The sequence below is a fragment of the Rattus norvegicus genome, chromosome X, assembly GCF_021556685.1.
Source record: "Rattus norvegicus strain SHRSP/BbbUtx chromosome X, alternate assembly SHRSP_T2T, whole genome shotgun sequence".
NCBI lineage: Eukaryota > Metazoa > Chordata > Mammalia > Rodentia > Muridae > Rattus > Rattus norvegicus.
In genome coordinates, this window is record NC_141554.1 from 79,693,870 (window position 1) to 79,765,958 (window position 72,089).

Below are 72,089 nucleotides of genomic sequence, written 5' to 3' on the forward strand. Positions count from 1 at the left end.
GAGTTTAGGCTCTGTGATCACTACATCACAGTGGAACTTCAATTTTTCTGAAATGACTGCCATTTTAGAGCTAATGTCTAGTAATCCTCCAAAAGTCTATTCTTTTTCTTACTATAATGTCACTTTATGATATAGTGAACCCAAGAGAAGTCACATTTCCCCTCTCTTAGTGGAGGAAGTAGAATGGATATTATTTGCAAAATGCCTTGTTCATTCTGGTAAATATTTGAGAGATAACTGAAATCAGATAGGGAATCATAGCATAGCTCATATTTCATTCCCAGGAAAAGGGAAAGATTTTGGATAAGAGATCACAGAGAGTAATATGAGAGAATGTCTAAACTGTCTATAAGGATCTGGAGTTCTTTGGTGGTTCAGTCTTTGAAAGCTCCCCTGAGTATTCCCTTACCCTCGGTCATCAAGTCTTTGCATGATTAGTTGTCCTCTCCCACTGAGGTCAGACAAGGCAGCCTTGTCCTACATATGTTCAGGGGGCCTTGGACCAGCCTGTGTATGCTCCTTGGTTGGTGGCTTCATTTCTGGGAGCTCCCAGGGGTCCAGGTTAGTTAACACTGTTGGTCTTCCTTTGGGGTTGTCATTTTGAGAGCCTTCAATCCTTCCCCCAACTCTTACATAGAAGTCCCTGACCTCTGTCTAATGTTTGTCTGTGGGTATGTGCATCTGTCTCAGTCAGCTGCTGGGTAGAGCCTCTCAGAGGGCTGCTCTGCTCGGCTCCTGTCTGCAAGCATAACAGAATGTCAATAGTGAGAGGGCTTGGTGCTTGCACATGGGATGGGTTTCAAATGGACCAGTCACTGGTTGGCCATTCCTTCAGTTTCTCTTCCATCTGTGTCCTTGCATTTCTTTTAGACAGGACCGATTTTGGATGAAAAGCTTTGTAGGTGAGTTGGTATCCCCATCCCTCCACTGAGCGTCCTGTCTGGCTCCTGGATGTGATCTCTTCAGGTTCCCTATCCCTACTATTGGATATTTGCACACACACGGGCTGTAATGAGGGCCCTGGCACATAAGTAGCACACTTGCAGCTCAGTCTCCATGTGGCCCTCTCAACAAGTGGAGCACAGGAGTTCCTTAAAGCTGTAGCCTGTCTGTGATATCCGTTCCCCAACAGTGCTGCCTCCTTTGGCCTCAGTGGGGGATGATGCATCAAATCCTGCAGAGACTTGATGTACCAGCATAGAGGGAATACCAGGGTGGGGTGCTGCCCTCTCATAAGCAGAGGGAGGGGGGCTGGGAGAGGAACTCTGCAAGGGTGGACTGAGAGGGGGAAGCATTTTTGGGATGTAAATAAATAAATAAATAAAATCCAGAGTGATGTATTTTTGAAATTAAGACATTTAAAAATACCATATAAATTGAGCAGGTATCTATCTTCTTTGTATCATATGTATCTCTGTCTGTCTATCTATCTATCTATCTATCTATCTATCTATCTATCTATCTATCTATCTATCTATCTATCTATCTATCTATCTATTTATCTATCTATCTGTCCCCAGCAGAGACAGGTCAGTGAAGAACAAAGAACCTTAACCTGCTACCCAACACTGACTCAACACTCAAGGCTGAGGCTATGCCTTGCTAATTAGCAAAAATCTTTCTTGGCTAGTTAAACTGTGAAATCCAGAAGAGATTGTTATGCTTTCAAATTTCTAATAACCTAAATTCAAAAGACATCTATAAAGAGAATAAAAACATTATCATTATTAAAAGGAAATAAACTGGCATAAATCATTTAGAGGGAAAATTGACATCAAACATGTAAGTCAAAAACTTTTGTTATTTATATTTTAAAATTAAAAGTTTAGGTTACCATGAATGTATTGGCATCTTCAACGTGTATGTTATTATAAATTGTCCTTATTCATTTCTTCCCTACACTGATATTTTCCATGCTTCTTCTCTCCTTCCTCAGTTAAGGCCTCTGCTTTCTTATTGTAGGTATTCAATCACCTTCTTTATTTTCCACCTCCTTAAGATCTCTACTTCCCCCTTTCATAGCCCACATATAAATAATATGTATAAATAAACATATAGAAATGTAAATATATTTCTTCATATGAAGTATTTGTTTCTTTGAGTCCAGATAAACATAATGGCTTCTCGTATCTGCTTCCCTGAAAATGTCACAATTTAAGTTTTCTTAGCAGCTGTACAGAATTCCAACTTTTTTCACTTATTTGATGATGGATATCTGAGTGGCTTCCACTTTTTGGTTACTTTAAGTAGTGCAGCAGTAAATATGTATGTTATGACTAGAGTCCTTCAGGTATATATCTAAAAATGATATTCTTCATATAATAGTTCTGTCATTTAGGGTTTTGAGGAACCTCTAGATTTATTTGAATAATAGCTAAGTAAGTTTATTTTTCCCTCCAAGAGTAAAATTTTATCTTTTCTTGTATTAAGATAAATACCTTAAAACAACTTCCCAGTTTTTTAAAAATTATTTTTGAAGTAAACATATAATGGGCTTCATTATAGCATATATATCTATATATGTTATTATACTTTTTTATAGCTTTTTAAAAAATTTTATCTTCATTAACTTGGGTATTTCATATTCACATTTCGATTGTTATTCCCTTTCCCAGTTTCTGGGCCAAATCCCCCTAACCCCTCAACTCCCCTTCTCTTTGGGTGTTTCCCTCTCCATTGTCCCCTCAATACCGCCCTCCTCCCAACAATCACGTTCACTAGGGGTTCAGTCTTGGCAGGACCAAAGGCTTCCCGTTCCACTGGTGCTCTTACTAGGCTATTCATTGCTGCCTATGAGGTCAGAGTCCAGGGTCAGTCCATGTATAGTCTTTGGGTAGTGGCTTAGTCCCTGGAAGCTCTGGTTGGTTGGCATTGTTGTTCATATGGGGTCTCGAGCCCCTTCAAGCTTTCCAGTCCTTTCTCTGATTCCTTCAACGGGGGTCCCGTTCTCAGTTCAGTGGTTTAATGATGGCATTCGTCTATGTATTTGCTGTATTCTGGCTGTGTCTCTCAGGAGAGATCTACATCCAGTTCCTGTCGGCCTGCACTTCTTTGCTTCATCCATCTTATCTAGTTTGGTGACAGTATATGTATGGGCCACATGTGGGGGCAGGCTCTGATTGGGTGTTCCTTCTGCCTCTGTTCTAAACTTTGCCTCCCTATTCCCTGCCAAGGGTATTCTTGTTCCCCTTTTAAAGCGAAGCATTCGCATTTTGGTCATCCTTCTTGAGTTTCGTGTGTTCTGTGCATCTAGGGTAATTCAAGCATTTGGGCTAATAGCCACTTATCAATGAGTGCATGCCATGTGTGTTTTTCTGTGATTGGGTTACCTCACTCAGGATGATATTTTCCAGTTCCATCCATTTGCCTGTGAATTTCATAAAGTTATTGTTTTTGATAGCTGAGTGATATTCAATTGTGTAGATGTACCACATTTTCTGTATCCATTCCTCTGTTGAAGGGCATCTGGGTTCTTTGCAGCTTCTGGCTATTATAAATAAGGCTGCTGTGAACATAGTGGAGCATGTGTCTTTGTTATATGTTGGGGCATCTTTTGGGTATATGCCCAAGAGAGGTATTGCTGGGTCCTCAGGTAGTTCAATGTCCAATTTTCTGAGGAACCTCCAGACTGGTTTCCAGAATGGTTGTACCAGTCTGCAATCCCACCAACAATGGAGAAGTGTTACTTTTTCTCCACATCCTCGCCAGCATCTGTTGTCACCTGAGGTTTTTATCTTAGCCATTCTGACTGGTGAGAAGTGGAATCTCAGGGTTGTTTTGATTTGCATTCCCTGATGACTAAGGATGTTGAATATTTCTTTAGGTGCTTTTTGGCCATTCAGTAATCCTTAGCTGAGAATTCTTTGTTTGGCTCTGAACCCTATTGTTAATAGGGTTATTTGGCCCTCTGGAGTCTAACTTCTTGAGTTCTTTGTATATATTGGATATTAGCCCTCTATCAAATGTAGGATTGGTAAAGATCTTTTCCCAATCTGTTGGTTGCCATTTTGTCCTAATGACAGTGTCCTGTGCCTTAAAGAAGTTTTGTAATTTTATGAGGTCCCATTTGTCCATTCTTGATATTAGAGCATAAGCCATTGGTGTTTTGTTCAGGAAAATTTCCCCAGTGCCCATGTGTTCTAGGTTCATCCCTATGCTTTCTTCTATTAGTTTGAATGCATCTGGTTTTGTGTGGAGGTCCTTGATCAGAAATATATTCTTATGAGTTAGTGGTGATGATGGAAGAAATTATATAATACATAGAAACGTGAAACGATTAGCAAATGAATGAGGATTTAGAAATTCTTTTGTTTTTACACTTGATCTTAGACAAAAGGCCAAGAAATGACTTGTAATTTCTTTTAGACTAACAGAGGGCTGAACCAAAGAACAACATTCTATCTTTGTATTGTTCAAAGATAATCTAACCCAGGTCACACACATGAAGCAAAGTAGAATATATTATTTTCCAACCTTCTAATGTGATCATCTTCATGAAAATGTATCTCTTGAGTTTATATCACTATAACACTAATCTCACCTTTCAAAGTTGTAAATTTTTTTGTAGTGCGAATCACTAGTGTTTTAGTAAGAGGAAGTTCTTGAAAGATATATTTGATTATCTTAAAAGGCCAATTAAAATTGTACTTGGATATTTACTTTCCTGCAAACTCAGGAGACTTTATAATCACAAAAACCAGTTTACAGTCTAAGAAGAACCCACAAAATCAATTGTTTATTTTAAAACTTAACATACAGAACATTTGCTTAAGACCAGAAATGCATTTTAGGGATACATACAATACTTGCTGAATGAAATAAAAAGTTAAGTATACAATGATAAACAGTTTTGACTACCTGATGAGATTTGAAAAGGCTGCTAGTGACCATAGGGATATATGTAAAGACTGTGGAGTGTTAATGCTATAGATTATTATTATTTTGCTACTAGGAATTGCAAATATGAAGCACCTTCTAATTTCAATATTCTAAGTGACTTTTACAGCATTCTTTGGGCTAAATCATAAGTATGTGTAATGCTCATCATATAATTTACACATTTAAGCATTCAAAGACACCAGGAGAACGTGGCCCACAGAATCAACTACGCAGGGCTCATAGGGGCTCACAGAACTGAAATGGAGATCAGGGAAGCAGTTGAATGTGTATGGGTCTGAGCTAGGTCCACTGCATATTACATTATGGTTGTATAGCTTTGTCTTTTTTATGGGAGTCCTAACAGTAGGAGTGGGGTTGTTTCTGACTCTCTTGCCTGTTCTTGGGATCCCTTTTTCTTACTGGGTTGATATCAGGGTTTATGCTAAGTCTTATTGTATTTCATGGTATGTTTGTTTGAAATCACTGGGAAACCTGCTTTTTTCTGAAAAGAAGTTGAGGAGGAGAGGATCTAGGGAACACAGGAATTGGGGAGAGGGAGAACTGGGATGAGGGAAAGGAGGAGAAACTGGAGTTGGGATATAATATATGAGAGCATAAATAAAAACTAAAAATTCATGCAGATACATATGTATAAGTAAAATATTTTAAAAAGCGTTAAAAAGCATACACTTTAATTTATCATCGATTCATCCAATTTCTCTCTCTGTCTCTCATTGCTCAATCATGTATTTCTCATCTGTTTGCAGTAAGAGCAAAGCATATCTGTCCTATTAAAAAAATAAAGGCACAGTGATAATGGAAGGCATAATTTTACATAGTAAACCTCTAGAACTTATTTATCATGTATACCTGACACTTTGTACATGAAAATGATGGCACAGATACCTAGCAAATTAAGAATATAGTTTAGCAACAGAATGCCTAGAGTTCAATCTTGGTTAAAGCTTGCTGACAAAATGAGGCTTTTGTACTTATGAATTGGCACAGATAAAGCATTTAAAACATTTGAAAAGCTTTTAAAATAAAAAATTATATATATATATAATGTATTTTTACCTCAAGGATGTAATTTTTAACCTCAAGGAATTGATACTTCTACACAGAGCACTTCCCTTTATGAGAAAATACTAAGACACATGGAGAAACTGGAAAAAGTAGTAAGAAGTAAGTTGTATGGTATCAGCTATAAAGGCATAGTTCAAGAAAGAACAATACATTCATTGTACGTTTGCATGTGGCTGAAGTTTTGTGGAATATCTATATGGTACATATGGGTACATATGTGAGTGAAATTGCAAATACAGACAAAAGCTTGGACATAGGAATAAATGAGCAACATGATTATATGCATTAGAATTAAATTGTGGCAGTATTTTGTTCTCATTCTTTCAAAATTAAAATGGATACAATAGATATGAGTTAGCATATTTAACAACTCTCCTAAAAATACTTTAAAATGGCATCTTATAATACATTTTAGGATACAATTTTAACATATCTGCCCATATTTGAATCCTGCAAATGTCCATAAGAAAGCAAAACAAGTATCATTCTCATCTTACAGCTGAGAAAGTTAAGGTTTTAGGCTTATAAGATTTGGTCATAGTTACGTTAACTTTGTTAAAAGTTAAAAGAGACCAGGTTAGCATGCAGACATCTTGGCTTCCAGTGTTGGGCCCTTCTACTACAAAGCAGAAATGTAGAAAATGAGGCCTGAAGTCTTATGACAAATATGTTTCATATTTGTCTCAAGCAAGAGGTAACAAGAGTAATAGGCACTGTCAATTTTCAGACATGTTCAACAGAAATCAATGAGTTCCAGTTAGTTTTGATCCTCAGAGTCCTCTCTTCATTATGCTTTAAATTTTTTCCCAAGGGGTCCAGCAGAAGTGAAATTTAAAAAGTTTACATGTGGCTGGTGCAGATAGAACTCCATTCATGGTTTTTCTTTATTCCATCTCTATTATCATTTATTCCTTCTGATGTAATGTGACTTTTGAAACTCAGAGTTGGGGCAAAGTGGCCTTCAGCAAAACTTTGCCAATGAATATCATATCAAACAATCAAGTTGTTTTCAATGGTTTGCTTTAAGAACAAAGTTTCTGCTATAATATGAAAATCACTATAAACAATTATTACTTTCAACATGCTAATGAAAAAAGCAGGAAGTATAAAACAAAAATATATTTCATAATTAACTTACTATAAATGCATGTCATAGAACAAGATATATTACTTATATTTATATATATACATAAGTGCATATACTTATTAAAGAATTAATGACATGGATATTCAAATTTTCTTCTGGTATCTGACATAGTTAATTTTGATTCCAACAAAACTTGTGTAGAATAGTAGACCTATTTCCTTTACTTCAGATGAATTTTGATTGCTTCTGCTCATATATGGAAATGCCAGTTGCCTTACTCATTAAGGAAGGATTACATGTAGAATTGGGATTGAACTGTAGTGAGCAAGAACAAAATCATTCTTTGGGGGGGGGGAGTGGACAGCTTGAGTCAAAGGCAGAAGAAAATTAAGAAACAAACTGGCCTTTGATCGGATTTATCTTCCTTACTTTTCAGATGGTAAATTTCCTGCAGCCTGCGGAGCTCTTGGCTGAATCTTGGTGTGTTCTAGCACTTGAACATTCTCTTCTGGAAGACAGTGCACTGCTTTACCTAGCTAGTCTGTACTACAAAGGAAACCATGACCGTACATTTCTGTAGGTCCTGGGTCATCTCCAGGTCTCATCTCATGGCATGCATGCAAAGGGATATGTTAGGGTGACTGATGACTATTTGCTAATTTCCAAGCTATATTTAAAAGCTGGACTCAAAAGTCTAGTACATAACTTTTGTAACCCTTTTGATATTCTTGATTTCATACTCAGTTTTATAGTTCAGAACCACAAACATTCTCCACTTTCTGGTGAGTCATTGAAAAACCGAAGGGTTGGTTCACAGTTAGAAACTGAATTTTGAACACTTAAAATATCAAATAATGGTATTTATAAATGTCATACATATAATGATTTGTAAACTACTCATGGGAAACTTTTTTAAAATTGTGATTTAAAAAAATGCTTGTCAGGAATTTACTTTTCATTGCTCTGCACTGGAAATGGGTCTGAATTATTCTTTACACATTTCTTCTCCTTTTTCTGGCAAGGAAGCTTTCTTTTTGGGTATGTAAGTCATACTGGACAAAGAATGCTTTCTAAATGTAGACAGCCTTCTCCTAAAGTTTCCACCTGAAAAGAAATATAGCAGAGGATCAAAGCAACAATTTGATGCAGCTAGAGATAAGGTTATGACCACTGACTTCTGCATCCTAAGGACAGAGTCACAGGATCTAGTTTCACTGTGTAAAAAGTGAAGGTGGATAGCTCGTTGAATATGATATGGCATGAAGCTGACTAAAAAGGCAGCTGTCACAACTATGATCATTCCTATAGCCTTCCTTCGACTTGGCAGGTTTTTCTTCATTGTATTTTTTAGTAAGGTCAGAATGATCATTGTGTAACAGACAATTATGGTGACAAAAGGGATGATGAAACCAAAGATTAATGACACATAATGCAAGACCAAAACATATTTTTTAGTTTGTTTGTCCTGTGGAGGCTCAAAACATTTAGTATTGTTTTTCTCATCTTGGTAAGATTTGCTCAGTAAAAATGGAGAACTTGTCAAAATCACAAAAATCCAAATTCCAACACACACAAACCTGGCTTTTTTCTGTGTAACCAAATTAATGTTCTGGACTGGAAAGACAATTGCAACACACCGGAAAAAGCTCATGGCTGTCATAAAGAAGATGCTACAATAGAGGTTAACATATAAGGCATAGGTGGTGAGGCGGCACAAAAAGTCACCAAAGAACCACTTGCCTTTGTGAACATAGTAGACCACACGGAGAGGCAATGTACATACACAGAGTAGATCTGCTATGGCTAGATTAATCATGTATACTTGGAAGGCTGATTTCTCATGGTATGTTTTTATGAGGACATAGAGGACAAAGCTATTGCCAAAGAAACCCACAACGGAGATCATAGAGTACATTGTGGAGTACACCTGATTTCGGAATTCATCAATTGTGTCATGACATCTGTTATTACTGAAAGATGCTGTCATATTTTCAGCTCCAACCATGTTCTCCAGGAATGTCTGCTTGGTGCCTATAACATATGAAAAGGATCTTGTTAATTAAACTACATCTTTATAGTGCACCTCAATGTTTCATTTCATAGTATCACTACAATTTTCTGTGCAACTAAAAATTAATACATTTTTATTACTCTTTGAAAATTTCATACTTCTATACAATGTATTTTGATCGTGTCCAACATCCACTTTGCTCTCCAAGCTCCTCATAGCACAGCCTCCCTCCCAACTTCATGCCCCCCCTCTGTTTAAGAAATAATCCACTGAGTCCAATTAGTGCTGCTCACATGCAATCCACCACAGCTGGAAGCAATTGTTGTCAGGTTATGAGGAGAGAGTCAGTTGAACTTTGCCCCCAGGAGGAAGGTTTGGGTCCTCCAGACATCCCCTTTTGTCATCTATGTTTGCCTGGTAGACTTCTTGTTAATCCCAAATCTAGATAAAATATTCCCTTCCTATTGTAAATTGGACTGCTCTAAATTTTCACTTCAAATGAATTTATGATTTTTCACTTATAGAAAAAAACTTCAACTATATCAATTTTACACAGATGACTGTGTATGTATGTATCTGTCATCTTCTTCATGTTTATCATGTTTAACATATCAGCATTTAATTATCAGTGTATTGCTTATAAGAGCTTTAAGTTCAGTTAGAGACTAAAATCTGCAGAAAACACTTGCTTTCCCCTAAAAGAGAATTTCTAGGTAACATCTTTTGGATGGAGGTCATACCTAGGAAAAATGATCTAATTTATGTTGGTGAAATTCAATCCTGTGGGAAAGATTCTTAATTTGGGATCAATCTCTATTTAGATCCATAGAACACCACATCAGGAGAAACCTAGTGGCCACATAGTTATAATACTGATGAGAGAAAATTTTCCAAAGAGGTTAAATTTACAGTTTAAAAACGTGTACCATAATTTAAGGCTCTGAGGAAAACTGTGATATACTTAGTTAGAATATACTTGTTGGATGAGGAAATTGCTGGCTGTTCATTCCTGTTCTTTTCTCAGATTTATTCTCAAAGCTTTTCGTTTAGGCATATACAGTTAGCTCTTTCATAACAAAAGATTGTTACTTGGCCTGTCCAAGTTCTTCTGGGCAGACAATAAACTCCGGTTCGAAACAGCCAGGGATAAGATAGCAAAATAGAGTTACTTCTGTAGTGCTCTTCAGGTCCATTTAGTTACTTATTAAAGTGGAAGCAATTCAATACCGAGTCTTGTATTGACTTGTTGACTTTTATTTGGCTCTTGGTTTCTGGTAAACAAGATGTGTGGAAGAATGCCAGCATATTAAAGAGCTCCTACTAGTGTGTAATAGGATGAATCTTGTCCACATAGTGGGTATATGGAAATAGACAGCTCTGGTAGTTGTTACAGGTAGGATAGAATGTGTCAGGTTTCTAACCAAGAACATTTTCATCCAATCAACATGATGTCTCTTCCATCCATCTTGCTATACCACATACTTATATCTTTCTAGTATTTAAAATTCCATTTCTCCCAAGAGCTTTTTATATGAGATTTTAAAAAAAGATGAGGAATAATTCCAAGACCATAGAGAAAACCTATTCCTAATATCTGCATTCGTTTTCAATTTGTGTTGTTATTTTTTTCCTATTGGCTCTATGAATTCAGGTAAAGGAAGGGAAACGTTCCCAAATTAATCTTCTCTTTTTGTTAATATTGTCTTAGGTATTTTCTTCAAACTGAGCCATTTTATGTCATGAGGCACTAGATGGTGCTATTGAGATTTTTGATATAGCTTTCCCCTTAAGTTTTACTCATGATATTTGAGAAATAAATGTAGCATGTTTTAAATCTGTGTCTATAATGTGATATACAACATTACCTTATATGGTCACCATGAAATGGTTACTAATCATGTCATAGAATGATAATTTGATATAGACATATACTGTGGAATGCCTGCCACTATAAAGCTAATTAGCAGCTCTATCACAAGCCCTCCTTGGAGGTACATTTCTGCAATCACAGCCCTTGAGAAGCCAAAGCAGGAAGAGGGTAATTTGAGATCAGCCTGGTCTCTACACAGAGAGACCTTGACTCCAAAACAATACACAGACAAACTCAAAACCACATCCATCACCTCATATGTTTCTTCTTTTGTTGTTCAGACTAAGCTGCACCTTTTTGACCATGCCTCCTCTCATGCTCCATTCAAAGACATTTCTATCGTTGTAGAACTCCTAGAGAGTTTTCGATCTGCCTTGCACATAAATGATGTGGTATCGTTCCTTCCAGGCTCTCTGGTTGATAAATAACCTTTACAGCACCTTGCACAAGAACAGCCACTCATCTTCTTTGCCCATAAATGCTCAGTGTTAATTGGAGTGGTAGAAACCATTTATCATTTGAAAGTATAATTATCCATTTGAAACCACTTAGAGTGACCATCTTATTGCACTATAATTTAAAGTCTTTTCAACCCTAGAGACTAGAGATGTTGATGTAGACAAAATTGCTTCTTAAAGTACTAAGGTACTAAGTTATAAAGCTTAATTGCAAGGGTCAAAAATACCCATGCCATTTATCCACAAATTATTTGTTTGTCCGTTACATGTTACAAATGACTTGCAACTCTCAGCTTCCTGAACAAAAGATGCCAAACAGAGCCGATAAATAGTAATTAAAAGTACACAAAGAAGGGAAAGCCATTTAATTCCATTAATAAGCAGACCTCTTTGAAACAGAATAAACGTTCTTTAAAAATGCAATATTTAGGTTTGATTATTTGCACAAGAATCAAACCAATTATTTATATTAAGGCAAAAAAGAAGATTATAAAAAATTTTAAACAAGGACTAGATTTTAAAGGGGTAGATATGATTTAATGTAAAGTAGTCACTTCACTTAAAATGATATAAAGTATCTAAGCAGCATTTAATTAGATTTTGAATAATTTACTATGATTTTTTTAATGATGTGACTCCTACGGGATGGATGCAGAGAGTTAACTCCTTTGGAAGTCTATGATTTCTTAACAACCCAGTCCTTCAAACAGCTCACAGTTGGGGAAGGAAGTGGGTGCTGAGGAGTAATAACTCAAATGTTTGGGGAGGTTGTGATAAGTCTAGTAAAAGCAACCTTAGCACAAAGCAAACGAATCACGAATTGATTAATGAAAGGAAGCAGTAAACACAAATGGTGTCGACTTTTACTTCAGTACAAATGATAAGGAGTGTTGCTTCATTAAGAAAATTGCACAATGAGCAAACTGGGTTTTGAAAAGGGAGTCATACCTCTTTTTGGCCCCACAGCACCTTTCACAAATTTTCCTTCTTACTGTGGCCACTGTCCTTACGTTGTAGTGTCAGGGTACGTTCAAGCTGAAATCATAAGATTAAAAAAAAGGAGTTAGTGACCCTCAGAAGCAATCTGGAAGGGTCATGGGAATTTAGCAGCCTTAAATACAGATCCAGAGTGTGATGGGACATCAAAGCTATACTGACAGATTTAGGGCTGGCCATTGGCTTCCATGGTCCGTTGTTTTCCCTTTATTCTTTTTTACATTCCCAAGGGGAGGGAGACTTGGAATACGGACCATGAGTGGTCGCAGATGTTTGCTGATGTATGCATTCAGCCTCTATACCTAAAGATAAGCATAACATTATAAAATGTTTCTTTATATGAAATCGTGTTTCCTTTCATAAAGATTTAACTGTAAACTTCAAAGAAGGAATGATTTGGAAATTTTCATCCAAGGATTTAGTTCACTAGGATTAGGAGTTAGAATACTAAACAAACTTTTCTGAAATGGCTTAGGACACAGTGTTCTTTGAAAGAAGAATGGCTTAACAGAGCTTCAACTAGACCCCAAGACTCATAAATAGTACTTGTTGGTTTTGGTCACTAGTTTTACATATGTACTTCTGGAGAGCAATACTTTTAGAGTCTTGGATACTTAAACTTTAAGGGGTGTTTATCCTTTTAACAAAATTACTGTTGAGAATCAAACAGAAAAAACAAATATGTCAGAAATGAATAAAGAAAGGCTTTCCCTAGGCAATAGCAACCTGACACCTCTCAATTTTTGTTGTGTTATGGAGACCCTCATTCTTGTCTGCCAGCAAGATTCCCTAGAGGCTGGCCACTTTTTCTTTATGTGTGGTCCGAGAGCTAATAAAATAAACACCTTCCTCCAGTTTATTTTTATATAGTAGAAGCTGACTGGAACTTTCCAAAGGAAGTCTACTAACAAAAGAGGGGGAAATCAAAAAGAAAATAAAGGAAATTCAAAGATATAAAATGTGTCTACTCCATACGTAGATAACCATTTTTCAGAGCATCTCCAGATTCTTCTCCCTCTTCCATTGTCCTCCTTTCTCCAGGTAAGTAGTGAATCCTCAGAACCTGCTAGTCTGTGTCAAGTGTTGATTGCTGATTGAGAATTACTCAGAATTTGCTCTTAAACTTTCTTTTTCAAGAAGTAACATTTTAAAATGTTTTTTCATGTCTTAACATGTGAATAAAGATATACTAAATGAATATTAAATGTACAAACTAGTTCTGATCATAAAATTGTGAGATTTTACTTATCTGAGCTAGAAAGAAAATTAACTTCAACACTGTCAGATTCTTGTTCAAACAAAGCTGGCATTTCATCCTAGATTACTGCAAAAAGGGAAGCTTACGAATTTCTAAAATACATATATGAGAAGTGTGATCTTACAAATATAGCATGCTGAGAAGTTATTCATTTCCATGGTGGTTGTGCGATTACAATCTAACCTAACAGTTACACGCACAAGTGAGTAAGTGTCACATTGTCGGGTAAATAGCATAGTTTTTTTGTTCTTCAACTTAGCAATTGTAAGGCAACCCCAGTTCCTTTTCAATTCCTTCTTTACACATCGCAGGCATTTGGTGCTCTGTGATCCCATATCTGGCTCCTCTTTCTCTTTCAGTTTACTTGCAAACTCTTGTTTCTGAAGGCAGGCTTTTCCTGCCTGTATTAGATATTGACATTTTTAACTGTGTGCAGGAGAGGTGATGGAGTAAAAGCATAATTATGTGATTTTTATGTGTGTGTATGTGTACTGGCTATTGAACCCAGGCTCTTACCAATGCCAGCAATCTTATCAGCAGCCTCTCTGTCTCTGTCTCTGTCTCTGTCTCTGTCTCTGTCTCTCTCTCTGTCTGTGTGTGTGTTTGTGTATGTGTATATATGTGTATATATGTGTGTGTATGTATGTATGTGTATGTATGTATGTATGTGTATCTGGGTATGTGTGTATTTTCTGGATACATATGCTGTGTGGTGATGCATGGGGGCCCGATGAGGATACCAGGTATCTTTTTTATCACTCCTCTTTATTCTCTTAAGACAGAGTCTTTCACTTAACCTGGAGATGTCCTTTTTCAACTGATTTGACCAGTCAGCAAGCATAGCCCCAGTGCTGGGGTTATAGATGTTAGTGGCTATGCCTGGGCTTTTACATGGATGCAGGGGATTTGAACAAGGGTTTTGATGCTTGTATAGTAAGTCTTCTTACCACAGAGCCATAATTCCTAGCCCTAGATATATGATTCTGATACAAATAACTTAATTATTTTACTTGGCACAAGTTCAGTTAATAAAATTTATAGAGCTCTTATTATTTTTTAAAATTATCTTTAATCCCTTTTTACAGTCCAGTCATTATCCCCTTCCTGGTATGCCCTCCAACAGTTCCTCATCTCACTCCTCCTCCCCCTTACCCCCTTCTCAAAGAGAATGCCCCACCCCCACTCCACCCTGCCAGACCTCCCCACTCTCCACTCCCTGGGGCCTCCAGCCTCTTGAGGGTTAGGTGCATCTTCTCTCACTGAGGCCAGGCCTGTCAGTCCTCTGCTGTATATGTGAGAGTTCTTATTCTTATAAAGGATATTTTCTTATAAGGGAAAGGGTATTTTCTTGTTAGACTTTGAATACATTAAAAGAAAATAAGAGAATAAATTAACAAAATAAATAAGAGAGCTCAGAAATATTATAAGAAGAAATGGGCCTAACTTATGTACCTACAGCTCTGTAGATGTGATGTGATGTATGTATGTATGTATGTATGTATGTATGCATGCATGTATGTATCAGCTATGTATTATTTTAACCTAAGTAGTCCCCAGGCTGGTATATTTTAAACAAAATGGTACTGGTGATGTTTTGACTTAGCAAAACAAAAGTCATTCTTGACCATCTTAACCCATTTTAATATTTTTTCTCTTTTGATGTGGGTGTGATGGAATATGTTGTTTGTACCTTTCTTGATTTTTATTTATTGCTTTGTCATATTCATCTGTGATCACTCAATATAATGTTCCTTATTATTCTTGCTTGAATTCCACTAGCAAAAGCAGAGCATTTTCTTAATTTTATATTTCCTGCTGGGCATAGTATATGTACACTTTAAATATTGGTTGGTTTGAGTCTAACTTTCTATATCATTTTATTATGTGTTTTGAAAATGAGAGAGAATTCTTGTATGGAGAAAGACCATGACTGGAAATTTAAAGGACTAGGTTCCAGCAGACCTGGTTCATACCTCAGGCTGTGGTGGGAGATTAATTAAGTGATTTTTAGAAAATCACTTCCTTTCTGTCAAACCTATGCTTATTTGTAATACAATAGGGTTAGAATTTATGACCTTTAAAGTCCCTTCTAATTTATCATTCAATAAATCTGTAATGATCAGGGCTATATTTTTCTCTAGAGCATGTAATATAAGTGATTTATAGTTGCAGTGATGAACGCAGACATAAATTGTTTGCAATCTTGGCTGTGTTTAGAATCTAATAGGCTTGGTCAGGCCTTATAAAGGCAGCACTTGTAGGTCTGATTCTGTTTTCTAAACTAAGTGATAATTACTATGATTAGAAGTTGCTCTACTTGCCAGGGCTCAACGAGACTTCTCTATGCTCTTACCCCTGTTAAAGTTACATTTCTGCTTCCGATAGTACATATTTTCATATGAAAGTAGCTTTAATAGCTTACACTCATATATAGGCTGTATATCTCTATTCAGTGAACTCACTATATAAACTTCAAGATAATGCGGTAAAGTAAATGTTGTTAGCCCAGTCTCACATTTGGGAATATTGAGGCAAGGAGAAACTACTAGCTTTGGAGCTCATTAAACTTTAAAGTTATTGTTGTTTGTTCCTTTTGATTATGCCCTGCTTGATCACATGACTCCAAGGTTCCATAACCAATCATTTAACCACCCAGATCTTAGTGGATGTCTGAAACCTCTTTGCAAAGTAAAGAGTCTTGGAATGCTGGCGAAGAGTGTCTTTTCCTTAATATGGACAATAGTTGTTTCCGTGCCTTTAATAATCTAAATAAATGAGTCCTTTCCTTCCCAAGTAGAAAGGTTTTTTTCTTTTTAAATTTTGTTTTATTTAAACTAAGTGGAGTCAATGATGTAAAGATACCAAATTTCACTTAAGACAACTGCTATTTCCTGTGTGTTTCTGGGAAATTTCTTAGTCTTCAGGGATCCAAAGTGTAAAATTAGATCATTTGTTTTAGATAACTTTTGAGTTCAAATGCCTCAAAGCACGCAAATTTGTTCTCTTCTCCCTACTGATCAAAGTTGCCCTTGTATCTCTGCTGGTTGCCAGTTATATCTAACTACATTTGGATAAGCTTCCTGTAATAAATCAAAACTATTTTGATTAAATTAATACTATTAAAATAAACGTTTTTGTGTTAAAAAAAACCTGACCATGTAGTGTATTCTTCTTACCTGATTGAAAAGTTTGTTGACTGGTAGATTCGTGTATTCTATTCTCTGATTCCCTGACCTTTTACTCCATTATTCTGATAATATAACTATTTTAGGTAATTCATGGAAATAGAATGATGCAGTATTTGTCTTTCTGTGATTAGCTTATTTCACTTAGCATAATCTTGTCAGTATACATCAATGCCATTGAAAGTTTCTTCTCTTCTAAGGATGAATTTTACTCTGTTTTATGAATATACTGTCTTTTGTCAATGGAGGCTTATAATTATATCCTATATTCTTTTATTAAAAAGTTGCTTATTTTATGAAGGAAGACTGCTCTTTCTTTTTAAACTGGGAGGAGTGCCAATCCCAGTCCCTCCACTACCAGGAATTATGCAGTCAAATTTCCCACATGGAGAAATCACAGAGGTCAGCACATCTGGAGGGAAATGAGTGAGTTTAGCCCTGGGAAGACCACCTTCTCGATCATTGTCTCTTCCTTGTCAGGTAAGTATAAAGACTACTTCTTATAGATAAGGCAAATCACTTCTCTTTTTTCAAGAAAACAGAAAACAAACCTTAATTTTCTAAGTAGGTTAGAAAAATATAGACATAGAGGCAAAACTGCAGTAATCTTTGAATGAATGAAGAGAGTTTTGATCATAGTTGCATCTGTACTTAACTGTCTGATCTCGGCAAGTTGCTTAATCTTTCTGATATCTGGTATCCTCTTGTTAGTTGTGCGAAAATAAGATAACAAAACTAAAGGCAAAGATATGTGTGCGTGTGTTTCTGTGTCTGTGTAAATGAGTCTTTGTTAGGTAAAGTCTAAGAAACTCGGAAGAAGATCAAGAAAGGACAAAAACAGGTGATGAGAAAGCATGAGGGATCAATGAAGGGACATGGGACATCAAAGAAGAAAAGAGACTTGGCAGAAGATAAAAGGAGGGGTTCAAGTTAGAGAAGAGATGAGGGGGAGGCGGATCACCAAAATGCACTTTGCTCAAAAATGCCCTAATGAGATCTCTGATACCTTGTATAGTAATTACAATAAACATTTTAAATGATGACAAAGGAGCGCAACTGATAAAAAAAAAAAAAACCTGAGAACATAGCTGAAGGTTCCAAGGTGAAGGCAGGTTTGTGAAGTGTTGAAAGGTGTTACTGCAATGTATTATGCCATGTTTGGCTGGTATCCATGGAAGGCCTGCCCTTTTCTGAAGAGAAACTAAAAAGGAGTGGTTGGGGGTAGGGAGCAGAGAGGGAAAGTGGAGAGAGGGCCTGGGAGGGTAGGAGAGAGGAGAACCTGCAACTGTGTTGGGCTATTACAAATTTTTTAAAGGAAAGGAAAAAATGATATTAAGTGAAGCTTGGGGAATCATTCAGAAGAGGAAGGGGAAGGAAGGGATGAAGGAGCCAGAGGGGTTGAGGACACTACAAAAAACCCCACAGAATCAACTAATCAGGGTCTCATACCATCCCACAGAGACTGAACATCCAACAAGGGACCATGGACTGACCCAGGTCCTCTGTAACATGTGTAACAGTTGTGTAGCTTGGTCTTCTTCTGGGACTTCTAGCAGTGAAAGCAGGGACTGTCTCTGACTCTGTTGCCTGTTTTTGGGACTCTTTCCCTTTACTGGGTTGCTTTGCCTAGCCCCAGTAGGAGATGTTGCACTTTGTCCTACTGTAACTTGCTATGCTAAGGCAGATTGATATCCATGGGGAGGTCTTCCATTTTCTAAGGAGAAAGGAATGAGTGGAAGATGGGGGTCCAGAAGGGAGGTGAAGAGAAAGGACTGGAAGGAGAGGAGAGAGGGAAAACTGTGTCGGGGTATATAATGATGATGACGATGACTACAATGACAAAGATGATGGTGGTGATGGTGGTGATGATGGTGATGATGGTGATGATGATGATGATGATGATGATGATGATATAATGTGATGGTAATCACAAGATGCCACTGAAGAAGAAACCAAGAGGAAAGCTGACTATCATTGCTTGCTGTTGGGCACTATTGATCTGAAGAAGTGAACTGTACCATATGTCCTCAAGTGTGGCAAAAACAGTAATATAGATAACATGTTTCTCAGGCACACTTAGCCAGGTAACTTGTCTTAGTGGATAGAATGAATTGGAAGTTAGCCCTGTGGCTATGGCACATAGAAGTTATAAATTGACTCAACATGCATTTGGACTAACTTGGCTTTGCCTATACAGTTGAAAGCTTATAGTCTAACCATAAACAGAATAAAATGAAATGCCCATTTAAGCTTATCTAAATTACTCTAAACTGCTAGCTTAATTAATTTTACTAAATATATCGATCTCCAACTAAAATTTTAAAGACTAGAGTTTGATATTGACTCTCTAAATTTAGCTTTATTCTCGAAGGTTGTTTACACATAGTCTCAAGGTAAATTTATACTAAATTCTAAAAGGTATCAACATTAAGTTAAGCAGTTTTTATTCAGACAAACCAACTAGTTTGGTCTAAAACTCCTCCCTTGCATAACGAAGCACATTGATATAGTATAACTGCATAATGTCCTCATTTAAAAATGTTTTCTAAATGCCTAGGTGCCTATCTACACATTTTGCTTAGTTTAGCTGAATCTGTGTAGGAGAGTATATCTTATCCATCTCAATCTTCTTAGCAAGTAAAACTGAGGGCTTGGGACACACCATACCCTTAGTAGGTGTTTATGTTTTGCAATGACTTGGTAGCAGGAATCACAATTGAGGATGATACCTGGTTCTTATTGGTTCAGGAATACTATGCAGCAACTGGGTTAGCCTTAGCTATCTGTGTTATTTGTATCTTTGATAAAGGAAAAGAATGGGGATTACACAGATATTATTAGTTGGTGAGTGGGGTTAGAATTCCAAATAACTTTGAAAAACTTAGGTGAAATAGGTGATGTTAGTAAGGTTGCTAGCAATTATATTTATGTAATTTGTTAAATACCAGACAAGAGTGTGCCCATCAGAGGAAGGAGAATTTGAAGGGGAATGAAGAAGAGCAGAGAGGATAAAGAAAGATGAGAAGAAGAGAAGAGGAGAGGAGAGAAGGGGAAGGGGGAAAGGAGAAGGGGGAAGGGAGGGAGGTGGGATGTATGGAATGCAAACTTCAATTTGTTCATAAATCAGAAATAAAAAAGTAGATGCTATTAACACCATATTTATCATGCTTTCTCTTGCTGTAGAATCTTCTGATTGCCTATAGCAAGAGTGTTAATCTCCCTCAGTGGCATTTTGAAAGACTAAATGCTATCATAATGTCAAATTTGCTTCCCTAATCCATATTCTGCTATAAAATCTTACTCTAAGAATAACTTGAGAGTGTCATGCTTCAGGATTTCAGGAGAAGCCAAGAAAAGACATAACCACAAAATGAGTCATAAAGAGCATAGCAATAAAACGATTCCTTATGACATATTACTATATCCATAGGTCAGGGCATTGGTCAACTTTTATGAGAGAAACATCTCTCATAATGGTAATTAACAACAAGACGCACAAGTGGACAGTGACTGGGGGTAAGAGACTTTGAAACACTCGGCTCTAAATAGGATATCTTTATCAAAGCCCTCTTATCAAGGCTTAGGGATCTATGCAAGAGATTATAAGATTTGAAGAACCAGAGGGGGATGACTCCGAGGAAACAGCTTCTTCTAGACAGGACAGAGGCACAAATGAATTCACAGATTCTGTGACAATATGCACAGGACCTGCACAGGTTCAAACCAGAAAAAAAGTCCCAGCTCCAAGAAAGGATGGTGGGCATAAAATCCCACACAATCCTAACCAAGAAGCTATTTGCAATGGATGCCTGCTGGGAAAGGCGATATCAGTCTCTCCCAATGGAAAGTCACTGGGATATCAACCATACACCAGAGCTTCCTGATTTGTGTTGGTGTTTTTCATCTTCCCCACAGTCCCAGAAAGAGCATGACACTGAGTGGCAGTGATCTGGGAGGAGTTAGGGGACTGCAAAGAATATGATCTGACAATATTGTATGACTGTTTTTAAATTAAAAGGAAAGGAAATGAAAGCTATATTTGCACACAGTGTAAGCTAAATGAGATCACTAAACAAGCAAATGAAAATGGAATACATATTAGAATACTGAAAAGAATCTCGGAGCTACTCAGTAAAAAGGAAGCTACTGGAAGGGACTATAAAAATGGTTTGATATCCATGAAAGAAGAAAAGAGACCAGAGTGGGGAAGCTACAAGTGGGGGATCAGAGTAGTAGGAGGGTTTGGGAGGTGGAGGGGAAGGAGGATCATGACACTTTGTTCCAAAATGTCATAAGACTACCTAACACTTTATAAGGTGATATCAATATTTGACAATTAAAAATGGTTTTTTGGAATTATGTGGAGAAAGACTCTAAGTTGGAGGTCTCCACTGGGTTCCTCCTTTCAGAGATTGGGGAACCTTCACAGAGAAGGGGAAGAAAGATTGTAGGAGTCACAGGGGATGCAGGACACCAGAAGAAGAAGGTCCTCTGAATCAACTAAGCAAGGCTCCAAAAGGCTCGCAGAGACTGAAGCAGCAAGCAGGGGTCTGTCGGGTCCTGTGTATATGTTATGGTTGTTACTTTGTTGTTTTTGTGAGACTCATAACAGTGGGAGCATGTGTATCTCTGACTCTTTGCCTGTTCTAGGGACTCCTTTACTCCTATTGCCTTGTCTATCCTTTATATGAGGACTTTGCCTTGTCTTGTTATATCTTGCTTTAGCATATTTGCTTATAATCTCGTGGAGGCCTGCTCTTTTCCAAACGAGACAGAGGGGCAGTGCATGTGGGGGAGAAAGGAGGTGGGAGGAGGTGAGAGGAGTGGAGGGAGGAAAAACCATGGTCAGGATGTATTTTATGAGAGAAGGGTCTATTTCCAAAGGAAAATGTATGGAATGAAATCGTTTAGACTCATGATTAGTGATAGAAGAGCATCTAGAGAACATCTAATAGAACCCGATTTTCTTTATGACTCAAAAAGGCATTGGTGGAAGTAGCCGAGTGAATTAGTGGCCAACCCTGGATACCAGAATGGTCCTTTAGCACACCATACGGTTAGGTTTCAGATGCCTCAAAGTGTTTCACTAAACACTGATGCATATGTCAATGCCAGGTAATGTGCAAGCCACAGCAATTGAACACAACCTTGCATAGAGGGTCATAAAATTGCTGTGGATTCAACTGTGCCTTTTGCTTTTGTCGCTTCATACTATGAGTATATCATTCACTGGGTATCAGAAATGTCAAAATATTCTTGTTTCTCTTCAGTTTACCCTGTCTTAAAGCACAGCCCAGTCTTATTTAATCCTTCTCAGGGGTGTCCAATGAAATCTTAATTCAATTTGGAGAAGTATTCAACAATACAAAAGGATTGCATTTCAGTCTTGTATTCACTTTCTCATTGTTTTTTTATATGGACAGCTTATAGACATGGCCTTCTCAGTAACTCCATTTGATTTCCTTTCCTTTGCTTGGGCCACATAACCACATGGGAAGTATTCTTCATTCGCATTGACATCAGATGTAATTCAAATCATCTTTAAGCCAATCATTTACATCATACTCTTCATACAATACTTTTCTATACCCTGTGGTGATATGCTAGCTATATAAAAAAAAGATACTTTATTAGCCATTTAATATATCTATGTTTTCTCTTACGTCTTTGAAGTACATATACCTTCCCCATGAAGATTTTCCTGCCTTCTAGAAAGAGGACACAGATATAATAACAAATTAATATACAATGTCATTACAGCTGCCGCAATGGAAATATATAAATACACAGATAAACTGGGCCTGGTGGTTAATGCCTAAAAGCCTAAACCTTGAAGGAGTGGGAAGATTGTGTGTTCAACTCCAACTTAGGCTACATAGTAACTGTCTAGCTAACCTGGGCTACATAGTAAATCCCTACCTTAGAAAAACAAAACCCATACAAAATAAAATGAAACATAATAAAAAATATGTTATGAATAATTAGTACATGTTAGAAAAGGCCTTCTAAAAGCGAATAGGGTGGGAATAGGTGAGTAGAAGTGTAATGAATGAGAGACTATGGTGTGAAAGAGCCTGGCTCATTCAGGGATTATGTCACTTTGATCGAGCTGCGACATAAGATGGCAGGTTATTTGCAAATATATGTATATTTGGATGTGTGGGTGTCTGTGCTTGGCTGGCCTATGAGAAATAGAATTAAAAGTGAGAAATCAATTCGGGAAAGAATGCAGGAACTAGGTGATAGAAAGTTGCAAAAGGTATTGTATACCATTCTGGAAAAAGCTTAGTTCATGTAGGTAATGCTAAGCTTATAACAGAATGCAGACTAAGGAAGGAATACTGACAAAGACAAAAAAACACAATCTGTGTGGATGCTGAGTTCACTGAGTTATGGTCTGCTATAGTGAAAGTGAAGCCAGGAAATTCAACTGTATTGTAAATTCCTTGGAGATGGGAACTACATCTTCACATTTCCTCTTTCAACCATTTAATTTCTTCTTCTACTTTCCCAGTTCTCTCTTGAGTGGTTAGCATAATCCTTTGCGTTTGCAACAGAAACACAATTGGTAAGATTCTATGCCACACCTTCAAAGAAACTCATGTACATTGCACCCTTTGTTGCTTCAAGAATCTTTACTAATTTGAGTTTGAAGGGGTCTTTGAACGTGTGGCAAAACGGAAGTCTGGGGCTGAAAATAGAGTGGTAATGACTTGGTAAAGAACATACCTCTCTTGGGCATATACCCACAAGATGCCCCAACATATAACAACGACACGTGCTCCACTATGTTCATAGCAGCCTTATTTATTATAATAGCCAGAAGCTGGAAAGAACCCAGATGTCCTTCAACAGAGGAATGGATACAGAAAATGTAGTACATCTACACAATGGAATATTACTCAGCTATCAAAAACAATGCCTTTATGAAATTCATAGACAAATGGTTGGAACTGGAAAATATCATCCTGAGTGAGGTAACCCAATCACAGAGAAACACACATGGTATGAACTCATTGATAAGTGGCTATTAGCCCAAATGCTTGAATTACCCTAGATGCATAGAACACATGAAACTCAAGACAGATGACCAAAATGCGAATGCTTCACTCCTTCTTTAAAAGGGGAACAAGAATACCCTTGGCAGGGAATAGAGAAGCAAAGATTAAAACAGAGACAGAAGGAACACCCATTCAGAGCCTGCCCCACATGTGGCCTATACATATACAGCCACCCAATTAGACAAGATGGATGAAGCAAAGAAGTGCAGACCGACAGGAGCCGGATGTAGATCGCTCCTGAGAGACACAGCCAGAATACAGCAAATACAGAGGCGAATGCCAGCAGCAAACCACTGAACTGAGAATAGGACCCCCGTTGAAGGAATCAGAGAAAGAACTGGAAGAGCTTGAAGGGGCTCGAGACCCCTTATGAACAACAGTGCTAAGCAACTAGAGCTTCCAGGGACTAAGCCACTACCTAAAGACTATACATGGACTGACCCTGGACTCTGACCTCATAGGTAGCAATGAATATCCTAGTAAGAGCACCAGTGGAAGGGGAAGCCCTGGGTCCTGCTAAGACTGAACCCCCAGTGAACATGATTGTTGGGGGGAGGGCGGCAATGGGGGGAGGGTTGGGAGGGGAACACCCATAAAGAAGGGGAGGGGGAGGGATTAGGGGGATGTTTGCCCGGAAACCGGGAAAGGGAATAACATTCGAAATGTAAGTAAGAAATACTCAAGTTAAAAAAAAAAAAGAACACATAGTTAGTCCAACATAGTGGCACATGCTTTTCACCCATAGCACTCAGGAGGCAGAGACAGGCTGGTCTATGTAGAGAGTTCTAGGCCAGCCATGGTAGTGAATGATACCCTGTTTCAGCAAGCAAGCAAGCCAGCCAGCCAGCCAGCCAGCCAGCCAGCCAGCCAGCCAGCCAGCCAGCCAGCCAGCAAACAGACAGAAACATTATACACTGGGTCAAAATTCACTGATAATCAGAGCAATTCTACTAACACACTGCTGCACCCATCCCCATTGTTTCTCTTAATACCATCAGAGGTCTGTTTTTCAGATGCCTTATTGAGGTAGGCAGTGTGGTCAGGATTTGCAAAATTTGCATTTGTTTCTGTTGTTTTGTTTTTGAAACAGGGCCTCATTTTGTATTCCAGGATAAACTTGAATTCGCAATCCTTCTGCCTTAGTTTTCTGAGTGTTGAAGTTCTGCTTTTTTTTCTTTCTTCTTTTGAAGTATTTATCAACGTCCATGGGGGTGACAGAAATCTCTTACTAACAAACTATATACTTAATCTTTAGTATTGCATTTCCCATGTTCCTTTCAGCTGCTGTACATGGGACATTTGACTTTTAAAAAAATTTAAATTTCAGCCATCTTCTCCCTTAAGTTAGCTTCTTCAAGAGACTTTTCTGCTTTCTCTTTTTCTGTATTATACAACTAACTTTCTAATTATGAGTGCACAGAATCTAGTAGTTATATTTGACACCAGCCACCCTTGTCCTTCATCAAGTTCTGTTGAGTCTTATTTTGAAATACATGACTCTGTTTTATCATCTTAGTTCAGGATCCTAACTCTTTATTCCTTGTCTCCTTGAAGACACTGGAACAGTATATCCTTTTGTACCTCCACACAGCCAGAGGTGAGCCTGGGAACTTGAGCCATCATCACTTGTTGTATATCAGGGTTCAGTTTAAAGTTGTCCTCTATGAATGCATCCATGTACATAGTCTACTACCTCATCCATCACAGCAATTATTCTTTTTTGTGTGAGTACTCTTGTTTACATGACTACTTAGGCTGCTAATGAGCCCAGTAATGAGCGTGAGAGTGCTCTATTCAGTTTTGCTCCTTTTTCTCCCAAGTGGTCCATTTCAGAGGGGTAACAATAGTTTTAAGTGTTTTTTCATATTAGAGTACTTAACTTCCAAAAGTGGGTTTGGATCTACCCTTTGATCTAAGGGGTAGAGCAAAGATAATATTTTGTGGGTGGAATGTTGGTGCCATTGTGCAGGAATATAAATAATTGTGTAAAACAGAAAGGAAAGGTGGGTACCTACCTGTATCAGTGTAGAGGCTACTAAAAACACTTGAAAAATATTTAAAAGGGGCAGAGAACCCTGTGTTCAAAAACTGGCTAGATCTGAGACTGAGAACCCAAAAATCTGATGATGTGTTTGATAACGCGTCTAGGAGAGGCTGATGATGTGTGTTTTTAAATCAAAATCAGAAGAGATCAGGTGATTAAATCAGTAGTTGGATGCAGTTTTGTGATTGTTTTGAGTTCTATGTTTCCTGAAGACTTCCTTTACCTTTCTAGTAAATGATGGTCTGTGCTTGTGCTGTTGGAGAGCTGCCATCAGGGGTGGGTAGTTAGGCTAGGGCCAAAATGGAAGGGGAAGTTGGGGAGGCTGGGACTCAGGGCTCAGTCTCCTCCAACAGACACTTCCTCCATTTCTACTGGGCGGTGGCCAGATGTAGATAATAAGTTGGTGAAGGTTCAGCCCTGTAGAGGCCCAATTTGTTTGAGCAAGTCCCGAGAGCCCTCTTCTTCTTTATGTAGCTTAGTGCTGGGACACGAAAAATAATTTACTGTTATTAATCTTGTAAGGCCACAGAGGGCAGTAATTCTGTTATATTGATTTTTTGATAGAGCAGCCACTTACTAATATTTGTTGGATGGATATATAAACTAATAGGAAGATCAACAAATATGAATGTTTTATAGACTGAAAACATGGAAATACTAAAGTCTTTTTTCCTATTTATACAAGAACGAATTTAGGTGTGACATTGTGATACTGACTTTGTCTGCCTAATCCCTCACTTCTCTCATTTTTTACTTACATTATGCCTATTATCTGTACCATAATATAGTCATCAATATATTTTAATATAAGGCATTTTCAACATGTAGGAATCTTGTATTTCCAGTGAAATTCTCCGAGGTAGGAGAAAAAGAGCCAGTTATTGTTTTCCTAAGCACTCTGATCCCAAAGCGTCATCCCAGTGTTTCCATTTATAAAAGCATGTAATAAAAATGCTTATTGAGTGATGGGCTATTGATTGTTTGGAATAAGATAACCCATCTTTCATAAGGATTTATCTATATAAAGTCAAGCTGTACCTACAATTTTATGGCACTTCCCTGTGGTGGTAATAAGAAATCTTCAGACAGATGTATGATATGCCCCTGTCCTACCATTCCTATAAGTAGTTCGTTCTCTCTCTCTCTCTCTCTCTCTCTCTCTCTCTCTCTCTCTCTCTCTCTCTCTCTCCCTCTCTCTCTCAGACATGGTTAGCAGCATTTCCACTGCTATGGAAAGCTCCATGTGTGCTGAGATGGCATTGCTGATATCTCTCGCGTGTTGCTTTAGTGAGAGCTTCTTTCTGTTAAGAAGATCTAAGCAGCTCTGCTGTTGGACAGTTGGAAAGCAAACACAGGACAATATGAAGCTCCAAAGAGCCTTAGACAGTGACATTTCAGAACTGAAAATACCGAATGTCTCACTGCACACAGTAGTCAGATCAAAGTTTATGTAAGACCTATCCAGAAGGGAGCTACAAGTCACACAAAGGCTACAGAGCTCTTGATGATTGCATAAGGGTGGGTATGTGGTGGTGGTGGCAGTGGTGGTGGTGTTAGTGATGTTGTTGTTGTTGGTGGTGGGTAATTTTACTCCTGTATTGGATGATAGAAATATATTAGAGAAAATCTGCATGCTTTTGAACATTTTGTAAGGACTAACCAGATGGCTCAGTGTCTTCCAGACTTAAATAATTTTGTGCTAATTAACAGCAATTTGGAATCTCATGAAATACTATGGTTATTGTTCACAGCTAGTTCTTAGTCATGCTCTTAACCTCTTAGTATTTGGATCCCTGGATCTTGGCAGCAAACTCTCTCTTATCAAGGGGATCACTTGTGTATATTTACTAAGAATTTACGTGAAGATTAGGCATAAATGTTAACCAGCTCGAAAAGAAGAGCAGTAGCATTTAATAACACGTGACACCTGGAGACTCCTTAGGAACATTGGAACAAGTGCATAGGATGTGTCAGAAACTGTTTGAGTCTTATTGTTAGCTCAGCTCCATGGAGCCTGTTTTAGTTCATGACAGTACAAGCATAATCCTATGCAAAAACAAAGGCTACTGATCCGACAGATGAGAAAGCTTATTCAACCTTATGTTTTAAATTTCAAAAATGTATCGCTTCTCGGCCTTTTGGCTAAGATCAAGTGTAAATTTCAAAAATGTGATGACAAATCCCTTTTATCAAAAGGGAATTGATGAAAGATTAGAACAGAACAAACAAAATAAAAACAAAAACAACCTCTCCCCGCCAAAATCAAGCAGACAAAAATTCTTGAGGGTGTCCAGAAATTCTTTAAATCTGTATCTCAAGTAATTTTCCTTTTATGCCAATTCCTTTAAAGTGAAACCTCAATTGCTTGCAATGTATTCATTCTACAAGTACCAAAAAATTTAAAAAATGACAATTTGTTCATCAAAAGAAAAGCCAACCCTACATTTAATTGTCTATGAGTCTTTACTTATCCTTTTTTTGTGTCCCTTCCCCATTTTATTCCTATAAGATCCCCTCTCTGGTAAATCTTTTATGAAATTTTAAATGTTTTTATTCCCCTCAATATAATCATACTCATCTTGAACCTACAGAAAAGAGTGGTGGGGGACCAAGAAGGGAGAAACCATGATGTGACAGCACAGAGTGGTGGAGAGTGAATGAGCAGAGTACAAGACTTTGATTCTGTGCAAGCTATGTTTAAACAAACACTCTAGTAACCTATAAAAATTCTGAAAGGTGAAAGGAATTGCAATGTGAGGGTGTTTTAAGATCAGGACTATAACATGGATTAATGTACTTTTGATGTCTTTATTTAACTGAAGCAAAAGGCTTCCTCTATTGGCTTTTGTAGGCACAAGGATATGCCACTACTTGCAATGAATCTGTCAGACTTTAATAGTAGTTGTATTTCCTCACTGAGGATAAGAAAATTGGCACTCTGCCTTGTGAACCAGTCTCTTTTGTAGGGCTGAGTAGTATTAATATATCTCTCAGGTGGTTGCTCATGCTAGGAAGGTTTTTCTTGCCACTCCTTAAATCATACTACATAGATGTTCACATGGCCAGAAACCCAGATGACACTGAGGTAAGGGGTAAAAGTAGCTATAAGGTGTTTGTATTTTAGAAAGCGATATATGATATATAGGTTATGTGTGTATATGAAATATATTGTATGGAGTTATTTATAGGAAAGAGATGTACATTATGACTAGCTATATTATTATACAAATGGCTTTAGCTTACAGTAGTGGAGTGCTTGTATTATATTCTGAACTTAGTGTATTCTGAACTCAATGTTATTTTGATAACTAGCTTTTGATTGTAAGAATCAGCAGGTTTAATGGAGTTAGGCTAATAAAATCAAGTAAATAGATCTTAAATGCTATTTTTGCTCTTCTCAGAATGCACTTTGAAACATGCACGGCAGGCGCTGCTCCTGGCAAACCAGTGGCTAGACCATGGTAACAGGCCATTATCCTATAGCTGTGGTATAGAAAGTGGGAAACAGCTAGGCCTACAATCTCCCATAAGCATTCAGTTGTATGAGACTTTTTTTGTTTCTGAATTGAATGAACTTTGAATAAAGCCCTTTGGATGATTTGAGCTGTGAAGTTTCTTTCACATATGTCATTGTAATAAATTTAGAAAAATACTCCTATCACTAACTTATGGCATTTAATACACAAAGACACAAAAATATTGATATTCAGTAACTTGTTAGATAGAACACAGTTAAATGCCAAAGCCAAGGCTAGGATGAGCTCCAAGTTCTCTGGCCTAGATTCCTTCTTAATGACATGTGCCATGGGACAGTTCAGAGTAGCTACTGAAAGGGCGCAAAGAACTTATGAATTCAAGCTGGAAGACATCTTGAGGCAGAAGTTCCCAATGCTTGATTATGCTTATGCTAGAGTCATTATGTTATGTTCATTTCTATGTTCATAGTGTATATAAGACATCATTCTAGTTACTGCTGGGTCAGGGGAGCTCGAAAAATCACCTATTTGAGAGAAGGGGAAGAGGAGGTATATTTTAGGGGTTGGAGGGAAGAAAGGAAAATATGTATTTTAATTTTAAATAAATACATGGATAAGTAGATATCGATAGACAGACAGACAGACAGACAACCTGGCACGTTCACTCAAGACTTGGCTTTTGGGAAGCATAGTAATTATCTTTTTGTGGGTCACGTTCCTATGGAGTCTCTTCTCTCTTTTGCCTGAAGATATAGGCATTGACATTTTCAGCCCTTAATTTGTTCACTGAAAATATATTTTGGGTTTCTGTTTGTTTTTTGAGACAGGATTTCTCTGTGTAGCCCTGGCTGCCCCGGAACTTACCTTGTAGATCCGGCTGACCTCAATCTCAGAGATTTTCCTGCCTCTGCCTCCTGAGTGCTGGTAGTAAAGGAATGCACTACCACCACCAGTACTTTTGGGTATTTATTACCCTTTGTTAGCACGTTCCGTAGATTTAATATTAGTCTTAAGCGCTTATCTGTCATTAACTTCTAATCACCATTAGACATTTCCTCTTGGATTCTTGCCCTCACCTTAAACTCAAGAGCTCATCTTGTCCTGCATTCCCACTTTTATCCAGGTTACCTGTTGTTACCATTAGCATTAGTACCACTGCCTGTGTTCTACAGGATTACTATCTTAAAGTAAGTTACTCTAACAATGCCTGCAATTTTACCACTTCCCAATTTACATTTGGTCTTTCTCTTGAGTTCTCCATCTCATTTCCATGACCACCAACCTAACTTTGAACTTTTATTCAAATTTCCTTTATGTTATTTTTCAACCCAGTCTGTTTAGATTAGACTTCTTTGTGCACCGGGCAGGTATAAAGCACACCCCTGATGCTATTTGTGGTACTAGAATGAATGGAGTTTAAGTACTGCAGGATTTTGACCATTTACCACAGGCAAACTTGCTCAACATAGTCCCAAATTTTGTCTCCTTTCTGAAGCCAGCTCCACTACCTCTGGCCTTATTTAACAATAAAAAATGACACTAGGTAATTATCTAGTCTTGTTACATTCTTTATGTTTTATGGTCACGACAGCACTGTAGTTTTCCCTAAGCATAGGAACTATGTCTTATCCACATTGGAGGTTTGTATTAAACTTAAACAATAGATATTTGGATAGGAATACGAGAAATAGTAAAATAGACAAAAGTAATAGCTAGGGATGTAGCTCAGTAGTAGAGTGGTTGCTGAGCATGTGCAGAAGCCTGTGTTCAATCCCCTCGCCCCCAAAGTGGAAGCCAAGAGAGAGAGAGAGAGAGAGAGAGAGAGAGAGAGAGAGAGAGAGAGAGAGAGACCAATTGAGAAAGTATTATATGGTATCAAGGCCTTAAAATATGTCATGTCCTTTGAGTTCTTTCTCTTTAGGATTCCTCATTATCAGCCCATGGTACAACAAAGGCCAATTTATAATTTCCTGGGCCATAGAAGAGTCATTCTTCACAGATAGCCTTTATAAATTCATCAGAAGTTTGATTCAACTTAGGAGGGCGGGGGAATGGGAAGTGAGAATGGCTAACAGTTAGTCAGGAAGACTCTGACAAGGCTGTCTCAGCCTTGCCTCAATCTGCGACATTTTCTGTTTTGATTTATTGGTCTAGATTATTTTTTGTAGGACTCAAATGACCAGCGTAATTAGGATTTTCAGAGAACGAGGAGCAGGATTGTTAAAATAGATGTAAACATAATATTTTTGATTATGTTTATTTACTATGTAGACACATGTAGATTTTAGTCACAATTGGGTTACTAATAGTAAAATAATGACAGGCAATAATTTTTCAGTGACTAAAACTTGATGCCACAGATATAATAAATTTAAAATTGTGTAGACTCAAATTTTATCTAAAATATACTCTGGTCATAGTACTTTGTAAAACTTTATAATATGTTTGCTATCGTTCTTAAAGCCTTATAAAAACAGATCGATGTTAGTTGCCCTCTAAGTATATGGTAGCTTGATCTCCTTGATTTCAAAACAATTGCAAAAACGGGGATTTAGAACCACTGGATTTAAAGAGGTAGCACCATTGAAAATAACATTTGCATACTATTGAAAATAGCTAAGAAATGTTCTTGTCCCAGACAGTTGATTCAATTGTATGATTTCTTAGTCTAATGTTAACCTAGTGAGTTTAATACTAAGTTACAAAATAGGTCATAGGTATTTCTACTAGCTACCTGTAGTTGATGGGGCTTTCTTTCGGAAGTCTTTAGTTGAATTGCCAATTTCCAGCAGCATGGTGTGTTGCAAGGAAATTCCTTAACCTATTTGAGTCACTTTTCTCTTTTTACCTAAAAGAGGGGCCTGGGGAGATTAGAATGAGAACTACGATGAGAATGAGGGAGTGGTGGGGAGAGGAACATCCTGTCTCAATTATAGGATGCCAGAGAAGTTTAAAAGTGTGAAACTGTGAGCAGGATGTAAAGTGAATGAGTAAGAAGAAAAAAAAGTGTGAAAGTGCCTTGTGAAAATTCTGGGTCAGCCTTTGATTGTTTGGTTTACCTGAAGCAGCCGTTGTACACATTCTTTCCGCATTTAAAGGCGTTTGCCACTGCATCACAGAAGCTCCACGGGTAGCCTTAGGTTAGGAGCTTAAGATCTGTTTTGCACTTCTGGCGGAGTTGTAAAGGTGCTGGAGGCTTGGGGAATGCCACCTCAACAGTTTGCGATTTTGAGCCTGCAACCGAGGCAGTGAGCTACAATTGCTGACAGGCTGATTAGACGATCTGGCCAAGAACCAAAGCCGAAAGAATTCAGATGTTCAGATTAGCAGCTTAATTCAAGGCAGATAAGGCAGAGCAGTTATCCCCAATCTCTGAGGTATTTGGTAAAATCTGCCGTCAGTTCAACTTTACTCCACCCACCGAATTTTCTTACCTGCTGGTTCCAAGCTTCACAGTTTAAGGTCCTTTTGAAGTTGCTCCCTGAAGCAACATCCAGATCTTCAGAAAATCCAACCTGCTAGTCCCCTGGTGAGCTAACCCTGGATGGTGAGCTGCAGAAGAAATCTGGATACTCTGGATGGTCCACTCCATTCACAGGGCTCCCGCTTTTTAGGAACGTTTCTTTTCCAGAGGAGAGAGGTCAGGGCATGGCACATTTGCTAAACAATATACACCGACTCTTCTTCCTCTTTCTTAGTAGTTCTCAAGCTGCTTCAAGCCCACCAGAGTTTAGCTTTCCTGGTTCAAAGTGGGGGAAGGAAAAGAACAGAGAGGGAAGAAGCCTAGAAACTTAGAAACTGGAGACTTGCAGGTTATGTGCACAAATGAGTGTTTATCTCTGGCTACTGCAGTAGAACCCTCAGGAAGTCATGCAGCTGCTCTGAGGTGGGAAGTAAGGAGGAGTGTCTGCTGTTCAGCTTACTTCTCTCTGATTTTTATGACTGGAGGGTGGTTAGGCTATTTGTAGGCGGGGAAAGATAATCCTACCAGTATACGCTAATATAACTGGCATTATGTGAAACTGGATCTTAAGATGTATTTCCTCTTTCCTCTCTCTCTTTCCATATCTCCTCCCTCCCCCACCGTGTGTGTGCGTGCGTGTGTCTCTCTCTCTCTCTCTTTCTCTCTCTCTCTCTCTCCCTCCCTCCCTCCCTCCCACCCTCCCTCCCTCTCTCTCTCTCTCCCTCCTTCCCTCCCCCCCCCCCTCTCTCTCTCCCTCCTTCCCTCCCTCTCTCTCTCTCTCTTTCTCTGTCTCTCCCTCCCTCCCCCCTCCCTCTCTCCCTCCCTCCCTCCCTCCCTCCCCCCCCCCCCCTCTCTCTCTCTCTCTCTCTCTCTCTCTGTGTGTGTGTCCCTCCAGGACATTTGTGATTCTATAAACATTTTAAAAAGCCATTTTCTTTTTGATGCCTCATATCCTAGAAGAAAAAGGACATGCCAATCTAGTATGTGCTCATTAGAACCTGAGGTACAATTTGATGTTGAAAGCAATTTGATAAGGCTATGCAGTAAACTGGGTAAATGAACTACATTGGATTTTACTATTTAAGTCCTGTGTTGGGAGACTTATCCTCACTATTAATAACTAGTTGGAAGGACTTGTAAATGTCCTTATAACAGTCTAACAGTGCTTTCTGGCCTGTTATGGGCTACAAGAAAGAAATTCCTCGAATTTTCTATTTTTAGGCAGCAGAGTGATTTTACAGACACTCTTCATCCTCTTCCACAGAATCCTTGAATTCAGTGGTAATAATTATGCATGGGAGAAAAGGTCATCCAAGAACATTTAAAAGGGATGAACATTTGGATTCAAGAGCAGGCTTTAATCCTAACCTTGGAAACTTTACTATTTTAGCCAGTATTTATTCAATGGAACTGGGATCCCCTGAGATCCACAAGGAAGTTTATAAGAATACAGAGTGTAAATTTTTATTTCCCCTCCAGTATGTGCTGTTTACATGGAGTTGGAGCTATGGTGGAAGGGGTTTTTATATTTAGACCCTGAAGAAGAGTGCTTTAACATAGCACCACTGTAGGAATAGCATGGGGGGTGTACTTTACTTCTTTAGTTGTGTCTCTGTTCCTGAGGGATGGGAAGAACAGGGTTTTTTTTTTCTCAGCCCCAACAGGGCTTGACTTTCTATTAGCTGCTCCAATCTTACTGTTTTTCTGGAATTGACTGCATTCCATTTCTCCGTTCTTCCTCTTCCCATCCTCTCTTCTCCATCCAGTTTCATCACAGCTATCTCCTCACATTTTCAGAAGATGTTGAATTGGGTAGACTGACACCGCTCTGCTGTTACCTCCCCACTTCCCGTCTCATTTTTCTAGATCCTTTTCAGTTCTGACATTTTAAAAAGTGTGGCAGAGAAGATCAAGTAAGGAGGGCAATGGAAAATGGGGACTTACATCTATATTACGTGGTGAATCTGTTTTAGTAAAACACCACTTAGGCAAAAAGTTAAGGGGTTTTCAGTCATGTGGTATTCACACAGCAACTGTAAGCCACCAGATCTTCTATGGAGAGTATACAGATGCGGAGCTGAAGGGGCATGGAAAATGACCTTGTTTAGATTTAATTTTAATTGAAATGGATATGACATTCCCGTTTTATTATTGTTTTCTCCAGGTGTTTAAATAATACTGTTCAGCTTTCTCATACTTCAGATAAGAAAATAGACCGCAAGAGAAGAAGCTCTCACAAGTTGTATTTCGGCTTACATCTAAACTGTCTTTCGCAGGTTCACATTTTTATCATTTTCTTATGCAATATAGTCTGGTAACAGTTTTTCTTTCTTAATATTCTCCCAAATCCTCCCCTACTCTCCGGATCTCCGACTCTATTGCTTCTTTCTCTCCTGCTTAAGAAAACAGACAGACAAATAAAAAAACCAAAAAACAAAAGCCAGGATTAAACAAACAGACAAACAAAATAATGAGAAAAAAAGAAACAAAGAAAGAATATGAGAAATGATATACACACGTGAAGAAAATAAGTCTTCACATACTTTTCTCCAACATCTCGCCATTTAGCTTTTCTATTTGCTTATTCTGTGACATAACCAACATATTCCCTAACACTCTCTCTCACACACACACACACACACACACACACACACACACACACACATTAAAAAATATTCTGTTAAATGTTATAGTGTCTAGCCACGTGCAGTCACTTCAACTTGAATGCAAATTAATAAAGCATAAAATATATCTTTTATGGGCTCTGGCTACATTTCAGGGGCTCAATAGCATAGCCACACGTGGATATAACTACTGTATTTTAAAAATAATGATCTAGAACAAGTTTTATAACTAATACCTGGTTTGTGGTAGAGGATGCCACAATGGCAGGCATGAAATTTACCAACCCTAAGAGGTATAGCTTAGTCAAACTTTTGTTTATTGTTATAACATTGTATAAATGGAAAATTATCATGAAGAACCCAGATTTCTCTCCTTTTCAATCAAGTGTAAACAATTTTATTTCGACCTTCTATGTGGTCATTTCTCTCGGGTGTATCTGTGACTACTGCTCAAAGCAGAGTTTTCCTGATTCCATGTGTGGGCTTTGAAGGTTTTGGTGTGAGGAAAAAAGTGGAGGATTTGTTTAGTATCTGTGAGGGAGGTCTTTTGTATAGTTTTTTTCTTTCCTGCTAGAACCAAAAGAAGAAATACATATTGAACTACAAAGAACAAGTTATGCAAAATTAAAAGCTCTATTAATTATAATGATCTCTCTGGTTTTACCTTCCCTTACACAATGTATGTCCTGTGTCCAGCTGATGATTAGTGGAAATGGAGACTAGAGCTGGTTTGGTGGGTTATTTGATAGCTGAGTATTTTGGGGGCGTGGTCAGGAAACTCACAGCACTATGAGTTCAATGTCATCCTTGGCCACATAGCGAGTTTGAGGCCAGCTTGGATCATTCTCTCTCTTAGAAGCAAAAGCCCAGAAAGTATGGTACAGATAAAAACATGTTCACCTCTTCCCACAAAGTTCCTTTCTTTCACTGCAAATGTTCCATGACTTGTTTAAGGTTTTGGAATGAGATGACTTGGGATCATGTAGAGCATTATACTAGAAGTAGAAGGGACTGGGGAGCTACCTTATATCTGGAACTATGTTTGCCACCATGGTGGCATTTACCAGGTGTATTTGTATATCCTCTGTCTTTCTCTGTCTCTGTCATTCTCTCTATCTCTACTTTGAAACTGTAGCTTAAGCAATACTGAAGCACTATTTGTAAAACTAGTATATGAAAGTAAAATAAAGGTTCTCATTTGAGTCAAAGCTGGAGTTGTAAGATCAAGGTTTATTGTAACTCTATCCCTTTTTGACCTAGGACATAATAAATAATTTACATGTAATGGTTGTCACTTTTTCCAGTTATGATGAGTAAAAGTAAGGGGGAGGTGATGATACTTCTTCACTAGGATGAGACTCCAAGTGGGATAATGTAAGTTAAAGGCCTTGCGATCTGCTACAAAAATAATCTTTTGATTATTTCCTAGTAGCAGGGGAAATCCCCCAGGGATGTGCTCATAAATTATCATTGGTCTCTTTCCTTTATCTCATCAGCAACCAGTAAATTCTTGAGAAAACAAGCAAAATTTGCTTAACTATTTGATTTGCGGCTTAGTCCTTAATCTAGATTCCCCTCTTTTGTCAAGAAGCCCTGGCTTTCAAAAAAAAAAATACCAACAGAAAGGCACAGGATGTAGTTAACTATGAAAGGTACTGGGTTCAGTTAGTTTGCTTACAATAAAGTACTTATAATATATTTGAAAAGATAAGATATGCATCTATATTTTAGGGCTGTGGCTCCCTGTAGAGTGCGTGTTAAGCATGAACAGGTTTCTTTGTACTGTTTCTAGCACCAAGGTAGAAACAGAGCTAGACATGGGAAAAATTTTTGAAATCAATTGAGTTTTCAAAGATTGCATTTTTTATTTTTTGGCTGTTTGAAACCCCCAGAGTATGGAGCAGAAGATAATAGGAAGAGAGGCTTCACTCCAAGAGGTTGAGTACCTTAGTAGATAGTTAACACCTTAAACTCTGTAGGTAGATCTGGCATAAATGTTCTTTTTTTTTAAATTGATGAGTTATGCTTTGGATAACCAATTAAACTTCTCGGCTTCTCAGATCTCTGGTTTACAAAATGAAAGTACTGTCTTATGTTATTAGGCCTAAATGTAATATTTTCTGTCAAATATTATATTTCCAATAAATATAATTTTTGGTTCATATTATAGTTCTTGTTCTTTCAGGACTACTTATATTCTAAAAATTTCAGCCTATAATTAAAGAGTATTACAAAGAATGATATCTGGTTTCAAGTTTGGTAATATTGGACATCAATTTGAATTCAAAATGAGATCTCGACTTTTTTTTTTTGTTTTCTTTTTTAAAAAAGACTTATTTATTCACATTACATCCTAATCACAGCCTTCTCCCAGTCCCACCCTCACAACCCCCTTCCCCAATACCCCCTCATTTTCTTCTCAGAGAAGGGGAGACCCCCCTCCCATAGTTACCAACCTGCCCTGGCACATCAAGCCTCAATAGGAAGATCTCGACTTTTAAAAAATATTTTTATAGCCACTTGATTTTGGGGGCTATATTTTTGGTGTACAGATGATCAGCAATGATTTTCTTTATCATTATCTCTCTTTTTTTTTTATTAACTTGAGTATTTCTTATATACATTTCGAGTGTTATTCCCTTTCCCGGTTTCCGGGCAAACATCCCCCTCCCCCCTCCCCTTCCTTATGGGTGTTCCCCTCCCAACCCTCCCCCCATTGCCGCCCTCCCCCCATAGACTAGTTCACTGGGGGTTCAGTCTTAGCAGGACCCAGGGCTTCCCCTTCCACTGGTGCTCTTACTAGGATATTCATTGCTACCTATGGGGTCAGAGTCCAGGGTCAGTCCATGTATAGTCTTTAGGTAGTGGCTTAGTCCCTGGAAGCTCTGGTTGCTTGGCATTGTTGTACTTTTGGGGTCTCGAGCCCCTTCAAGCTCTTCCAGTTCTTTCTCTGATTCCTTCAATAGGGGACCTATTCTCAGTTCAGTGGTTTGCTGCTGGCATTCGCCTCTGTATTTGCTGTATTCTGGCTGTGTCTCTCAGGAGCGATCTACATCCGGCTCCTGTCGGTCTGCACTCCTTTGCTTCATCCATCTTGTCTAATTGGGTGGCTGTATATGTATGGGCCACATGTGGGGCAGGCTCTGAATGGGTGTTCCTTCAGTCTCTGTTTTAATCTTTGCCTCTCCCTTCCCTGCCAAGGGTATTCTTTTTCCTCATTTAAAGAAGGAGTGAAGCATTCACATTTTGATCATCCGTCTTGAGTTTCGTTTGTTCTAGGGATCTAGGGTAATTCAAGCATTTGGGCTAATAGCCACTTATCAATGAGTGCATACCATGTATGTCTTTCTGTGATTGGGTTAGCTCACTCAGGATGATATTTTCCAGTTCCAACCATTTGCCTACGAATTTCATAAACTCGTTGTTTTTGATAGCTGAGTAATATTCCATTGTGTAGATGTACCACATTTTCTGTATCCATTCCTCTGTTGAAGGGCATCTGGGTTCTTTCCATTTTCTGGCTATTATAAATAAGGCTGCGATGAACATAGTGGAGCACGTGTCTCTTTTATATGTTGAGGCATCTTTTGGGTATATGCCCAAGAGAGGTATAGCTGGATCCACAGGCAGTTCAATGTCCAATTTTCTGAGGAACCTCCAGACTGATTTCCAGAATGGTTTTACCAGTCTGAAATCCCACCAACAATGGAGGAGTGTTCCTCTTTCTCCACATCCTCGCCAGCATCTGCTGTCACCTGAGTTTTTGATCTTAGCCATTCTCACTGGTGTGAGGTGAAATCTCAGGGTTGTTTTGATTTGCATTTCCCTTATGACTAAAGATGTTGAACATTTCTTTAGGTGTTTCTCAGCCATTCGGCATTCCTCAGCTGTGAATTCTTTGTTTAGCTCTGAACCCCATTTTTTAATAGGGTTATTTGTTTCCCTGCGGTCTAACTTCTTGAGTTCTTTGTATATTTTGGATATAAGGCCTCTATCTGTTGTAGGATTGGTAAAGATCTTTTCCCAATCTGTTGGTTGCCGTTTTGTCCTAACCACAGTGTCCTTTGCCTTACAGAAGCTTTGCAGTTTTATGAGATCCCATTTGTCGATTCTTGATCTTAGAGCATAAGCCATTGGTGTTTTGTTCAGGAAATTTTTTCCAGTGCCCATGTGTTCCAGATGCTTCCCTAGTTTTTCTTCTATTAGTTTGAGTGTGTCTGGTTTGATGTGGAGGTCCTTGATCCACTTGGACTTAAGCTTTGTACAGGGTGATAAGCATGGATCGATCTGCATTCTTCTACATGTTGCCCTCCAGTTGAACCAGCACCATTTGCTGAAAATGCTATCTTTTTTCCATTGGATGGTTTTGGCTCCTTTGTCAAAAATCAAGTGACCATAGGTGTGTGGGTTCATTTCTGGGTCTTCAATTCTATTCCATTGGTCTATCTGTCTGTCTCTGTACCAATACCATGCAGTTTTTATCACTATTGCTCTGTAATACTGCTTGAGTTCAGGGATAGTGATTCCCCCTGAAGTTCTTTTATTGTTGAGGATAGCTTTAGCTATCCTGGGTTTTTTGTTATTCCAGATGAATTTGCAAATTGTTCTGTCTAACTCTTTGAAGAATTGGATTGGTATTTTGATGGGGATTGCATTGAATCTGTAGATTGCTTTTGGTAAAATGGCCATTTTTACTATATTAATCCTGCCAATCCATGAGCATGGGAGATCTTTCCATCTTCTGAGGTCTTCTTCAATTTCTTTCCTCAGTGTCTTGAAGTTCTTATTGTACAGATCTTTTACTTGCTTGGTTAAAGTCACACCGAGGTACTTTATATTATTTGGGTCTATTATGAAGGGTGTCGTTTCCCTAATTTCTTTCTCGGCTTGTTTCTCTTTTGTATAGAGGAAGGCAACTGATTTATTTGAGTTAATTTTATACCCAGCCACTTTGCTGAAGTTGTTTATCAGCTTTAGTAGTTCTCTGGTGGAACTTTTGGGATCACTTAAATATACTATCATGTCATCTGCAAATAGTGATATTTTGACCTCTTCTTTTCCGATCTGTATCCCTTTGATCTCCTTTTGTTGTCTGATTGCTCTGGCTAGAACTTCAAGAACTATATTGAATAAGTAGGGAGAGAGTGGGCAGCCTTGTCTAGTACCTGATTTAGTGGGATTGCTTCAAGTGGGATTCTTTCAAGTTTGGGGCATAGATATTTAGGATTGAGAGTTCATCTTGGTGGATCTTTCCTTTGATGAATATGAAGTGTCCTTCCTTATCTTTTTTGATGACTTTTAGTTGGAAATTGATTTTATTTGATATTAGAATGGCTACTCCAGCTTGCTTCTTCTGACCATTTGCTTGGAAAGTTGTTTTCCAGCCTTTCACTCTGAGGTAGTGTCTGTCTTTGTCTCTGAGGTGTGTTTCCTGTAGGCAGCAGAATGCAGGGTCCTCGTTGCGTATCCAGTTTGTTAATCTATGTCTTTTTATTGGGGAGTTGAGGCCATTGATATTGAGAGATATTAAGGAATAGTGATTATTGCTTCCCGTTATATTCATATTTGGATGTAAGGTTATGTTTGTGTGCTTTCATTCTCTTTGTTTTGTTGCCAAGACGATTAGTTTCTTGCTTCTTCTAGGGTATAGCTTGCCTCCTTATGTTGGGCTTTACCATTTATTATCCTTTGTAGTGCTGGATTTGTAGAAAGATATTGTGTAAATTTGGTTTTGTCATGGAATATCTTGGTTTCTCCATCAATGTTAATTGAGAGTTTTGCTGGATACAGTAACCTGGGCTGGCATTTGTGTTCTCTTAGGGTCTGTATGACATCAGTCCAGGATCTTCTGGCCTTCATAGTTTCTGGCGAGAAGTCTGGTGTGATTCTGATAGGTCTCCCTTTATATGTTACTTGACCTTTTTCCCTTACTGCTTTTAATATTCTTTCTTTATTTTGTGCGTTTGGTGTTTTGACAATTATGTGACGGGAGGTGTTTCTTTTCTGGTCCAATCTGTTTGGAGTTCTGTAGGCTTCTTGTATGTCTATGGGTATCTCTTTTTTTAGGTTAGGGAAGTTTTCTTCTATGATTTTGTTGAAGATATTTACTGGTCCTTTGAGCTGGGAGTCTTCACTCTCTTCTATACCTATTATCCTTAGGTTTGATCTTCTCATTGAGTCCTGGATTTCCTGTATGTTTTGGACCAGTAGCTTTTTCCACTTTACATTATCTTTGACAGTTGAGTCAATGATTTCTATGGAATCTTCTGCTCCTGAGATTCTCTCTTCCATCTCTTGTATTCTGTTGGTGAAGCTTGTATCTACAGCTCCTTGTCTCTTCTTTTGGTTTTCTATATCCAGGGTTGTTTCCATGTGTTCTTTCTTGATTGCTTCTATTTCCATTTTTAATTCCTTCAATTGTGTGATTGTGTTTTCCTGGAATTCTTTCAGGGATTTTTGCGATTCCTCTCTGTAGGCTTTTACTTGTTTATTAATGTTTTCCTGTGCTTCCCTAAGTGTGTTCATGTCTTTCTTGAAGTCCTCCAGCATCATGATCAAATATGATTTTGAAACTAGATCTTGCTTTTCTGGTGTGTTTGGATATTCCATGTTTGTTTTGGTGGGAGAATTGGGCTCCGATGATGGCATGTAGTCTTGGTTTCTGTTGCTTGGGTTCCTGCGCTTGCCTCTCGCCATCAGATTATCTCTAGTGTTACTTTGTTCTGCTATTTCTGACAGTGGCTAGACTGTCCTATAAGCCTGTGTGTCAGGAGTGCTGTAGACCTGTTTTCATCTCTTTCAGTCAGTTATGGGGACAGAGTGTTCTGCTTTCGGGCGTGTAGTTTTTCCTCTCTACAGGTCTTCAGCTGTTCCTGTGGGCCTGTGTCTTGAGTTCACCAGGCAGCTTTCTTGCAGCAGAAAATTTGGTCTTACCTGTGGTCCCGAGGCTCAGGTTCGCTCGTGGGGTGCTGCCCAGGGGCTCTCTGCAGCGGCAGCAACCAGGAAGACCTGTGCCGCCCCTTCCGGGAGCTTCAGTGCACCAGGGTTCCAGATGGTCTTTGGCTTTTTCCTCTGGCGTCCGAGATGTGTGTGCAGGGAGCAGTCTCTTCTGGTTTCCCAGGCTTGTCTGCCTCTCTGAAGGTTTAGCTCTCCCTCCCACGGGATTTGGGTGCAGAGAACTGTTTATCAGGTCTGTTTCCTTCAGGGTCCGGCGGTGTCTCTGGCAGGTGTCCTGCTGCTCCTGGGCCCTCCCCCACGGGAGCCCAGAGGCCTTATACAGTTTCCTCTTGGGCCAGGGATGTGGGCAGGGGTGAGCAGTGTTGGTGGTCTCTTCCGCTCTGCAGCCTCAGGAGTGCCCACCTGACCAGGCGGTTGGGTCTCTCTCTCCTTTATCATTATCTCTTAATAAGTATGTGTGTCTATATTCTGTCCAGAGGCATCTTACTCTTGGCCAGACGGAGCCTAGATTACACGATTGAGGTTTTGACCTTAATTAAAAGAAAGAAACCCATAAATAAAGATTTTTTTCATTATGGATTTTAGAGAACGGAAAAGATGATGTGTGTCTCACAGGGCTTAGCTGGATCTCTAGATGTTTAATTGATTTGCTTATAAAATCTAGATTCCGTTTGTTTAGTTTCATTATTTTTGACTTGACACATGCCAGTGTGCATCAATCTCAAATGTATTTAGATGACAGGGTGGTATTTCCTATGCATACAGAAAATGTGGGTAAAACCATATGGGCAACTAACAGATGACTGCGTTTTAGTTGAACATGTTCCTCATGAGACCAGGAAAAAAGGAAAATGTTGAATGCCTAGTAAGAAGTGAAAGTTTATTTGTTAAATCTCTTAAAAGAAAGGTTGAACTATTAGCTTTCTCTTTCTCAATGCTAAGCAAATATGGTTTATGAAAAGTGTTTTGATGCTGGGAGGACATAATTCTGAAATTATTATTTTCTGTCATTTTAGTGTTGGCTATGGTGATTTTGAACTTTCTCGCAACAACATGCTATGTGTTTCTCTCTACTCTGAAATGATTCTAACCTGTTTTGACTTCTAAATGAAACATGTTCTTGTTTCTAATAGCTATTCAATCTCTAGGCTTTCTTGAGTTCAGTATTCTAGATGAGCAAACAAACACATGAACTTACAGCCATGAGCAGTCAAAATGGACACTCTACAAGTTTTCCATTTTGTTCCCTAGATAAAAAGAATCAGCCCATTTGACTCCTTCTGGGTTTTTAACTGTCAGTTCTTCCCTTCCTTCTTGGTTTACACAGGACATGCGATAGCATTCTATATACATAAGTATCCCACATTTCACAACTGCTGCCCCTTTCTGAACTTGGAGAGTGCTTCAGAGAGCCTTGTAGCACTTAGCAACCCAGGGGAGCCAATGTGATTGAAACAACACTTAGAAACATTGCAGGAGCAGCCCTGAGGAAAATTAGGGAATAAAAAGAGCCTTTTGACTTCTCTTCCATGTAGAGCTATCTTTTCTTTCTTTTACTCTTCTTGGCTTCCAACCGTGCAGTGCTTCTATTCCTTTCAATTTTGGTTTCTTTCAGCAATAAGTATTTGTTAGGAAGTAACTTTTTGTTCTTGATTTACAAATGCACAATTGGAAAAACTTTCCCTAATAATTGCTGCAGAACACATTGCACCATTTAAGTGCATTTTCCACTTTTGATTTTGGCACATCAGAAACAAGTGCAAGCATTAACTTCAATTTGTGCAATTTATTTTCTTTAGAACATTAATGCTGTATCTTTTTTTCTGATTTATTTTCCAAACACTGCTCCCTCTCCCTTTCCCTCCCTTACTGAGTCCCTTCTCCCATCCCCTCTCCACTTTTCCTGTGAGAGGGTAGAACCCCTCTAGGTATTCCCCCACCATGGTACATCAAGTCTCTGCCAGATTAGGTGCATCCTCTTCCACTGAGGCCAGGCAGGGCAGCCATGAAAATTGAGCTGCCTGTCTGCTACATATGTGCCTGGGGGCCTCATTCCAGCCTGTGTATGTTTTTGGTTGGTGACCCAGATTCTGAGAGCTTCCAGGAGTCCAGGTTAGTTGACTCTGTTGGTCTTCCTGTGGAGTTCCCATTTACTTATGGGCCTTTGATCCTTCTCCCAAGTCTTCCATAGGTGTCCCCACCCTCTGTCCAATGTTTGGCTGTGGATATCTGCTTCTGTTTCTGTCCTTAATGCTGTATCTTATCTCTGTGATATTCTTATTTAAATGTTTATTAATGTCCTTCCATAGCTCAGCTGGCTGAGCACAGGATTGTACAGATGTCTCTTTGAAAGTCTATAGAAGAATTTATACTCATTCAATCATTTAAAATACTTTTGTCTTTCATGGGAACATTGAAATGATATTTATAACTACTGGTCACTATGTAGCATTAAATCTCTCAAAGTCAAGAAGGAGGAGGAGGAGGAGGAGGAGGGGAAGGGGAAGGGGAAGGGAAAGGGGAAGAAGAAGAAGAAGAAGAAGAAGAAGAAGAAGAAGAAGAAGAAGAAGAAGAAGAAGAAGAAGAAGAAGAAGAAGAAGACAATGAAGAAGACAACTTCTAGCTTTGGAATGTTGGAGATTTTAAAAAATAACTCTTCAAGAATATTATACATTCTCTTTTGAACAAGTTTACCTCCATAAGGCCTCCAAAACCAATGGCCCAACATTGACTCATTTTCTGAGGATAACTCTTTATTATAGTTATATTAGATTTTGTGTCATATAAATGAAGTTATACTATGCAATATAATTTAATTTGTACTATGCAATATTAAATATTGTTGATTTAGCTATTGGTTAAACAAGAAATCCTGACAATGTAATTTTTTAAAGTATGTTTTCTTTTTATGTTTTAAATTGTTACACTATTTCTATTTTGTTCCATGTACCACATTATTTTTCTATGCTTAATTTTCAAACGGTAAGCTTTCTACCTCTCAACAAACTTAGTATTATTATAACCATAATATAGGCCTGCACTCTTCCTTTTGGCTGTGGCAGCTAACTTCTGGTAACTCACAAATGACTAACACAAAGGGAAGGGGGGACACTTGCTATATATTCTCTAGGTCTTTTAGGAAATGTGGAGTTGTTCCTTTGGCCACACACATGTCAATCTACAAGAAGAGTGATCTTGTAGGCATCAAGGGAATGGGCACTGTTCAAAACAGGAATGCCCAGCTCTCTTCTGATCTCTTTGGCCTCACGGATAGAAGCAAGATGATGAAAGGAAAGTCATCCTGTGGAAAGAATCATGATGAGATGCACGTGCTGTGCTGCTACGGTGACTCTAAAGCCTTCAGAAGTTGACTTGTGACACATGTAGCTACCATGCCAAGCACAAGAGAAAGGATAACTGGAGTGCCAAAACTAAGAGACAAAAATACCACCAGGACTGGTTGGATGAGGCACCTAAAAATTGTCTATTGCAGATTCAGACATGGATTCCATGAAGGAACACCTAAACCCAAGAGGGCAAGCTGTTGCAGCATCCAGTTCATCTTGAGGATTTCAGTCAGTCATAAAATAAATGTTCTGGTTTTTAAAAAAAGAATGCCTCATACATATTACCATGGCAAAACCGGAAGAGTTTACAATGTCACCCAGCATGCTATGGACATCATTGTAAAGAAGCAAGTAAAGGGCAAGCAAGATTCAGGTCAAGAGGATCAATCAACATGTGGATTGAGGACATAAAGCACTTGAAGAGCAGAGACAGCTTCCTGAAGTGGGTGAAGGAGAATGATCAGAAGAAAAAGGAAGCCAAAGAGAAGGGCACCTGGGTTCAGCTGAAGTGCCAGCCTGTGCCACTCAGAGAAGCCCACTTTGTGGCGACTAACGGAAAGGAACCTGAACTGCTGGAGTCCATTCCATACAAATTCATGGCCTATTGTATAAAAACAAACAGAGGACCCGGACTGCAAAGTGTTTGTTAGGTTAAAGTGTGGTGTCTTTTCCCTGAAAGAAAATGTTAAAGCAAACTTTCATTCTCTTTTCTGTTCAAATTTTACTAATTGTTCTTCTAAATGATAGGGCTTGGTGAGCAGAAAATACACTCTTGGTTAAAAATAACCAAAAACATAAACATAATAACCATAATATATAGAAAGGAAATGTAAAGTATAATAATAATAATTACAATAATAACACAACAATAATAATGAAGTCCTGATAAAGTATTATGAGATGAAGAACCAAAGATACCATTGGATTTGTTTTGTGTTGGCCACCTACTGCTGGGTATGGGGTTTACCCTTGAGAATAGTTTGTATACCAGTTTTACTTTGTTAGACAAAACTAACTTTTTCTTTGTGAGCAGTTAACAATTGGAGTTAGCTTCTTGGTTAGGGATGTGACCTGGTGTCCACTTCCCCTCTTAGTGCTGGGACCACATTTGTCTCAGACATATGCTGACCCTGTGCATGTTGCTGTAGTCTCTGTGAGTTCTTATGTACATCAGTCCTGCTGTGTTTAGAAGGTTGTGTTTCCTTGGTGTTTTCAATCTCCTTTGGGTTTTACATTCTTCCTGCCTCTTCTTTCACATGGTTCCCTGAACCTTTGGGAGTGGGAAGGGAATTGATGGAGACATCCAATCATGAGTGTTCCAAGGTTTCTTACTATCTACACATTGTACAGTTGTGGGTCTCTGTATTTGCTCCCATCTGCTGCAGGAGGAAGATCTCTGATGATTGATAGCTGAGTAGGACATACTGCTCTATACGTATAGCAAAATGTAGGTTGAAGTCATTAGCAGAACAGTAGTATTTTGCTGCTTGCCTTATCTCAGGTCCTTGATCACACTCACAGTGTTAGGGATGGCTTCTGTCTCATGGAATGTGCTTTAAGTCAAGCCAGATATTGGTTGGTTACTGCCACAAGCTTTGTGCCACCATTGCACTAGAGTATCTTGCAGGCAGGACACTATTGTAGAATGTAGGGGTTTTAGCTGGACCATTCTTCTCCATTTCCTTACTCTATATCTAATCTCTATGGTTCTCTAGATTGCCCTCGGCTGTTCAAAGATTTAACAGCTAACATCTACATATCAGCAAATATGTACCATATGATATTTGTGTTTTGTAACACACTCAACATTTATGTGAATAATATTTTATATTTTTCTCATTTATCATCAAATGAGATTAGTTTGTACCTATTGTCTTCTTATTTAAAACATTACACTGTCAATGTCTTATTGTATTAGTATTTTATTCTTTTTGCTGAATGTCTTATTTCTTTTAAAAATATTTATTTCATATGTTTGTATGTATGTGTGCTTTGGTGTGTGTGTATGTATGTATGTATGTATGTATGTATGTATGTATATATGTATGTATGTCTGCATGTATACCGCATATATGTAGGAGCCTGTAGAAGTCAGAAGAGGGTATCAAATTCCCTGGAATTGGTTGTTAGCTGCCATATGGGTGCTGGGAATTGAACCCGGGTCCTCTTCAAAAACAGGAAGTACTTTTATTTCATGAACTATTTCTCAGGGTTGACTTTGTTTCTTATTTGAAAAGTTTAAGTTTTTGATTTGTAGTAGTTTAAAAAAAATATCAGAAATGGTATGCTTCCCAAAGTTTTACTCATTGGCAGCTTCTGACAATCAGGATGCTGACACTAATGTAGTTGGATACAGAAAATTCTAAAATTTGTGGGAGGGGGAGGGGTTAGGGGAATGTTGGAATGGAAACTGGGAAAGGGAATAACATTTGAAATGCAAATAAGAAATACCCAATTTAATAAAGATGGGGGAAAAAGATTCTAAAATTTGATTTCAGACTTTGTATTTGGTCAATTGATTACTTATATATGTATTAAGTTTCAAGTGTTAGTAGAGCCTCTATAAGGCAAAGACATACTCAATATGACAAGTCAGCAATTTACAGATTGGGAAAAAACTTCACTAACCCTAGTCCTTCAGTGGTGGTGGGATTGCAAACTGGTATAATCACCCTTGAAATCAATCTGGTGGTTCTTTAGAAAATTGGAGACTTCTGAAGACCCAGCTATACTACTCTTGGGTATATACGCAAAAGATGCCTTACCATGCTACAGGGGCACATGTTCCACTATGTCCATAGCAAGCTTATCTGTAATAGCCAAAAGCTGGAAACAAGCCAAATGTCCCACAATGAAAGAATGGATACAGAAAATGTGGTTCATTTACACAACGGAATACTACTCAGCTATTAAGAATGAGGATATCCTCAGTTTTTCAGGCACATTGATGGACCTATAAAATATCATCCTGAGTGAGGTAAGCACACCAGAGCATCCAAAAGGACATGCATGGTATGTATTCACTAATTGGATATTAGCCAAAAAAGTACAGACTATCAAGGATACAATTCACAGAACTCAAGAAGGTTAACAAGCAGAAGGCCCCAAGTGAGGATGCTTCATTCCTACTTGGGAGGGAGACGAAAACAATCATGGATGGCTGAGGGAGAGAGGGACCTGCATGAAAGAAGGGAATGGGAAAGGAAAGGGGAACATGATCAGATATGGGGGGTAGAGACAAAGCAGTAGCCTTGAGGGCCAGCAGAATGAGTGGAAATATGCAACCTCAGGGAGTGGGAGGGGGGACCCTCTAGAAAGTGCCAGAGACCTTTAGGTGAGATACCCTCAGGGCTCAAAGGGAGGGACCTTAGAGGGACTTTTCTCCCTACAGTGGGGAGAGGGAACTTGTAGAGCCCACCTCCAGGAGAAAGACAGAGTATCAAGTGTTGGGTTGCCATCCTATAGTCAAAAATTCTTACCCAGAATTTTTCCTGTCTAAAAGAACTGCAGTGACAGAAATGAAGAAGAGACTGAGGGAAAGGTGGTCCAGTGACCTACCCAAATTGGGATCCAGCTCAAGGGGAGGCTCCAAGGCCTGACACTATTACTGATGCTGTGGTGTGCTTACAGATAGGAGCCTAGCATGACTGTCCTCCAAGAGGCCCACCAAGCAGCTGACTAAGACAGATGTAAATATTTATACTCAACCATTGAACTGAAGTCAGGGATCCCTGTGGTAAAATTACAGAAATGCTGGAAGAAGCTGAGGCAGAGGGAGACTCCATAGGAAGACCAGCAGTCTAAACCAACCCAGACTCCTGAGATCTCTGACACTGAGCCACCATCCAGGCAGCATACATGAGTTGGTCAGAGGCCCGAGACACATATACAGCAGAAAATTGACTGGTCTGTCCGTACTGGGAGAAGACAAGCCTACCCTTGAGAGACTTGAGGCCCCAGGGAGAGGGAATGCCTGGTGGTGGTGGTGCAGCTTTTTGGAGACACGAGGAGGAGAAACTGCAGGAAGGCAGACTGGGAAGAGGGGTAATGACTGGACTACAAAAATAAGGTAATAAAAAATAAAATAGGGGTTGGGGATTTAGCTCAGTGGTAGAGCGCTTGCCTAGCAAGCTCAAGGCCCTGGGTTCGGTCCCCAGCTCCGAAAAAAATAAAATAAAATAAAATAAAATAAACAGAAACCAAAACCAAAATACTTCCCCTATTACACCCTTCCCTTTTCTTAGACATCTAGACACACACATCTCCTACTGAGACCTAATCAGACAGTCTAGAAAGGGTATCCAGTGGCAGGGAAATAGAGTTAGAAACAGTCCCTGCTCCAGTTGTTAGGGGACCAGGTCTCTGAGCCTTGTGCCTGCCATTGGGGCTTCATTCCGTTGGTTTATGTTGTCCAGCATTGGTGTGCAGGATTTTTTTTTTATCTTATTATATTTTGTCATGTTTTGTTGTACCCCTTCTAAACCTGTTCACTTCAAATGAGAGACAGAAGGGGGTGGATGTAAATAGGAGAAGGGCTGGGGGAAGGAACTGGGAGGAATAGAGGGAGGGGCACTGTAATCAGGATATATTATATGAGAAAAGAATCTATTTTCAATAAGAGAAACACAGTTGTTTGTTACTCTTATGAGTTTTGTGTCACTGCTTCACAGTTTGGTGAATTAAATTTGCACAATTGAAAAGAATAATGTATACAAATATATAATTATATTTATATACTGATAATATCTAATTACATTTATAAATATTCCATATAGTCGTAGAATATAAATTCTTTTTATAAATATAATTTATAAATATTATTGTTCCCTGAACATGTGGTTTGGATCTCGATCTTTATGATTGCAGTGTAGGTAGTTATTGATAGGGTATATTAAAATCAACTGTAATTATATAAATTTTTCTTTTTCAGTTCTTCTAGAATTTTGTTGTATAATTAAAAATGGAATGTACAAGGCAGAAAATTTTCAAATTTTCTTCGAAATGGGTGCACTTACCTTGCCATATCAAATATTTCAACTCTATTAGCTTAATGAACTATATAACCTTTATATAACTAGAGAGAAGGCTTTTTTCCTTATTTAATGAAAACTAAAACTTATTTTTTCAAAACATGAGTTGAATCCACTAAATGTGTCTATTTTATGACTACATTTTTATTAAAAGTAATATTCATTCTGGGTCATTTTAGAAATATTTCCTACAGCAACTCAAAGACTATGATCAGATTACTTTTCTTATGTTCACCAATACTAATGGAACAGTTTTTACTTATTATATTTTGAAATAAAAATTATACCCATTAACTATATATTTCTCTGTTTCAGTATCTTAGTTTGCACACACATGTGTATACTGTAGAGAGAAAGAAATATGGATTGAAATTGACTTTTCTGTCCACTCACTCTGTGACTTAGTAAACCTGTGGAGCCATGCACAAAAGTCCAGACTGGGAAGCAATTCAGCTTTTCCTCAGACTCCACATCTATTGAACAAAGACATACTTTTTAATGAGTCATTTTTAAAGTTCAAAAATGATTCTGTAATTGTTTGAAGGGTCCCTTTTAATCCCTTACTCTCTGAAGTTAAATATTTTCTTGTGTTCCTTACAACCTGCTGCTTGTTAATGTCAATGGTTTCCTCATTACTGCTGTCTTTTCTGTTGTTCTCATAACTCCTTTTGATTAAGTTCCAAGTGCTTGATTAGCTCTGATTAGCTTCTAGTCTATGTTTATGTGCTTAAAGAATGTGTGGAGAGACATCAAGGAAGAACCCTTTGGAGTTGTTACCATTTACCATGCCAGTCTTGGGTTGCCGTTATTTTAACTTCTTCAGTTCTTTTCTTTGCATTTTTCAATTATAATTTTTAAAAAATTGAAATTGTAATCAATTTACTATTATACTTGTATTATCCTTTTGATAGCCATTAGCAATGTATGTTCATCTGTTTATTTGATTTCTTATTTATTTTGTGACTCTGCGTATTTATTTACATATATGTGTATGAGTGTGTGTGTTCCTCTGTGCCATAGTATGCATGAGGATGTCAGAAAACAACTTGTGGGAATCCGTTATTTTCTTGCATTATGTGTGTTCTAAGGATTGAACTCAGGTCATCAGGTTTGGTGGCAGACACCCTTCCCTCTGGAGCCATCTCACAGCCAGCAGTTAACAACTTAACTATTGTCTTTGATATGTGCATAGTATGTTACAGGGGTGTATGCAGTTCTTTGATCCCTTGTGCAATTCTCTAACTCGTGTCTTCTTTCTGGATTCCCATAACTAATGCGGAGCATGGCTGATGTTTTATAAGCTTTTCAAGTTTTATAATTTCTTCTTGAAACTACTTCACTGTGAGTTCTGAGTGCCTTGTTCTGCTCAGAGACACCACTGCATTGTCACTATCTCTGTCTTTCAACAAAGGCTTTAGCATCAGCAATGAAGACCCAGAGCCCATGCCAACAGGGAACTGAGTATCCAAAGGCAGAATGGCTCTGTCCCTTTGTTCTACCTCTTCGGTGAGAAACTCAAAGACACAGTGGTAGGTACACTAAGGAGCTGACTTGGCTTGGCTCAGTCATGAACCAAAGGGACAGTTGGTGCCCCAGAAGGGCAGAACTGTTTTCTTTAACAATTAATGTTGTGGGGGCTGGAGAGATGGCTCAGTGGTTAAGAGCACTGACTGCTCTTCCAGAGGCCCTGAGTTCAATTCCCAGCAACCACATGGTGGCTCACAACCATCTGTAATGGGATCTGATGCCCTCTTCTGGTGTGGTCTGATGACAGCAACAGTGTACTCACATACATAAAATAAATAAATAAATATTTAAAAAACCAAAACAACAACAACAACAACAACAACAACAACAACAACAACAAAAAACAATTAATGTTGTAGGCCCAACAAAATATTCAGGTTTCCAGTTTCCCCAAATGTTAGTTTTGTAGGGAGCTAGCCATCAGTCCCATAAAGGGAATAGAAATGACTGGCGCATTTTCCTGGGAAAATGTGGAGATACAAAGTTTAGCATGACTTGCCTATGCTGTTGACTGGTGAGGCAAGTACTGTGGAAGCTATTTTAGGGAGTCTGAAATCAAACGGGATTTATTTTGCTGATATCATTCCTTGCACTCATTTCTGTGGCTCCTATGTCAATCTTGTCATTGTTTAGTCTTTACCACTTTAGTGGTTTTGATCATTGACTCATTGCTTCTTTGGAAAGGATCTTGCCTGTTGATTTTAACTGGGGTTGTCGGATTCCTAGGATAATATATTGTCATTAGGCCAATGTTTCCCTGATTGTTTTAGCCTGGACTTCTTGTGGTGATGTAGGATTCTGGTTCTGAGCTGTATGTACCTATCCATCCCTGCCTTTCCACTACCACTTGGTAACTTCTGGTCTGTCTATCTCCATAGTTTGTCTCTTCCAACATAGTATACAGTTAGACTCTTATCATATAGCGCCCTTTTCTATTGACTTTTTTTTACCTAATAATGTAAACTCAGTAGTCGTTGTCTTAGCACAAATAATACTTGGATTCTTTTGCAAATAATATTAATTTGTGTGTGCTTTGTCAGAGTATATAGATGTATATGCTGATGTGCATGTCTATCCATGTGAATGGTAAAGGTTGATTTTGGGTGTCATTCTTTATTACTTTCCACTTTATTTTTTGAGACAAGGTCTCTCAGTGAAACTGGAGAACACTGATTAGCCAGCAAACAGCTCAGATTCCTCCTGTCACCATCTCCCAGCACTGAGATTATAGATATGTGCTGCAGATCTTAGCTTGTTATCTGGATGTTTAGGCTCTGAACTTGTGTCCTTGTGCTTGCAACCCAAATGCTTTATCCACTGAGCCATGTCTGTATCCCTTAAATTTCTTTTCCTGTAATAGAGCTTGGCACACATTGAAATATGTAACAAAACCAACAATCATAAATAAACCTAACAAAACCAAGATCATATATAAAGTTGTATAATATCACTGACATTTATCTTTTGAATACAAACATATAAATATCTGTCTTCTTATAAATATGATACGTGTATATTATTTCCCTAACATGATTTTCACTTGTCTTATGAATACACCAGTATAATTTTATCATGATTTTGATTTAATATTTAGAATACATAAGAGTTGCATAGTTCAAATTCAAATGCTATAAAATGATGAATGTTTGAGTGACGTATCATCATTCTTATCAATGTTCTCTTTTTAATTAGTTTCTAGTCTTTTACTTTACCTTTTGTGCATATTGCCACCACTTCAAAATAAATACAAGCACAAATATTACAAAATTACATTTTACTTCGCTTTCCCTCATCTTAATAAGCAATACATGACATTCTATATATGTTGTCTTATACATTTTTTGTGTTATACATTTTTGTTCATGTCACAATAAATCTTTTAGTTTTGTCTTATAGATACAGAACTTTTTACCTAAATAGGAACATAGTTTTCAACATTAGATCTTTCCAATATTTTATTAAACATTATGGTGCAATAAACATCATATTTTTAACATATATATATATATGTATATATATATATATATATTATCCTAGAAGGGGTCCCTACAAGCTGCATTTTGTAGCATCAGTTCTTTTGGATGTATATATACTGCAATCATAATTTAATTGTATATTCCTCTGAGGCAGGAAACTTTAGTTAGTACCCTATGATACCAAGGATATTATCATATTCATATAGGAACCCAATTCATATACATTGGCTGTAGGGACGAATTTTGGTCTAAGGATATTGCCTTACATTACTATAAGGATACAAAAAGAATTATACTTCTTAGCCTGGGGCTGTAGAAGAAACCTCTAACTCAGAGGCAGCTATCAATGGTCACCACTGTCATAAAAGTAATAAAGAAACACTGGATTCTAGGGTACAGGAAGTGAGTGGCGAGAACTAAGATAGTACTCTGCTCACCTCTTCCAGTGGCATCACAATCAGACTGACACTAGAGAAGAGAAATCAAGGCCTATACCAGGAATCTAGACAAAAACCCACCATTGATACACACAGATTGTCACCAATTTAGAGCTGTTCCTTCACTTATAAAAATGACATATGCATGTCCCTTTTGTGATTTATAAATTCTCATAGGGAGATGGTTGGCTGGTTATAATGCTGATGCCTAAAGAAGCAATCTCCTGATTACATTAAATCCTGCAATCTTTAGCACCCAGCATAGAAATCAAATGAACTAAGTAGAATGGTGTCAGAGGCATGCCATGAATATGTTAGAGTATGCTCAAAAGGAGGCACAGGCAATGCGTGTTTCTGTGGCCAAGATTTTCTTAAACATCTAAAATAATCCCGATATCTTACTGAACGCATGATAACATACAGAAGCTCATCCTAGAAAACTCATCAAACAGGGTGAACAAGTTTGAGAGCAGCTTGCATAAAAAAAAAAACCCACATTGCTTCTTGTAGACTTGTGTACTAAATGCTATTACTGGCATCCCGTTATGGACTGGAAATGCTCAAGTATTGCTGTAGCTTTAAGTGGCAAAGAGACTTAGATGGTGTTTTGTACCAGAGGCATATGGCCAAATTTCATTTGAGAGATGTTTTATCAATACTTCCTCCATTGTTTGGGAAGATTGAGAAATGTGGAGGCAGATTAAAGTTTCTTCAGAACTGTTTAAAGCTCTGTAGTGCTTTATGAGTGCTACCTGGGAAAGGGTGGTGCAGGATGCCGAGATGTTTCAGCAGAACTTTCATTGTTGGATGTGCCTTCGGGTGTCTGATGGTTGAAAAGATCCTAAGATATGGAAGGTTACAAGTTAGTTCAGTGTTTGAGAACTAGATTCTTTCAGCTCACACAATGATCATGCAATGTTCTTTCATACATATGGGGACAATCATAAACAATCAAATCTAATAAATGTTTGCTATTCTTTAACAATTAAATTAAAAAAAAACAACAACTCAAGTGTTTCTGGCAAGCTCATTTTTCTTGTAAATGCTGTTGAGAGGAAGTTGGCTTGTTGCCATTGGCCCTTTCACCTTAATCAAGGTTATGTAAATTCACGAAGGCTTACAAAATAACATTATAGGTCTCTTGGCTTTCTCTGCTACTTTATTTTGACTACAATTGCTCGTTTATCTCCATTGCTGATTAACTGTGGGTGTTTTCTTAAAACTGAATTATCCTCAAAGACCCTTAAGCTTTTCTCAATTCCACTATTTCTGTATGGTTACCGAATCAGTCTTTATGCCGTATTTCACACCTCTTCCTGTTTTATTTCTTTTTTTTTTTTTTTGGCCTTTGGAATACCATTCAAACTCCTTCCCTAAGTCTCACTGTTTGATATAGATCCTAACATATTCTACTCAGCCATCTAGTGATATTATTTCTACAGTTGAACACGTGACACTTAGGGAGTAAAAAGAAGTTCCAGCAGATAATAGCTCAACAGTGTACTGTCCTAGCTTACACCCCACCTGACTGCCACTGCCATTATTCCATATGTCATCTCTGACATGGGTCCGAGGTTACATTGGTGATTGACAGATCTTCCAGGGAAGAAGAACATAAATTTAATATACTGAAGCATCTATTAATGCGTGAATTAATAGAAAACTAAAATTCCTTGATATTGATATTTTATAGCAGTTCACATATTTTCACTCAAAGTCTGAATGTTTTCTATATAGTTTCTGGAGTACTTCTTATAGAAACCTACCCAAATTCTGTTGTAGGCTTATAATACAGCAAGAGTGGAGTAAGACAGGCTCAATTACTAGAAGTTACAGGAAGGTTGCTTGATTTTGAGACACAGTCTCTTTTTAGCCCATGCTGATTTGGAAATTGCTATACAGCTTATACTAGTCTCAAACTTACACCGAATCTCCTGCTTTAACCTCTTCCATTATAGATATATGTCACCACACTGCAGGAGCTATGGTCTTCTTGAGAAATAAGTTGCAGATGGAAGCCATCTTAATATTTGAAGGACTGTTTTTGAATTAACTAAACAACTGAACATTAGTATAAAAAAAAGACATTTTAAAAGCCACACTGCACTGTCTTTACTGCCTAGGAGCCATATGAGTAGACAATCATAGTGGTGTAGTTAATGCCGTGATACTGCACTGTGGCTGCACAGACATCAGAAACCTAACCTAGTTCACACTGATAATGATCAGGGGCAGTTTTCAGTTACTCTCTTTATCTTAGAATCTTTTGAGATTATTTTTTTGTTATAAAAAAGAGTCAAATGTTTATTGCACCCTTAGTTTAAGAAGTATGTAAGAACATAAAACACAGTTTAGAAAAAGAGTCCATTTAAAATGGTCAAAATAACTATTATTTTTGTTTGCAGGGAGCCATCAGACCACAAGCATGAGTCACCAGACTTAGTTAAAAGTATGTATGTGAAAAGTTCACAACAGACTTCACTATTAGTGACGTCAGAGTAAGATGCTTGATTTGGGTAGTACTGAGTGTCTACGTTAGTCCCTTTCCTTTTGTTCAGGTACTTTTTGATTTTTGAAGGAGAATGCAATTGCATTCTTAATCTTTTTTGTTGAGTTCCTGGAACTCAGACCAAGGTTTAGTTCATTGTAGATTGTGGAGATATATATGTCCTAACAATGTTGACACTGTTTCTAGTAGTTAGGTGAGGTAATGGATGACTTAGCTAAATTCTTGGTGCATCTTGTGAGTCTTTTAATTGAAAGTACATTAGAATAAATTAGATCATGGAGGTGAAAGTACTAATCCAAACTTACTTTCTGTTGCTATGATAAACACTGTGATCAAAAGCAACATGGAGCAGAAAGGACTTATTTAAGCTTACACCTTATAGTCCATCATGGGCATAAATCAGGGCAAGAACTCGAGGCACAAACCTGAGAGCAGGAATGGAAGTAGAGACCATGGAGGACTGCTGCATACTGGCTTGCTCTCCATGAGTTGCTCAGCTTGCTTCCTTATACAACACAGGCCCATCTGTTCGAGGGTAACACCATTCACCATGTGCCCAACCTTCTCACATCAATCACTAATAAAGAAAATGTCCCGCAGACTTGGCTAGAGGTTAGTCTGATGGAGAAATTTTAACTGAGGCTTCTCTTTCCAGATAACTCTATCTGTGTCAAATCATCAAAACAAACAAACAACCTAACCAGCCCAGTTCTTTACAGAGTTTAATGTAAAATGTTAATTATTGTTATTGCTAATTGAGTAGAAATACTTAGCAGGGATTTTGAAATGAATTGCATATCAGCTGAGATCACATGATTAGCAATAGGAATTTAAGTGATACACACAGAGAAAGCAATTAGAACTGTCCTAATAGGTCAAATGAAAACTAAACAGAAAATAAGACAAGGTTGAAAATAAGGTGGTGGTTAAAGTGTACAGGTGGTACATTCTAATAACTAGAATTAACTGAGGGGAGAAAGAATTGCTAGAGATCAAAGAGGAAGCCCCTTTATGTAATCTATAGATGAAAACAGGAAGCCCTCTAAAGAGAGGCTGGTGAGCATCATGTGCCAAGAATTCAAAATGACAGAAAACTGAGAAGAGTCTGTGGAAATGACCAGCAGCAGGATTATAATGGAAGAGACCAGCTGCACTTGAGGTCACTGCCAGACGCTGCAGGAAGATGGATCACTGGGAGAAACAGGAAGGGAACTCTGCTTCTTGGGGACTTTTGAAGGAAAAGTGCACTTTTTTTATAGTGAGTGTGCTTGACTAAAAGGAGTCCATTAAGCTGGTTATGTTGTAAAGTGATTATCAGGACAAACATGACATTCTTTGGGATATTTTCTGGAGCTTGGGAGATATGACATGGAAGAGGAGTATTCTACTTTTCTGTGACTGTAGTTTGGAATGCTGTCTCCAATAAATAGTCTTGCAATGAGGTGGGGGAAATGCATCAATAGCTGAGATTTGAACAATGAAATTAGTGTTTGTTTTATTTCTTCTGGTTATTTGCCAAATCTTTTTTTCCTTGATATTTTGGCCCTCTATTACTTTTCATTTTTTTCTGAATCTTTTTTCTCTTCCCACCTAGTTTCCCAGTGGGAACCTCGAGAAAAATGATACTTGGCTCCTCCATCGACCCTTACTAGTCATTAGCAACTCAGGAGGAGATGGAACCTCTGGGCATCTCCTTTATCTACATCGGAAAGTTCCCATAGCTCCTGTGTACTCATGGTTGCAAAGCCAATGTCATGTTGGGATGGCAGCATTTTGTCACAGTCTTCTCCATTTTTTGGCTCTTAATTCCTTCTGCCTTCTCTTCTGTGATGTTTTCTGGGCCTTTTTGGGGAGTGACAATATAGATATTCTATGATGTGTGTCTATATTAACTGTCACCCTCTGCAAAAGAAGCTTTTCTGCTCCACTACTTGTCCACGTATATAAACACAGGCATTTAGAAGGTAGTTCATTCAGTACACAATGTTAGTATATTATTTCCTTAGCTCCATGCTCTCCAGAGGTATTAACTTTTGATTGGATTCGTAGTACCTTCCATGGAGCAGGGCTCTCATCTAATCACAAAAGTGGTTGAAAATAAGATAGTGGTAGGCTGGAGAGATGGCTCAGCAGTGAAGGACACATTCTCATGGAAGATCTCAGTCCAATGCCCAACTTCCACGTGGTGACTCACAACTATCCATTATTCCAGTTCTGGGGATCTGACACCCTATTTTGTCCTCTGTGGGCACCATACATGCATGTGCTCCACAGATGCACATGTGAGTAAAACACTCAAACACATAAAATAAGTAAATCTTAAAAAAGAAAATATTAGGCACAGGAGTTGGGTCATTTAATTTAATGAGATAAACAACTGGCACGACTACTGTCAAGTAACATACATCTGCGAAAGTTAGACATCAAACACTCTCTGTGTATTATTCAACGAGTAATACAAATTTAATTTCATGTGTGTTATTTTTCTTTGCTTCTTTGCTTGTTTTTATTTTGTTGTTTTAAAACAGAGTTTTATATAGCCTTAGCTGTCCTGGAATTTGTCCTGGATAGCCTCAAACTCACAGAGATTTGCCTGCCTCTGCCTCCTGAAGGTACTATGTCACCATAATTAGCTGGTTTTTGAGAAAAGTTCTTTGCTTTGCAGTGTAGGATGGCCTTGAATTCCTTATTATTTTGCCTGAACTTCCCAAGTATAGGGTATATAGATTGTCACAGCATCTTCTCCCAACATTTCTTCTAATATACACAACAGATTTCCTTCATTAAAGACATTTTAGGAAGTTTAAAAATGCCATTTCTCGTCTGGAGGTTCCTCAGAAAATTGGACATTGAACTGCCTGAGGATCCAGCTATACCTCTCTTGGGCATATACCCAAAAGATGCCCCAACATATAAAAAAGACACGTGCTCCACTATGTTCATAGCAGCCTTATTCATAATAGCCAGAAGCTGGAAAGAACCCAGATGCCCTTCAACAGAGGAATGGATACAGAAAATGTGGTACATCTACACAATGGAATATTACTCAGCTATCAAAAACAATGACTTTATGAAATTCGTAGGCAAATGGTTGGAACTGGAAAATATCATCCTGAGTGAGGTAACCCAATCACAGAAAAACACACATGGTATGCACTCATTGATAAGTGGCTATTAGCCCAAATGCTTGAATTACCCTAGATGCCTAGAACAAATGAAACTCAAGACGGATGATCAAAATGTGAATGCTTCACTCCTTCTTTAAAAGGGGAACAAGAATACCCTTGGCAGGGAATAGAGAGGAAAAGATTAAAACAGACACAGAAGGAACACCCATTCAGAGCCTGCCCCACATGTGGCCCATACATATACAGCCATCCAATTAGACAAGATGGATGAAGCAAAGAAGGGCAGGCTGACAGGAATCGGATGTAGATCTCTCCTGAGAGACACAGCCAGAATATAGCAAATACAGAGGCGAATGCCAGCAGCAAACCACTGAACTGAGAATAGGACCCCATTGAAGGAATCAGAGAAAGAACTGGAAGAGCTTGAAGGGGCTCGAGACCCCAAAAGTACAACAATGCCAAGCAACCAGAGCTTCCAGGGACTAAGCCACTACCTAAAGACTATACATGGACTGACCCTGGACTCTGACCCCATAGGTAGCAATGAATATCCTAGTAAGAGCACCAGTGGAAGGGGAAGCCCTGGGTCCTGCTAAGACTGAACCCCCAGTGAACTAGTCTATGGGGGGAGGGCGGCAATGGGGGGAGGTTGGGGAGGGGAACACCCATAAAGAAGGGAAGGGGGAGGGTTAGGGGGATGTTTGCCCGGAAACCGGGAAAGGAAATAACACTCAAAATGTAAATAAGAAATACTCAAGTTAATAAAAAAAATGCCATTTCTCTGAAGCAATCCATCTTGCACATGATGATAGTTTAAGATTTAAACTTTGTCATTATTTCTTCAAGTTTTGAACTATAACACCCTAGATTGATTCTTTAATGTAGTTTTTATATATTAGGCTCTGCCTGAGTAGGTAGATGCAGAGAGAATGTTTGGGGAAGGGGGGTCATGGGAAAGAGTGCTATGCCTGATGTTCAATAAAACAACTAAAAATAAAAATCCCACCAAGCTTTAGAAATGTGTAGTCAGTTCAAAGATAGCAAAAGTGTCAAATTAGAATAGTTCAGTGATATTTAGTCTCTGTAGGAGCATACTGTTTCATAGCATTCATGAAAAATGAGTAAGAGAATAGTGATTTTAACCATTGTATCTTGTCACTACAACTTGAAAGATAAGACTACAAACTGGTGGTTTTTTTTTTTTAATCTTACTTTGTGTCTTAGGAAATAAGGCATTTTTTGAGTTTATGTCTGGAAAAGAACTGCTTTTATCTTCCAAGTTACAATGTCCTTATGAATAACCTTGATTCAAATACTGCAAATCATTCAAGTATTCAAGCAAATAAGTTTGAATTGTATGTAATGGTATAGTTGCATATTTATAGCACTATAAATGTATTTACCCATTTGGTATAAATCATCATCCTTGACCTCCCTGCTAGGTTTTATTTCCTGCTATTTTCCTCAGTGAAAATGTGGTTTCTCCTTACTCCTTAAGCATGTTAAAATTGCTTTGTTTTCAAGCTCCTGCATAAGCCCTGCTTCTTCCTAAATACTCGGGCCACATGGTCCTCTCTTTTTCTGACTGCCTATCATTTCAGAAGTTACACTGAAAAGAGTACACAGCTCTCACTTATACAGACTCTAGGAGACCATAAAATCTAGAACCACTCTTAGCCCTTTCTGTTGGCCAATTTATTTAATATTTCTGAGCTTTGTTTCCTCCTATGTAAATGAAGTAGTGGTAGGATTTATGTGCCACTGTTAGTGAAGAGAAAATGGACTAATACCTAGAAATCACATCGATTGATGCTAGCACACAGCAAGTGTTAGTCACTATAATGTATAGAAGTACCTGGTCTCTAATGGTGAGATATTTTGCTTACTTAGATTACTGATGATTGAAAAGGCAAGACCACTCCAAAGCAGCTACAAACTCGAGCTTCCAACTAAGCAAAATGAGACCCCTAAACATTAGAGGCTCCATTGTTTTTAAGAATGCAAGTTCTTACCAATGCTTGCTAGCTGAGTGTGATCTGAATCTTTATCCTCACTCTAACAAGCTTATTGAAGAGTGCTGTCTAAGCACCCTTCATTTGTATCATCATTTCCTGGGATGTGCTATGACTTTACAGACTGGCATCCTTTGCTCAGTAGGCTCACTTCTGGAGTGGGCAGAATTGTAAAACTTAGAATAAAAGAACCCACAAGCTAAGCAGTGAGGTTTGAATTTCACATAAGCGGGAAGAACTTTTGTGTAAGTTCATGTTTAAATTATTTATCTTAAATTCCAATTTACTTTGATATTTTCTCCAAGAATTACATAACTGTTGTTTATTCTGATGCTTTCATTTGTAAGGCTAAAGAATGGAATCTTATGATATAAACTGAAAGGGGGACCCAGGGCTATAGGAACCCAGGCACATGGATCTCATCACCTGTTTTGTAGCTAAATAATTCTAAGAGAGTAAGCCATGAGTGAAAAAGGCTGTCTCATCCTGGGCTCATCTGCCTCTCTTTTTTGGGAAGCAAAATTATATGCTTTCTTAACTTTAGTTGTAAATTATTTACTGTATAATATAAGCAACATATGCTTGATAGAGAAGATTCGAGAAATACAGATGGTATAAGGACACAAAGAAGAAAATTAAAGCCACCCACAGAGTGGAAAATCAAATTAAACTTTAAACATATTATTTGGTGTCTTAAACAGTTGAGGCATTCACATAATTGAAAAGTAAGTATGCATACACAATTTAGAGTATAGGTGCTAGAGAGATGGCCCAGTGGTTAGGAGCACTGGGTGCTCTTGTAGCAGACTTATGTTTGATTCCCAGTACCCATATGGCAGGTTACTGGAACTCTAGTTCCAGGGTATCTGACCCCTTCTTTTGACCTTTAAGGGTACCAGGAACCCATGTGGTACACATACATATATGCAGGTTAAAACTCATACATATAAAAAGTAAACTAACTTGAAGTCTTTAATCCATGGAAGTCAGAACAGGAACCAAGACACAAATCTGGAGGCAGGAGCTGATGCAGAGGCCATGGAGTAGGGTGCTACTTACTGGCTTGCTTGAGTCACTTCCTTAAAGCACCCAGGACCACCAGCCCAGGGGTGGTATTAGTCACAGTGATCTAGCCTTTCCCACATCAGTTAAGAAAATAACACCATAAGCTTGCCCAGAAGTTGGGAGCACAAAGGTTCTTGCACTCGCAGATGAGTTCTGGCGAAACCAGAAATGTTAATCATGCAATGTTGTCTCATCAATGAAAGAATATATAACCTGTTCTCTGCCTAGAGGCTGGGAATTGAGCCTCGGTGACATTTGCGCTTTGTAGGGCCAGGCCATACCCAGCTCTCTCAACCTTCTCCAAGGAGAACCAGAGGTGGCTAAAAGTCAGGGTATCTGTATGGCCAGGGGCTTCCCCAGGCTCCTAACACCAGGAATCGAGATAATTAACAGTCTAGGTGACCACTGTGCTATCTGTATGACCAGGGGTTCCAATAAACAGGACTGGAGGTTGCTAAAACCTGGATGACCTCTATGTTATCTGTTTGACCTAGACCATACCAGATCCTCCCTCAGGTCCTTAAGAGAACACATGCAGACTATCTATAGAACCCATCTTCGTGGAAGACATGGCATGCACTTTGAGTATAGTTCCAAAGAAATTGTGCCTCTTTGTGCCCAAGGCATTGCTTTGCACCAGGAAATATTTTCCCAGATTGTACTGTACTTACATATGTCTAAAATCAACTGCTTGGTGTCAGGGTCTAGAAATGTCAAGCTTCTTCTTGCCTCACTGGGATTGCTACTGTACTGGCCATGCCATTTGCAGAGACCCTGCACACTGAGAGGTCAGTCAATGTGTGTGTGTGGGGGGGCAGGTTTTCAATTGACCCTCTCTCTTCTAAAATAATTCTGTGTCAAGTTAATATAAAACTAGCCAGCACTGGTAGAATGCTCTGGGTTTTATTACTTTCTTATCTGATTTTTTGCGTTGTTTCGTTTTTCTATAGATTGATATGACTTGAAATTTGCTATGTACCTCATACACCTTGCACTAGCCTCAAACATTTGACTTCCTGCCACAGTCTCTTCAGTTCTGGGATTACAGGTAGGCGCCGCCAAACAGAGCCTTACTCAGCTCTTTTTTGACTTACCATTATTTCATGACTATATCATGGTAGTATGTAAAATGCTTCCTCATCTTTCTGTTTAAATGTAACCTTTTCCAGCTCATGCATTTACTTCGATTTACTTAAGCAATTCCATATTGTTGGCAAGTTAACTGGGGAATCCCTTGGTTTCTGGATCTTCCATCACCACATCAATTCATGTCTCATTTTACACTATCTTACTCTTTATTGGGAAACAAAGGATTGGAGACTTCAGTTTTTAAAGCCAATCTCAGAATGTCTCCTGTGTTGTTTTAGATGTGCAGATAGATGTCCCACAGACTGGTCATTAAGAAAATTGTTCTCATTGGTTAGTGAGGACATAGGTGAGTAATGGGGCCCAAGGGTTTTATCCTGGACGTAGAACTAATCAGTGATGTTTTATTTTATTTAAAAATTCTGCTAAGAAAACAACAAAATATAGAACATTCTACCTCTGCTGCTTCGTATTATTATTTTCTCCATTTTTAAAGAACACAAATGAAGAAATAGGCCTATTGTAGTGTTCTTAGTTGTATAATGTGGTCTTACTCCATCAGAGAATCCATGACTTCTGGGTGTTCAGGATCTATTTCTCATCATTCTTAATTACACCCTCTGAGTATTTTGTGAGGTTATAAAACTTGTTTGGTTTTAAATCTGTATAAAATACTTTCTGAAGTGGATTGACAACTCAGATGGAACAAAGGTTGCTAGATAAGAGACACAGACGATAGGACACAGGCCAATAGTCTGTATGTGTGTATGTGTGTATGTGTGTATGGACGTGTGTGTGTGTGTGTGTGTGTGTGTGTGTGTGTGTGTGTGTGTGTTAGGAAATTTGTTGCTAATGTCACAGGATAAGCAACTAGGAGAGCTGAATTGCAAGGATTTGAGAGAAGTGTGCAAAGACATTTTTAGTTTTCTTCATAGCTATGCTAGGTGTGGATACTCCAGGTACAATTTATCTGTGATGCGGAACTCATTTGGGAATGCTTCTCTAATTTCTGGGATTCAGCATCCTTTTATAAATCATTAATTTGACTGACAGCCATGACAGATCTTCTTACTATGTCATCATCTCCAGGCTGTAGCCTCAATTTAAAAGAAAGACAAAAATATGAAAAGCTATGATGAGACTTGCTATCCTTAATGCTTTTACTTATGCTCCTTGGGCCCTCTTCCTTTCCATTCAGGCTTCTAATGGTCCTGGTCCTAGATTTCATATATCCTTTTTTATGGTGAAAAGGAGGGTATATTTAGAGTTACCCATCTGGACTCAGTTTAGATAATCCCAAACTTGTTGGCAACATCTAGAACATCATAATCAGGATCCAATCAAACATATGCCTTCTTCTCTCTGTCAGGCCTTATTAGAGTATTGACTTTGGCCACATCAATGTTGTAGAGTTTCTTCAAGGCCTGTTTGTTATGGTGCTTGTTGGCCTTGATATCCACATTGAACACAAGCGTGTTGTTGTCCTCTATTTTCTTCATGGCTGACTCAGTGGTCAGTGGGAATTTAATGATAGCATAATGTTCAATCTTGTTTCTCCTGGGTGCACTCTTTTAAGGATATTTGGGCTGCCTCTGGAGTCACAGGGTCTTGGGCTTCTGGAAACTGGGTGACTTGCCAACGTGATCTTGTTTTTGTGGCTGTGGATGCCTTTCAGCCCTGCCTTCTTAGTTTTCAAGGCCTTCACTTTGGCTTCAGCTTTGGGGTGGGGTGGGGTAAGAGCTTCCTTCTTAGCTTTCAGCATCATCTTGGCGAAAAGTCTTTATATCTCTTAATCCTTGAAGCAGGACTTGGAAGTCTTAATTATTCTGTGACCTTTTATTGGCTTTTGTGTGGGAACAATTATTAGTTTATGGGTCCCATCTCAGATGAGTTACTCATCTAACTCAGACAAATTGGGAGAGAAGGGTTCCCTATTCTGAGCTTGTATTTCTGGGTAAAGTCTCAGTTAATGGGGAAACAAGGCTATAGATAGTAAGCAGGAACATTGGTTGTCCCTCAATCCTGAAATTAGAACAAGATATTTTCTCTCATTTAAAGAAAGTAAAGTGTCACAAGAAAAGAATAGTCAGAGTCTTGTATGAGACATTCCAAGGCTTTTTACTTGAACAAGAGAAGCTTGGCTTAGAGTTTAAGATAAGTTCAATTGGGCTGAGGTCAGCTGTGGGTCTTGCAGAGCCTTACAGATTCTGGGAAGGAAGAGGAAGAAGGGTATTAAAAACAACATCCTCCACCCCTTGGTTGTGAAGAGGAGTTTCTTCCTCTTCTGCTTCAAATTTATGCTTTGACAAATGCAAAATTAAACCACAACATCTTTAATATATTTTAAAGGTCTCTCAATCAAAGGCAAGACACAGGCTCTGTCTGTGTGTGTGTGTGTGTGTGTGTGTGTGTGTGTGTGTGTGTGTTAGAGCACTCACTCACACATGAGTGTGCCTGTGTGAAACAGGGACTGCAAATTATCCATTTGTGGTGACAATGCCCCTCTGTCCTTTTCTCTCTTTATTTCTTATTTTTTACTTCTTTCAAGTACCTAAAGAGATGCTTTATATGATTCTTAAACTGTTAAAATACAAACCCTGCCAAGACCTTGTTGAGCAATTTAGTTTCTTCTGTCATTGTATCTTAAAAAAATTCCTTAGACCTCATTTAAGGATAAACTCCAAGAAATCTCCAGTAAGGTTTAAATAGAATTAATTTATTTATTAAGTTTTTGAGACAGGATGGTCTCACTACATAGCTCCAGCTGGTCTGGAACTTGCTATCACCTTAAACTTGTGATCTGCTTGCCTCTGTTTTCCAAGTGCTGGGATTATAGGTATGCACCATCAATGGCCAGCACAAATAATTTTCTCTTTATTTTATGTCTTAGAAACTATACAAGATGGCTAAAACATCTCACATGTTGAATAATCCAAAGAGAGAAGGATGGGTGGAGACACTTCCTCATGGAAGCAACTGACATCTATAAAGGCATACAGGATATGTATGTGTCCCAAAGTTCTCTGACGGAAACAACCAGAAATTAATAATATTTTATATTAATGAGATTAAGTTAATCAGACACAAAAGGGCAGTTTAGGAGAAGTTAAAAAGCAAAGTCATAAGGGAACCTAGCTTTGCAGAGAGATGTACATTATACAGACATGTCTGAACCTCTGTCACCGTGTTTTTAAATTTGAAAGCACCAATAGAAAGAAAGACATGTTAGCAAACTTGGGGATTTTGTTGATATACTCACATTATAATAGACAGAAGAGTAGGCCCTTGGGTGGAATATATACTTTATTTGCTCCTAAGGTTATAAATACTTGATTACAACACTTACTCATCCATTAACTTAGCTAGCATACAGAGTAGCTCAGATGACAGAGAAGAAAACATTCCTAATGAGCCAAAACAAGTGAATTCTACCTTCAACAGTTCCTAGTAAGAGTGACCTTTGGGCAGCTGCTTCTCTTTTTCATTTCTAACTCATCATATTTATAGTAGGCCTCTTCATGAGACCCTTCCTTCTCTGGTTTAATGTTCTAAGGAAGTGAGAGGTTTTCCAGCAGTTATGGAGTCTACACAACACAAGGATCTTTCTGCTTAAAGTTAAAAACAGGAAGAATGTTTTAAATGTATGAAGAAATGGACAAAGATGACTTCGAGATTTTATGAATTGCATTGAACAATGGAGACACATGTAGCACATGCCATATAATATGGAGCATTCATGGTGTTACAATATTTATGTTGAGAATTCAACCTGTTGACTACAGCTTCAGGATATGCTCCAAGAGCTCAAGACTGCTTAATACACTTTGAACTTGTCTAGCCAGTCTCTACTGTTGCATAAACTAATTTCCTGAAAGAATCTGTAATTCCTACTTGTTCTGCTTTTTTGTGGTTGAGTTCTGACTGACAGACTTTGAAAAGCATAACTGGTCTATGGGATTGTAAGTCTATTCATATATCCAGAGTTTCATTTTTAATCATTTGTCACGTTCAAACAATGATAAGCCCATCACTGGAGTGCAAATGAGCAGTGCATCAACACATGCTGTTTCCTAGGACAGAGATTTTTTTCTTTCCCACATATTTTCTATAAAAGTGCTATGCATTTTCAAGAGATAGCTCAGCTTCTTTTCTCTTTTCCCTCTCAGTCAGAGTCAAATACTTTCTGCCTGCTTAGAAGACCACAGTTGTTTTAGTTAATGTTCTATTGCTATGAGGAGATACCATAACTATGGGAACTCTTATAAAAGAAAGCTTATAAAATCAAGTTTTGAGTCTGTTTTCCCCCACTAAACTGTGAGCACTTGGAATAAAGTACTAAGCACATAAAATTAAAAGTAAAAAAAATATAAGCACATAGAGTTTGCTAATTAAACAATGGCTGAATCAAATGAATTACAGTGAAAATCTAGTTTGTATATAGTGGGTCAAAATTAAGCAAAAAGCACAATTCATCATTGATATGACTGTTGGTGTTATAGATGGAACAAGTCAAAGCCGAATTGTTCTCTTGTCTCACACTCTTTTTATACCATCTAGCACTGACCAATAGAAATTTTGTGGACATGTAAATGTTTATACTGGTGCTTTGCAAATATTAGCCATATCTGACTCTTAGAACTTGGATATGTGGCTAGTGTGATGGACTGATTTTTTTTTTGTCAAGTTGGCACTAGATAAGCTCATCTAGGAAGAGAGAGAAAAGTATCTCCATTAGATTGTCCTATAAACAAGGCTGTGGGGGCATTTTCTTTGTTGATGATTGATGTGGGAAGTCCCAGCCTCTGCAGGCCATGTCATGCCATCCTTGGGCAGATTGTGCTGGATTTCATAAAAAAGCAGATTGAACAAGCCACGGAGAGAAAGCCAGTAAGTGGCATTCCTCCACAGCCTCTGTCTCCAGGTCCCTGTTGAGTTCCTGCCCCGACTTTGCATGATGGTAAGCTGTAAAAGGAAATAACCCCCTTACTTCTTGATTTTCTTTTGGTCACGGTGCTTTTTCACTGCAAAAGAAACTGGTACAGATTGGTACCAAAAGTGGGCTGCTGGTTTTACAGATCTAGCCATGTTATTTGGGGGAGGATTGTGGAAGTGCTTCAAACTGTGAGCTGGAAAAGTCATTAGTACTCAGAGATTAATGGGCTGTTCTGTGGGAACTTCGAAGATAAGAATGCCGAGAGCAAAACAGATGATGGAGACCTGACTGGTGAAGTTTCAGAGGCAAACAAAGATTGCATCAGGGCTGTTTGTGTGATATATTTGAATTAAGAATTTGTGGTTTCTGGTCAACTGGGAATGAAGAAGGAGGTTCAATCAACAAAAGACCAGTACCACAGAGATGGTTTGCTATGCTGGCAAAATCAATGCTAGTTAACTGGGTGTGAGAATTCGTCTGTGATTAAGCTGAATTTTTAGGGGAATATTTATTCAGTATCAACACACAAAAGTTTCATTCAGAGGGGCCAAGAATTCATTTGAAGCTGACAGCTAAACTTGGTAATCTAGGAATTTTCAATGTGTTATTGGTTTTGGACCATGAGCGCTGCAGGGCTAAAGGGCTCATGGAGAGCAACTAAGTTTTGGCACTGGGAAAGGCCAAGATTTGTGAAGGTGTGGCCTCACTTGCAGTGGAAACCCAGAGTAATGGAGAGTGTCAAAAAGAGTGCCAGGAGTGAAGTGGACCAGCCTGAGATAATATGACAAGCTGTGTGTGGCTGAGCCCAGTCCCAGTCCCAGCACTGGAAGTCTTGCCTGGTTACAGGAGATGGCTGGTAGAGTCTCCATATCCCCCAATGCTATGAGTTTTACTTAGGGTCACCCTCATAGATTCCTGGGAGTTTCCATTGCCTTAGATTTCTATCCCATCCCAAAGATGTCCCCACATTCCAGGTGTCTTCCCTAGCACTCTCTTCCTTCATCACCCCTCAGCCTAATTCCCCTGTTTCCATCCCCATCCCCACCCCAACTCCAGACCTCTCACACTTTGTAGCCCTGATGTTTATTCTATTTCTCCCTCATAGTGAGATTCACATGTCCCTCCTTAACTCCTCCTTGTTACTTTGTTACTTAGCTTCTCTGGGTCTGTGGATTTTAGCATGGTTATCCTGAACTTTATGGCTAACATCAACTTATAAGTGAGTACATACCATATTTGTCTTTCTGTGTCTCGGTTATCTCACTCAGCATGATATTTTCTAGTTTAATCCATTTGACTAAAAGTTTTATGAAGTCATTCTTTTTCATTGCTGAGTAGTACTCCCGTGTGTAAATGTACTACATTTTCTATATCCATTCCTCTGTTGAGGGACATCTGAGTTCTTTCCAGCTTCTGGCTATTGTAAATAAGGCTGCTATGAACATAGTATAGCATGTGTCCATGTTATATGTTGGAACATCTTTGGGGTACATGCCCAGGAGAAGTATAACTGGATCCTCATGAGAACTATTTCAAATTTTCTGAGGAGCCACCAGACTGATTTTCAGAGTGGTTGTACCAGCTTGAAATCCCACCAACAATGGAAGAGTATTCCTCTTTCTCCACATTCTCTCCATCATCTACTGTCACTTGAGTTTTTGAACTTAGCCATTCTTACTGGTGTGAGGTAGAATCTGGGTTGTTTTGGTTTGTATTTCCCTGATGACTAAAGATGTTGAACATTTATTTAGGTGCTTCTTAGCCATTCAATATTCCTCAGTTGAGATTTCTTTGTTTACCTCTCTACCACATTTTTAATAGGGTTATTTTACTCTCTGGAGTCTAACTTCTTCAGTTCTGAAGAACAATATCAACTAACTTGGACCACCAAATGAAGGACAACTTGGTTGTTCCCAGTTTCATGTTATTAAAAATAAAGCTGCTATGAAAATAATTGATCATGTGTCCTTGTGGTAGGTTGGATGGTTCTTTGGGTATATGCTTTGCAGTGGTACAGCTGGGTCTTTGTAATTGATTCCCAAATTTCTATGAAACTGTCATATTGATTTTCTTTTTCTTTTTTTGAAGATTTTTTTAATTGGATATATTTCCTTATTTACATTTCAAATGTTTTCCCTTTCCCTGTTTCCTGTACATAAGTCTCCTACTCCCTCCCTCTCCCCCATAAGGATGTCCCCCCACATCCACCTTCCCTTACCACCTCCCCAAAATTCCCCTGCACCGAGGCTCCAACCTTGGCAGGATCAAGGGCTTCCCCTTCCACCGGTGCCTCAACAAGGCTATTCTCTGCTACATATGCAGTTGGAGCCATGGGTTAGTCCATGTATAGTCTTTGGGTAGTGGTTTAGTCCCTGGAAGCTCTGGTTGGTTGGCATTGTTGTTCTTATGGGGTTGGAAGCCCCTTCAGCTCTTACAATCCTTCCTCTAATTGCCCCAAAGGGGCTCCTATTCTCATTTCAGTGGTTTGCATTTACCTCTGTATTTGACATGCTCTGGTGTGTCTCTCAGGAGAGATCTATATCCAGTCCCTTTCAGCTTGTACTTCTTAGCTTCATCAATCTTAT

At 38.5% G+C, this 72,089-nt stretch overlaps 1 protein-coding gene, 1 non-coding gene and 1 pseudogene across 2 annotated transcripts; all 3 read right to left on the reverse strand.

The window, feature by feature from the left end:
• Positions 1 to 4,715: 4,715 nt before the first annotated feature.
• Positions 4,716 to 33,312, reverse strand: Cysltr1 (cysteinyl leukotriene receptor 1). The gene is made up of 3 exons (NM_053641.2): positions 32,845 to 33,312; positions 12,339 to 12,425; positions 4,716 to 9,082 (listed from the first exon to the last, which is right to left on the reverse strand). The coding sequence occupies exon 3, from the start codon at positions 9,054 to 9,056 to the stop codon at positions 8,037 to 8,039; it is 1,020 nt and encodes a 339-aa protein (NP_446093.1). The 5' UTR covers positions 9,057 to 9,082; positions 12,339 to 12,425; positions 32,845 to 33,312; the 3' UTR covers positions 4,716 to 8,036.
• Positions 17,156 to 17,317, reverse strand: LOC120099436 (U1 spliceosomal RNA). Its single transcript, XR_015647145.1, has one exon. It is a non-coding gene; the product is annotated as a U1 spliceosomal RNA (small nuclear RNA).
• A 32,545-nt stretch (positions 33,313 to 65,857) lies between the features above and the next one.
• Positions 65,858 to 66,336, reverse strand: LOC147998275 (large ribosomal subunit protein uL23 pseudogene; annotated as a pseudogene).
• Positions 66,337 to 72,089: the final 5,753 nt, after the last annotated feature.

Coding starts and splice junctions, on each gene's coding strand:
- Cysltr1 (NM_053641.2), bottom strand. CDS start 9,056: ATGGTTGGAGCTGAAAATATGACAGCATCTTTCAGTAATAACAGATGT.